This window comes from Hevea brasiliensis, chromosome 8 (assembly GCF_030052815.1).
Source record: "Hevea brasiliensis isolate MT/VB/25A 57/8 chromosome 8, ASM3005281v1, whole genome shotgun sequence".
Classification (NCBI taxonomy): domain Eukaryota; kingdom Viridiplantae; phylum Streptophyta; class Magnoliopsida; order Malpighiales; family Euphorbiaceae; genus Hevea; species Hevea brasiliensis.
This window is the reverse complement of record NC_079500.1, coordinates 21299569-21371657: the sequence shown is the minus strand read 5'-3', so window position 1 is coordinate 21371657 and position 72089 is coordinate 21299569. Positions and strand designations below refer to the sequence as shown.

General features: G+C 33.6%; 1 protein-coding gene and 1 long non-coding RNA gene across 4 annotated transcripts; one reads left to right on the top strand and one right to left on the bottom strand.

Annotated features, from left to right (window-relative positions):
• Positions 1–24599: 24599 nt before the first annotated feature.
• Positions 24600–39813, top strand: LOC110659397 (uncharacterized). Of its 2 annotated transcripts, XR_009150647.1 has the most exons (6): positions 24600–25543; positions 26341–26419; positions 26557–26650; positions 34227–38169; positions 38663–38717; positions 38946–39813. It is a non-coding gene; the product is annotated as an uncharacterized LOC110659397 (long non-coding RNA). The 2 variants fall into 2 exon arrangements; XR_009150648.1 differs by lacking the exon at positions 38946–39813 and having other exon boundaries at positions 38295–38938.
• Positions 39814–58562: 18749 nt separating this feature from the next.
• Positions 58563–63281, bottom strand: LOC131182498 (zinc finger BED domain-containing protein RICESLEEPER 1-like). Of its 2 annotated transcripts, none has more exons than XM_058152056.1 (5): positions 62987–63281; positions 60738–61056; positions 59374–59753; positions 58922–59225; positions 58563–58834 (listed from the first exon to the last, which is right to left on the bottom strand). In XM_058152056.1, the coding sequence occupies exons 2-4, from the start codon at positions 61033–61035 to the stop codon at positions 59034–59036; spliced, it is 870 nt and encodes a 289-aa protein (XP_058008039.1). In that variant the 5' UTR covers positions 61036–61056; positions 62987–63281; the 3' UTR covers positions 58563–58834; positions 58922–59033. The 2 variants fall into 2 exon arrangements, with proteins under 2 accessions (XP_058008039.1, XP_058008040.1); XM_058152057.1 differs by having other exon boundaries at positions 58922–59041.
• Between the last annotated feature and the right edge of the window lie 8808 nt (positions 63282–72089).

The following is a 72089-nucleotide window of genomic DNA, read 5'->3' as shown; positions in this document are numbered from 1 at the left end:
GTGTTTGCAGGTCGGGTAAGTTAATACTCCCTGTTGGATAGTCCAATTTATGGCCGGACTCTGTCTATTTGTTTTATTAAAATTAGACTATAGTTATGGACCTTATAGTTGGGTTAGGAATAGTCAGGCTTACTACGAGCTTTAGGGGCCTTATAATGACCCAAATTCTAGTACTGGTCCGGCTCATATATATATATATATATATATATATATATATATATATATATATATTAGAATTTCTAAAAACACCCTTCATGGGAGGAATTTTCGAAAATAGCCTTAATAATTTCAATTATTTACAATTATCTTATTCTTTATTATTTAAATTAATTTTAACATTTATCCTATTAATAAATATAATAGTATTTAGGAAAACTTATAAATTCAATTTTAATTAGAACTTACTTACCTAGATAATTTAATTGGTTATTAAATTTTTTTTGGGGCTTATTAAGGATAGATGTTGAATAATTAATTTTAATTGGTTATTAAAAATTGATATATTTTGAGTAAAATAAGAAAATTATTAATTTTGAAATATTTATTGCATTAGGATTCTAAATAGACTATGATAACTTTTATTAAAAATAATTAAAGAAATTGAAAAAATAAGTATAAAAATGTAGGTGGAGATGTACAAAATGATTAAAAAAAATTACAAATTAAATATACTTATAAAATTTGAAATTATATTAAAATACAATTGTATAAGTTATACATTTTAATTATTTAAATGTCAGCGTTAAAAAAAGAAATAAATCCTATCATAAGTTAATATCTTAATTTAACTAGACAAGTAATTTTAATCTAAATAAAATTTTATTTGCTAAAAAATTTTATCAATTAAATTTATATTTATTAATTTCTATGACTCATTTGGTTTAGATATATTGAAATTTTTTGAATTTACACACACATATATAAAGATGGTTACTTGAATATGTAAATAGAAAAATATGATTAATTATTTATATTAATTATGATAAATACAAAATTTAATGTCATAATATATTATTAAACTAAAAAACTTTAAAAAAAATCAACCATTATAATTTTAATTTACCTTTATACTTATTTATTTATTTTAATTTTAAGTTTTATAATTATAAATTCAATTTATTTAATAAAATTTAATAAATATTATTAGACTACTAAAATGACATGAGTAGTATTATGGAGGAAGAAGAATAACATAAGTGATAATGGCACTTTTTGTGAAAAAGAATACCTCTATAATATTGTGAACCCAACTATACTTATAAAAAAAATTCAAATAAAAAAAATATCTAATTATTATTCTAGAAGTCTATTTAATGTTGACTTTTAATAAAACAATATATTGAGATTTTTTAAATTTCTTTTTATCATGCATTTGGAGCATATTTAATTTTAAAATATGTTATTGAACTAATTTTTTAAAAAAAAAACAATCTTTATATTTTTAATTTATCTTTAAATTTATTTATTTATTTATTTATTTTAATATTAACTTTTATAATTATTAAGTTAATTTATTTAATAAAATTCAATAAAAATATTAGAATTATAAAATAACATGAGTGATATTATTATGGCAATTTTGGTTGAAGATGTAACGCCGTCACATTAGGTAGTTCCGTATATTCTACTGTTTCGATGACTAATGTCTATTCGAATGGTTAAAATTTCTAGAACCATGCTTAAATCACAGAGAGAAGCCATAAATTAAATTAATAAAGATCAAATAGGGTTGGTGGAAAATAAAAGAAATAGAGTACAAATTGGTTAAATGAGCTTAAGTTCTTGGCGATGGGTGACCTATTCGGAAAGCATCTGTGAGTTCAGTTGCCACTCCAAATTCGTATGAAACCTTATAAAATCCTTAATTAAGGATTAATTGAGGAATTATTGGAAATTAATAAATCAAAGAAATGAAAAGGAAATAGCACAAATAAGTAAATCAAAACCTAAGGTGAAAAACAAATGCTAAGGACTTATCGGGTATTATGGGAAACATAAACAAAAATCCGGTAAGAGTAAAATTTTGTCAATTAATTTTAAGAGTCCAAAATTGACCAAAAATGAGATAAATTAATGAAGTTGGATTAGTTTAATTAATTATGATTAGAAAAATTAAACATAATTGTCCAAAATCAAATTCTAATAATTACGGAAGACTACATAATTACAAGATTGTCATTCCACATATTTACTAAAATGCCATTAATGATTTGATTAGGATAAATATCAAGAAAAAGGAAAAAAAAAAAAAACACATCTTCATCTTCTTCCTCTTGTAGCCGTCCAACCTCTCTCTCTCTAAAATCCTCCATTTTTTATCATTTCAAGAAAACCTTGAATTAGACCTTAATTGGAAGAAAGAAAGCAAGGAGATCAAAGGAAATTGAAAGATTGAGAAGATAGGAAGTTGACCAATTGAGGTAAGTGGACATTCTTGTTTAACTAGTTATAAATTTATAGATTTTAAGCTTGATTCTTGAAGTTTTGATGGAAATTGATGAAAATTATGCATGATGTTGAAGTGGAGAAATTCGGTCATGAGGGTAAGAGTTAGGGTTTATAAGTTTTGATGTGATTAATTTGATTCCTATACTTGAATTGAAGCTATAAGCATGATTAGGCACTTAAATTTGATTGGAATTGAAAAATGGTAATTAGGGTTTGTATGTTATTAGGATTTTTGTGGTAGGAAGCTTGTTTAATGCTGGTATGGTTATATTATGACTATATGATGTATGGTTAGTGGGAAACAAGGATGAATTAGTGAAGAAATTGAAGGAAAGGATAAGAATACCCTAGGTAGTGAATCTAGACATCTTGAGTCCAGTGAGGTTATTAGCTTATAACTTGAGCTACATAACTCCAATTGATGTGAAACCAATGAGAGATGAAACCCAAGACAAAATGCTAAAACTTTCATGTAGGACACTTGACTAGAAAATGGTCAGAAGGTACCTCAATTAGGACTATAATCCGGCAATGAAAACCTAGAACCTGGAAAACTGACCAAATGAACCGTACTTATTTATTAAGCATAACTCACTTTACAAAACTCCAAATTGAGTGAATCTTGAACTTGAGTGATCCTAAGTGTTATGCCCTCAAAGTTGGTAGTTTCATACAGTCTACTGTTCCGATGACTAGTGTCGATCCTGACAGTCAGGATGTTCAGAACCATATTTAAGTCATCTAGAAAAGCCATGAACAAAAATTAATAGCAATTATATGAAGATGAAATGGAAATAAGGAAAATAAAGCATGATGGGTAAAATGAGTCAAGGCCACAGCGATGGGTGATCGAACCGGGAAGTGATTGCGAACTCAGTTGCTACCCTGATTTCGTGTGGGACCCTATGGCACCTCAGGCCTAAGAAAAATTGCGAGTTAATGGTAGTGTGAAAATCATAGAAAAGAGTAGAGAACCAGCTCAAATAATTGAATCAAGGTTCAGGAAGTAACCTAGTGCTATTGGAAAAATGGATTAGACCGATAAGGGGCAAAATGGTCAATTCACCCTTAGAGGTGACTCTTGGCCTAAATGTCCATTAAAATGTAGAAAATTAAAATTATGAAAAATAAATTAAAAGTGAAGAGGTGTATGGAAGGAAAGGAAAAGGAAAAGAAAAGGAATTTAAATTAGAAGAATATGACATCATGCATATATAAGCATTACACAATAAAACTTATAATTTAAATTTTTGAAAAGTGAGGATAATTACTTACAAAAGTGACCAATTAAAAGAAAAAAAAATTAAATTCACTTATTCTTCCTAAAGTTTCTGTCCATCTCTCTCTCCTCTCTCTCTCTCTCATCTTTCTTCCACCATTGTTAACATTGAAAAGCTTGAAGTTTTTTAGTTTCTCTCCATAAATCACCTAGATACCAAAGTAAATCCTTATTATTTAGCTTTGATAAAAAGATTGAGAAGAAGAATTTCAAGGGAGAGTGAAAGATTTGAAGTGTGACACCCCTTACCCGTCTACAGTATATCCGAGTAAGCAATGTCACACAGTGTATCTGTAATAGCCCGATCATTCTCCAGTTAGTATTGTCCGCTTTGGCCCATGGGCCAAAGCGGACAATACTAACTGGAGAAGGATCGGGCTGTTACAATTTGGTATCAGAGCTGGACTCCCTCTAGTACGATGTGTGGTGCGAGGACACACCAGGCGGAAGCTGGTGGGCTTGTCACGACCCAAGGATGGGGTTGGGACGTGCTTGTTCAACCAGCTATGCACTGGGGTGGAAACTTCGTGTCCCACATCAGAAACGGGAAGAAAAGATTTGGGCCATATATGTGGGAGCCTTCCTCACCTGGTCAGCGCACTTTTGGGAATGAAACCTCCCTAGGGACAAATCCGTGAGGCCCATGGGCCAAAGCGGACAATACTAACTGGAGAAGGATCGAGCTGTTACAATTTCAAATGTAATGGCCCGGCCCACTAGTGATATTGTCCATTCTGGGCTGAAGCCCTCATGGTTTTAAAACGCGTCAATAGGGGTTAGGAACCTCCATCTTATGAACCCAGCATCTCTCCCGTGTTTTGTCGATGTGGGATTTGCCTAGGGTGTTACAATCCACCCCCCTTATGGGACTCAGCGTCCTCGCTGAGGTTTGCCCCACCATCGTTCAAGGTTGCACGCGGAGCGGCTCTGATACCACAAATGTAATGGCCCGGCCCACTAGTGATATTGTCCGTTCTGGGCTGAAGCCCTCACGATTTTAAAACGCGTCAATAGGGGTTAGGAACCTCCATCTTATGAACCCAGCATCTCTCCCGTGTTTTGTCGATGTGGGATTTGCCTAGGGTGTTACAATCCACCCCCCTTATGGGACTCAGCGTCCTCGCTGAGGTTTGCCCCACCATCGTTCAAGGTTGCACGCGGAGCGGCTCTGATACCACAAATGTAATGGCCCGGCCCACTAGTGATATTGTCCGCTCTGGGCTGAAGCCCTCACGGTTTTAAAACGCGTCACTATGGGTTAGGAACCTCCATCTTATGAACCCAGCATCTCTCCCGTGTTTTGTCGATGTGGGATTTGCCTAGGGTGTTACAGTATCGGCACATTCTATTTTACCTTAATTAATTTTTATCATATTTTTTGAATATAATTTGTGAAATATTATTTATTTAAGTCATTTATTGAAATTATAATTTATTTGGGGTTCCGAAGATTTTATAGAAAATCCGACAGAGTACTGGCTAAAAATGAAGAAAACAGTTCTTCGGAACCTGTGAAAAACACTTCCAAAATCATTTCCAAACAATCCCAACTCCATTTCATCAACAAAGTCTCAATATAATTTTCCAACAACCTTTCCATTACTCAACACTCATCTCATGTGATAATCATGTACAAGTCACAGATAGATATTCACTTTTCCATTCACAAACACAATTCTCATTATTTACATGAACATCAAAATACATTACATAAGTTCAATTACATATGAGAAAATAAAAGTTAGTTACAAAATACCAAAATGAAACCTAGTGTCCTACCAATGCACTGTGGATGGTGAGGTGACACGGATACTATGCAGAGCTGTAGGATGGACTCACCCAGTCTGCGGTCTACTGAGCTCTCGATCAGTATCTCCAGAACCTACGCGTGGCAAAAGCAACGCGCTAAGCAATAATGCTTAGTGGTGCAATAATAAAATAAAAGAAAATAGCAGAAAATAAATATGCATTGAATGTATCGATATTTTACTGGTTTTGTACTTGTTATAATCATTTATTTCATTAACTTTATCCACTTTCATTCTTTTGGTTGCCCAAGTAACCTATACTGGACGACTGGACTGGATAAACGGGTAAACTGGCACTGGGTATCCAGTACCTCGGGCCGTCACACCATCGGTCACATATGCATCTCCCGGTGTGCAACAGAACAGCTAATAAGCTGTAATGACAATAGGCACAAGGCCAAATATCAACACAATGTCAGAATGGCTAAAAGCCATGAAATCACAGAATGGCATAAGGCCATGTGCAGTACTGCTAACTGAACCCTATTGGCATGCCAAACTATCCAAACCAATCTTGTTAGGTATACTAGGGCATTTGATACTTTTGAATTCTTCAATTTTTGAATTTCAAGTTTTGGTGTCACTATTCACTTCATTGGTCAACAAAAATGTTGAATTTTGGATAGAAAATAGGTACATTGGTTTTGACACTCCCAACATACCACATTTTGCATTCAAAACTTGTTGGCATTAATCACCAATACCATTTCTAAGCTTAAACCAAGGGAGCAGAATTTTTCAGTTTTCATACCTAAACTTCACTGTTCCATTGTGACTGTTACAGTGGAAATTTGAGGAAATGGTAAACATGAAAGTTGTTCCTTATTTTATCTAGTTGAATTTCTTTTTTTGAATCACTCCATTTGGAGTTTTGTAGCTCCAGATATGATCCAAAAACCACAGCTGGCCGGATTTCAAAACTGCAGAATTGACCATATCTACAAGCAGATGAACAAAGGATCGCAACTGGCTTGTTGGATAGGTTCTGGTCATAATTTGGGGTAGGTTTCTTCATGAGAGTTGTTTTTCTATATCTTAACTTGTTGCTGTAAAAATTTCAGGTCAATTGAGCCATTCTACAATGAGTTATGGCCAAATGAATATTACTGTTCATTTGGTCATTCTGCAGATTCTAGTTGCAGGGTATCCGGATTGGGGCCAGTTTTTGGTCCACTTGCTTTGGTCTTTTGGGCATGGTTTCTTCAGAAAAATTGTGCCATTATGTGTCTAGTTTGATGTCCAATTGGCCAAATACCAATTGAACCTACACAGCCAAAGATATGGCAGTCCAGACAGGCTGGACTCACAGCCTCACCTGCTGCTGTCACTAGGCAGCCTACCAATTTAGTTTGTAACCCTATAATTCACTTCAAATTATGGTCAACTTACCTCAAATGGTCACTAATTGACCATTAGAATGTTCACTCACCATTTCATAAGCAAAGTCCAAGTTTCACTCTCAAAACCCTAATTCCCATTTCAATTTCACACTAGTTACCTTAGTTAACTAACTAATTCATTATCCACATAAATATATATACTTTAAACACCCTCTCTAGTCTACTTTAAGTCCATCTAAAAAATCAAAATCATGACCCTCACTAGGCTACCGAATTCCATGGGGTGCATATACCTAAGTTTTACTTCATTTAAGTTACACTTTCATGCTCAATTCAAGTCCCTAACATGGAATAAGAAAGATTTATGTATAAATAGGCACTAACCTCTTGTAGGGCAGAATTTTCCAAGCTTAAACTTCACTTTCTTTCCTTTTCTAGGCTGCCAAACACTTTAGCAAGGTTGGGTGACCAATTTTAATGAAGGGACTTAAGGGTTTTGGGGTAAGGTTAGAGAGATTTTCAAGCTTGAATGAAGAATGAGATGAGGGCTTCCATAGCCATGGTGGTGCGGCTGGAATGGGGAAGAAAATGGCTGATAGGTTTTTTTAATTTCTTTGGTCCCAATTGTCTCTTTTATTAGTTAATTAAATGGTTGTTTAATTGTGATTGGTAGGGACTTTTAAATGACATCATAATGATGTCATTATTTGCATTATATTGATTTTTCTTTTCTTTTCTTTTCTACTAACTTTAAATTAATTTTTCATCAACATTAATTCATATTTTATGTCACAATAATTATTTACTCAACTGGACAAGTCGGCCAAAAATCGTCCCTGAAGGCGAAATGACCAAAATGTCCTCCGTTTGGCTTAACGGGTCAAAATTGTCTGTACCGATTGAAAAATTTTTCTAAATATTTTCTTGGCATTCTAATGCCATAGGAACCTCAATGACCCTTCTCTGGAGTCCCAAAAATTATTTTATAATTTTTCCCCCGGGTCATGGGCTCCTAGTTGCGAGAACCGCAACTTCCCTCTGGGTTACCCATCGCTTGGGCACCGGCTCATTTAACTTAATTGTATTTTATTTCTAAAATTTTTACTAAATTTTTCTTATTAATATTTGAGTTAATTATGGTCACTCACTTTAGTTTAAATATTTTTCCGGACGTTCTAGCTGTCCGGACTGACACTGGTCACCGGAACAGTAGAATGTACGGAGTCGCTACAGGGAGGGTGTTACATGAAGATTGGAAGGGAACTTGAAAGAGGTAAGTGTACTTCAAGCCATTCTACATATTTAATCCTTGAATTTAAGTTCAATTAGGGGAAATTGATATGGGAAATCATGAAAACATGCATGAATCTTGAAGAGGGAAATTCGGCCAGCCAAAGGGGATTAGGGTTTTGATGTATTTTAAATGAATTGGACGTGAATTCTTAGTTAACTGATGTTATATATATATATATATATTTGGGGTAGTAAGTTTGCATGAAATTGTATGAGTTTGGAAGAAGAGAAAATTTAAGGTTTATGGAAATTAGGGTTTTGGGTGAAATGTTGACTAATTGGGGTTATTATGCCTAATTGTGGTCATTTGGTGAATTTTGAGTTGAGAATTAACATGAATTGATGAATGAAATTGGGAGAAGTAATGATGGTAGAGTTGCTGGATCTGGGCAACCAGAGTCCTGTCCACTTAGGTGGTTATAAGTTGAAATGTATGACTCTAATTGATGTGAAGTCAATTGGAGATAAAAATTAAGACCCAAAGCCACAATTTTCATATAGAAACCTTGCCCTAAACTGATCCTAAGTTGGTCTAAAATTAGGTTGAATCTGGATTAGGTACCCTGCCACTGGACAGAATTGACCAAATGAATAGTACATGTTCAAATAGTCATAAATTGGTGTAGAAAGGTCTAAATGACCTGATTTTTGAACCATTGGAAAGCTTAGACATAGCAGAACAACTTTCATGAAGAACACAAACTCAAATTCTGATAATAACACATTCAAATTGTTAACCAAAGTTGACTCACTAAAACTGCCAGAAACAAGAATTTGCCCAAAATTCTAAACAATGACTAATCTAGCCAGCCATAGTAAAAATGGCATAACTTGAGCTACAAAACTCCAAATAGAGTGATTCAAAAGGGTAATTAAAGTAGACACATTAGAGAACAACTTTAATGAAGGAATTTTAGCCAGATTTTCACTGTAGATTGGTTCAATGGAACAGTAAACATAAGTGATCAAATCTGAAATTTTGGAAATTCTCTTAGGAAGACTTGAATTGCAATTGGCAATCAATGCCAACAAAATTGTGATCCAAAATGTGGTATGACTATGAGTTTAGAAATGGTATACCTATTATGTATGAAAAAGTTAACATTTTAAATAACTAGTTAAATGAATAGTAACCCCATAACCGTAAATACAAGAATTCAACTTATGAGACCTAATAGGTAAATTTAGTATGTAAAAATAAAATTATTAGAATTAATTATTAGAAATGGTTTTGAGGGGTATTGAAACACTTTAAAATTATGTGTTTCAGTTGGAAAGGAGCCACTCAAGGAAAGAGGAAAAATTGGATTAGATCAAGACAACCAAAAGAGGTTTGTGCACAACTAGTCTTTAATTTATAAATGTTTTACATATTTTGAATGATTAAATGATTTTATTGCTACATGATTTATGTTTATCAAATTATGATTTATTTCAACAATTATTGAAAATTGTTATGGTACGAATGAATGTGATTTGCATGGAAAATATTGATTACTGAGATTCGCATGGAAATAATTTGTATTATGATTATATGCTCACAAAAAAAGAGCAATGATTTTTTTTTTTTATGTTATTTGATGTCTCACTACTAATGCTCGACATGGTTATTACCCATCCCTCATTTGTTGAGGAGTCACTGGTGTTAGCTTTGTTTTGAATACTATGGTACGTGCACATTGATGATTTGATCTTCCTCATATAAGAGGTTAGGTCCAAGTTGAAGATGACCCTTTCGGAATTTAATTTGTTATGGTGTAATGGATGGAATGTGCAAGATTCGATCTCCCCTACCATAGAGAGTGAGAATAACTTCGAAGATGGCCCTTATGGATTAGTCTTGCATCAAGTTTGTGAGAATAAGAATGGATTTAAAAGTGAGCAATTGTGCTTCCAAAATGATACTTTATGCACAAATGATTTAAAAGAGATTATTTATTTTAGTTGATTTATATTTTTATGCTTTTCCCTACTTCATGAAATTTACTATCTGTTTCCATAATTTAATGGGAAATTTCAAATATCCATTTACGATTTGGTAAATTTTACTTGTTGATTACTGTCATTCAAATAAATGATTTACATTATTGAAAATGTTGATTTGGATTTTATGAATTATGAAAAAATTGAATATTTCCAATCTTTTTGTTATGATTTTTTCAAAGTATAGTGTATTGCATTTTTAATTATTAGTTGTACACCACTGAGTTCACCACTAAGCGATAGATGCTGTCGCAGGTGAAAGGAAGGATAGAGCAGTTAAGTGAGATCACTTGAAGCTGTGCCTTGAAGATAGGCTGGGATTAATTTTGGGCATATTGTAGGTATACCTCTAGACATTAGATTTTGATGTAAGTATGTAATTATATGTATGTAAGTACGTTCGAGCAGTTATACAAAAACTCTTGTAATATTATTTTGATATTTAATCAAATGCAAATTATTGTTATATTAATTTGATATTTTATTTATCTATATAATTTTTGTAATATTAATGTTATTACCCTAATGAATGTAGTATTCAAATTTCTTTCTGAATTTTGTAAATAATGAATTAATTTCTTTATGATGGGTTTTATTGAGAATAAATTGAGTTGATGGCTTGAAATGAATTGTGAAATATTGAAATTTGGACTGGAATATTTCTGTATGAAATTTCTTTTTCAGGTAAATTGAAGAACTGTTTTTAACCAGTTCTAGCCGTAATCACGTGAATTTTCCCCAAAATTTTAAAAATGCCTAATTATTACTAAATAAGTTTTATGACACATCCTTAAGTTGAAAATCAGAACACCCCGCTTGCATAGCTCGGTATATTTCATCGTTAAGCACGGTGTCATTCGGACAATTAATGGGATTAGGGCCATACTTAAGACAATTTGAGAAGCCATAAACACAAATAATTAGTAATGTTTAATTAGTTAACTATAAATAAGAAAAACAGAACATAAGAGGTTAAACGAGCCGAGAGTCACAGCGATGAGTGACCTCCTGAACGCATCACGAAGTCATTTTAAACTCAAATTTGAACCGTAAATGTGACGCCATGTCCTTAGGACCCTTATGGACACAGTGGAAAAGAGAAAATCACAAAAAGAATCATCTACCAAATAATTAGGTCAGGGAGCCGGAAGAAATATTGGATTATTTGCAAACTGGGATGAACCGGCGAGGGGCAATTTGGTCAATTGACCCCGAGAGCTGACTCCTGACCTAACTGTCCAATAAAATTGGAGAAAAGAAAATTTTGGAATCGAGAATTAAATTAAAGAACTAATAGAAAAAAATAAATAGAAAAAAAAAGAAAAAGATGGAAAAGTCAAAGTTGATGACATCATGAATGATGTCATAAACAAATTAATTAAGTGAATTATTAAATTGGAATTTTTGGTCTTCCATAAGATAAAGATAAGAAAAGAAAAAAAAATTAAAAACCTCATTTCCTTCTTCCATTGTGCTGCCCAATTTCTTCCCAAAAACCTCCATGAATTCTCTTCATCTAAGCTTACATCTAAGCTTGAATTCCTTCACCCAATTTACATAACTTCCCTAAAAACCTCCCTAAAGCTTGTTATTACTACTTAAGAAGGAGATTACAAGAAGAAAGAAGAGCAAAAGTTAGGGTTTTGAAGATTTAAGAAAGGTTAGTGTGCTAACTTACCATTTTACTTCTTTAAATGCATGTTTAGGTATTTAAGTGAGCTTAGAACTTGATTTAATGAAATAAATATGGGGAAGGACCATTGCTAAAATTGTGGCCTGGTTGATGAGAGTATGATTTGGTATGGTTTGATGTGTTTAAAGGGAATTAAAGATGTTAGTAAACCTACATTAGTATGGTGGTAAGATGGAAATGCACCAATTGTGGTTGAATGAATGAGTTAGGGTTTGAATGCTAGGGTTTGTGAACCAAATTTTGGAGAAATGCTTAAATGATGACTTTGGTCTATTATGAGATGAAAAATGGTCAATAATGACCAAAAGAGATGTGTGGAAATTTTTGGAATGAAAACCAAATTCGTAGGTCCAATGGTCATGCTGCTGGCAGCATGACCAAACCCACTTTGAAGGACCAAAACGGGAATTTTACAAGCCCAATTGATATGCCACCAATTACGGATGAAAATAGACAAAAAAAGGGCACAATTTTCATTGAGGAACCATGGCAAAAAACTGACCAAAACTTAGTGAAACAATTGACCAAAATGAAATGAGAGCAGGCTGCCACTGCACCAAACTGATCAAATGAACAGTAACTGTTCATTTAGTCATAACTCGAGCTAAATAGGTCAAATTGATCTGAAATTTTTTCAGCAATTAGATAAGATATAGACTTAAAACTTTCATGAAGAACACAAACCCAAATTAGGCCATTAACCTATTCAAATTATTGAGCAAAGTTGAGTTACCAAACTTGCAACTCTGCAGAATTCCCATTGAGCAGTAAAGTTCCAATGGCTATAACTCTTTCTAGAAAACTCCGAATTAGGCGATTCTTGAACCGATGGAAACATAAGACATAGTAGAACATTTCATATGAAGAAAGTTAGACCAAATTATGAACTTAACTTGACCAAATTACTGAATGAAGTTGGATCAAAATCTGCCAAAACCCAAAATCTCAGCATGAACAGTGCACGTGAACAGTAATAGTATTTTGGCCATAACTTGAGCTAAAAAACTCCGATTGAGGTGATCCAAAAATGAGAATACACTTAAGACAATAAGGAACATTTTCTATGAAGGAAGTTTTGTCAAATTCCAATAGTAGATCGACCAATGGAACAGTGCAACTTCGGAGCACAAAAACCGAAAATTGGCAATTTTGCCAAAATGACCTAAGCTTTGAGAAAATGACCAAAACCAACAAGTTTAATGACCAAAATGTGGTATGTGGGTGAAGTTTGAGTTCCCATACCTATTAAGCCTTAGAAAGTCAATAATTTGACTTGAACAGTGCAGTGAATAGTAACCCGAAACATAAAATTTCGAAAACGTCGAATTTAACACGTTAGAGCTAAGTAAATGTGAAGCTAAGTTTATTTTGGATTTATTTTAAGTTCTAGTACTGAAACATTGTAAAATTGCGTATTTCAGTGGAAAAGAATACCGGAACAGAACCCGAGGAGTAGAGTCAAGGCTAACAGGCGACTCGTTTGAGGTTTGTGCACAACATCACTATGCTTTAAAATGTATTGATAAAGTGAATAAAATATGTATTTTACATTTGCTTGAATTGTTGAAAATTTATTTGTGACATTAGTTATGATGTTTTGACTTAAATTGTTGAAAGTTATTATGCATATTGAAATGACAATGTTTAGCAAATTGTAAGGATAAGTTTTGAAACCACAGTGTCATGACCATATATTTGAACACCTCACTAGCACGACTAGTGGGGGTAATTAGTTTCGAATTTTGATTCCTTCTCTGGAGAAGTGTTGAGGTGTGCCAGTAGAAGAGGATGTGAATGGATATCCATATATTTGAGCTAGCTAGCCTTGTGATGTGATTTCTGTCTAGCCTCTAGCTATTGAGATTCATGTGATTTCTTTTTAGCCTCTGGCTATTGAGATTCTATTTGTTTCGAATGGCATGATCTAACTGTGGGTTTTATGAAATGTGTTTCGATACTTTGAAATGAACTTGGTTTGCATTAAAACCTCGTAATTCATGTTTTGTGTTAAATGCTCATATTTAGTCAAATTTTTGAATAAATGTGATTTATATTTTGCATAAAGATTATTTTAGTATGTTGTGCACCTCTGAGTCCTAGTACTCAGCGATAGCTTTTATTGCTGTCGCAGATACAGAGACTAGAGGAGTAGCAGACTGAGCTGCTGAGGTGTGAGAAGCTACCAGCTTAAAGTTTTCGGGTATAATTTATACCCTAACTGTAAATATTTCTTTTGATGTATATATTGCACATAAATGTATGGACATGTACATGGGTCTTGAGCAGCTTGTACAAAAATTTGTATGAAGTTTGTAATAAAGTTTAGTTTGTGTTTCTTTTGATATAAATTTGTAAGGATGTGTATAAATTGTTTTGTTTCTAATGAAATATGAATGATATTGATTGATAATATTTTGAGAATTATTGAACTTGTGAATTTGAAAAATTGATTGAGATTGAGTATGAAATTGAAGCAGTTGTTGAGAAAAATTTTTAGAAGTGCTTTTTACAGGTATTTGAAGAACGGTTTGCTCAAAATACAGAGGAAACTCTGTCAAAATTTTTATAAAATTTGCGTAAAAATAAAATGGGCCAACAATATTAACTAGTTTTAATTTTAACTAAATGTTTTAAGGACTTATTAGAAAATGCTCACCACTTGTCAAAAATAAGAAAATTGTTGTAAAATCCCTTGTAGAGTACTTAATGAGTTATCGGTAGGTGAAGTTCGGTAGTTCATTAGGTATTCTACGGGATCATGTTATGCCTTACAGAGGGGTAAGGTGTGACAAAAACACTCAAGATAAATTTTTATCACCATGCTAAATTTGAAAATGCATTTGTTTTGTCAAAATCCCTTGTAGTTTACTTAATAGATTATCAGTAGGCGAAGTTCGGTAATTTATTAGGTATACTACGGGATCATGTCATACCTTACAGAGGGGTAGAGTGTGACACTGAGACATAAGGGAACAATTCATATGGAGACCATAATGCCAAATTATGGTTGTAACTCACCCAAATTAGCTAAAAAAGTAGGACTAAAAACCTAATTGGATTCTGGAACTAACCTGGAAACTTAAGAAATTGCCACTTGAACAGTTTTGGCAAAATGGCCATAACTGTAGCTACATAGATGTAAATTAGGTGATTCCAAAGCCAAAATAACCATAAGATATATAATTATAACTTTCATGTTTTGACCTAGACCCAGATATAGGGGCAAGGTGGTTAAAATGTTAGAGTAAGTCAGAACTTCAAAACTGAGAATTTCCTATAACTCAATAAATTTTGCCATGTGACCTTCGTGTAGCTAACAGAGCATAACTACCTTTGTACGTCTCCAATTGAGGTGCTACAAAATGATTTAGAAACTTAAGACAAAGGCCTACAACTTTATTTTAGAGACCTGGTACAAATTCAAGGAGTAAAGTACCTAAATAGTAAGTGCAAATTCTGGTGAAAATCTGGAAAATCTATGAATCGCAGGGTAACACACTTAGGAGCAATACCTAGTATTTTGACCATAATAGATGATTTAGACCTCCAAATTGAGTGATTCGAAATGATAATTAAACCTAAGACATAGAGGAACAATTTTCATGAAGATCACTTTGATAAATTATGACTGGAACTATGTTGAATTTGAGTTTTAAAGTTAGGTGCAAAAGTTGCCCTGAATCTGGAAAGGTTGAAATATGTAGTTAGTTTAGGAATTTTACTAAGGATGTATTTGATTTGTTATTGGGGACATTAGAATGAGTATTGAAGCTTTAAAATTTTGTATTTTCAATGGATAAGGAAACCTTGAAGTAAAAGAGGAAATTGATCAAGAGGGGAAATTAAGACAATGTTTATGCACAACTTAATTTCCTTGTGTTCTAAATTTCAAATGAGATGAATAACTTTTCTATAAATCAAATTTTAGTTTCCTTTGTAATTGTGAATTATTTATATTGTTTTAAGAATATTTAAATGTTGAAATGAGGTTATTAATATGTTGATAAGGCGGATGTTGGTTATTAATGTTATTGTAGCAAGGGGGTGGCCGGAATGAATGTATTTTAGAAGTGTTTGAGAAATTGTTGTATTGCCAACCCTATGTGTTGAATTATGATGATTTGAAATGCTTAGGTATTTGAATGGAAATTATTTAAATAGTTTTGAAACCACAGTTGGCATGACAAATTTGTTTGCTTCCCTCATTAGTAATGGCTAGTGAGGTTGAGATTGATTATATTACTTCCCTCTTTGGTTTGCCAGTTAAGGTTGAGATCGGATGAGTACTCATATTTACTAACTAGCCCCTCCCTCATTAATAACGGTTAGTGAGGTTGAGATAGCTTTGTCGTGGTGTACAACACGGAATTGATTATGAAATTTTGTGTTATAACTTTAAATTGTGTGATGTTGGCAACACTAATGATTTTTAAATGTTTCTCATAAATGATTTGTTGATACTTGGAAAGTGTTATTAAGGTTTTATGAATCATGAAAAGTTTAATAGTTCAAATATTTTGTCATGGATTGATAAATTATGTTTTATTGGGATTTTAAAATTAATTGTTGTGCACCACTGGGTTATGTACTTAGCGATAGCTGTTTTCATGCTGTCGCAGGTAAAGGAAAAGAGAAGGTAGTTGATTGAGCCTACTAGAAGTTATACTTGGTTTGACCAGTGGGTATATTTTAGGTATATCCCTTTTTATATTTTGATCAGATATAAATTAATGACTATATGTATGTAAAAATATTTGAGCAGTTGTACCAAAAACAATGTAATGTTATTTTTAGTTATCCAATGAATGGAAATTTGTAAGTATGGTTCTTTTGGGTATGAATGGAGCAAGCTTTTGATGAATTATGAGTTTGATGAAATGTGGATTTTATGGATTGAGAATTACCCATATTGCATAGGTTTTAAATAGGTTTATAAAGTTTTGGATTGTTGAATTTTCAACCGTCACTACGCCAGTTTTTTGTAAAATTTTTCTTTAAGTTTAAAATGCTTATTTTATTTCTTAATTATGTTTACAGTACTTCTTTTAACCTTTCATCAATAAGTTTACTTGAAAATGAATTTGAATCATTTAAAATCCCTTATAGTATGTTTAATGGATTATCGGTAGATGGAGTTTTGTAATTCATTAGACATATTACGGGATCATGTCATATCTTATGGAAGGATAAGGTGTGACATGTTTCAGTGGTATCAGAGTAAGTTTTAATGAAGGTTTTGAATTGAAATTTTGAAATATTTCTTGATAAGTATAACTGCTCAAATGTTATGAATTGATACATATAGTATATTTACATCCTGACAATGGACTTATGGGTAGAATTTCTTGTGTTGGTTGTTTAGAAAGTAGAAATCCTGGTGAGATACAATGGAAGAGGGGGATAATTCTACAGAACAGTCTATGGTAGCTACAGTTAGAGGAGAGGCGCCAGCCCCTCAGAGTGCAGAAGGGCCAACTGCCCAATCCCCACCTATGCAGTTCTCTGCTCAACTGGCTCAGCAGATGGTGTCATTCTTCTAGCAGATGGCTGGCAATGTGCAAGTACAACCCCAACCACCACAGAGACAGTATTAAAAGTTAATGAAGTGTAGGGCTACAAAGTTTTAGGGTACTGTAGACCCATTAGAGGTAGATCAATGGTTGGCAAGAAAGGATCGAGTCTTCAAGAAGTTACAGTGTATAGAAGCTTTAAAGTTTGAATATGCCATGTCACTGCTGTAGGGGGATGCATATGAATTGTGGAAGACCATCCCTAATAGCCTGATGGAGCCCCCTATTCTGACCTGGGGTGACTTTCTGAGAGAGTTCAGGCAAAAATATGTCCCCGATGCTTATGTCGACATAAAACTTTAAGAATTTTTAAGCTTGAGACAGGGGGACAGGACAGTAACAAAATATAAAAGAAAGTTTTCTTAACTGAGTCACTATGCTAGAGGCCTACTCACTACCGGCAAAGACATATGCAAAAGGTTTGAGGCTGGGTTAAGGCCGAGTATTAGACTGTAAGTGGTGGGCTTTAGGTATACAAATTTCTCAGAACTAATTGCACCAGCTCTTGAGATAGAGAGGGTAGAACTCGAGGCAACAGCTGAGAAAAGTGTGGGAGAGAAAGATAAAAGTATGAAGACAACTAGTCAGAGTTCAAGTAATGGATAAGGGAAGAGAAAGAGTTTTGGGGGATCTAGTACTCGAAGATTTGGTAGAGGTAGATACTCAGGACAGAGGCCAGCTAGATCTAGTCAGCAAATGCCCAGGGGATCCTTATTCATTCGCACCTGTGAGACTTGTGGTAAGGTGCGTGGAGGAGTGTATTTTAAGGCCACCGGAGCCTATTATAACTGCAGTAGAACTGGACATTTTGCCAAGGATTGCATCAGTGCACACTAACCTGTGCCATATACTCTAGCAGAGGGGTCAGTTTAAGGTTCTACCCTTAGAGTGTCATAGACTGCTAGTAAAGGTAGAAGCAGAGGCCGAGGCAGTGGTACAGCTAGCCAGGGTACAGTAAACTAGCCTGAGCAAAGTGGTGCACCAGCCTTGGTATACACCATGCGACAAACGAAAGAAGCAGAGACTTTAAATGTGGTAGCTAGTATATTCTCTTTCCTTAAACAAGATGTGTATGTGTTGTTTGATCCTGGCTCTACCCATTTATATGTTAGTGCTGGAATTGTTTGTGATATTGCTATTCCTTGTATGAAAATGGACAATGATGTGTTGGTGACTAGTCCATTAGGGCAAGAGGTGAAGGTGAATAGGTTATATAGGGATTGTCCATTGATGATCCAAGGGTATAGATTTTTATCTGATTTGATTGAGATGCCCTTCAAAGACTATGATGTTATTTTGGGCATGGATTGGCTATCTAGGCACCATGCAATGATTGACTGTAGATTGAAGACAGTCACTTTTGGTCTCTCTGAGTATGCAAATGTGGTGATACAAGGGGAGAGACACTTATTGCCCTCTAATCTCATTTCAGCAGCACAAGCTAAAAAGATGATTCGAAAGGGGTGTGAGGCTTACTTAGCTCATATGGTAGACACACGTATGGGGAGTCTAGATCTTAAGAATATTCTTACAGTGTGTGATTTTTTCGATGTTTTTCCTGATGAATTGCCAGGATTACCCTTAGTAAGAGAGGTGTAGTTTGAGATAGAGGTTATGCCTGGAGTAGAGCCAATATCTATCGCTCCATATCGGATGACGCCTGCAGAATTAAAAGAACTAAAGGTGCAATTGCAGGAATTGCTTGATAAAGGGTTCATACGCCTTAGTGTAGAACTGTGGAGAGCACCAATTTTATTTGTTAAGAAGAAAGATGATACTTTTCGTCTGTGCATAGATTACAGACAACTAAATAAGGTGACAGTGAAGAACAGATATCCTCTGCCGAGAATTGATGACCTGTTTGATCAGTTGGAAGATGCAATTATGTTCTCCAAGATAGATTTGAGAATGAGGTACTATCAATTGAGGGTGTAGGAGCAAAGTACCTCAAATACTACTTTTAGGACTCGATATGGCCACTATGAATTTTTGGTGATGTCGTTCGGGTTGACTAATGCTCCGGCTACATTTATGAGCTTGATGAACACAATCTTCAGGCAATATCTTGATCAGTTCATGGTGGTGTTTATCGATGACATTTTGGTGTATTTGAAAAACGCAGAGGAGTATGACAAACACTTGAGAATTGTATTGCAGATTTTGAGGGAAAAGCAGTTGTATGCCAAACTGTCCAAGTGTGAGTTTTGGCTAAAGAAGATTGCCTTTTTAGGGCATATTGTGTCAGCAGAGGGAATTAAGGTAGATCTTAGTAAGGTGAAAGCCATCCTTAATTGGAAACCGCCGAAGAATGTTACAGAAGTTCGTAGTTTTCTCCACTTAGCTGGTTATTATAGCAAATTTATGAAGGGATTTTCTATGTTGGCATCTCCATTGACCAAATTACTGCGAAAAGATGTGAAATTTCAATGGATTGACCGATGCCAGAAGAGCTTTGATAAGTTGAAAAGATGTTTGACTGAAGTTCCGTCTTGACTTTACCTACACCGGGTAAAGAGTACACTATCAATAGTGATGCTTCTCATAATGGATTAGACTGTGTGAATATCATTGCCTACGCTTCATGCCAGCTTAAGCCACATGAGAGAAATTATCCCACTCATGATTTGGAGCTAGCAGTAATTGTTTTTGCTCTAAAGATCTAGAGGCATTACTTGTATAGGGAAAGATGCTATATCTACACATATCATAAGAGTTTGAAGTATTTGGGCACTCAGAAGGAGCTGAATTTGAGGCAAAGGAGATGGCTAGAGCTGATAAAAGATTATAACTGTTTGATTGATTATCAACCAGAAAAAGCTAATATGGTGGCAATTGCCTTAAGTCAGAAGACCACAGCTAGTTTGAAAGTCTTACTCTTATCTATGGTGCATGACTTAAGAACACTACATGCAGAATTGGTGATTGATACAGATGGGTGGATTTTGGCTACTCTGTAAGTGAAACCACTGCTAGTTGAACAAATTAAAGCCGCAGCTCAGATTGATGATGGCTACTTAAAGTTAGGAAGAGACTCGAGATGGCAAGAAACCAGAATTTTCAGTAAATGGGGAAGGCATGTTGCTATACCAGGACAGAATGTGTATTCCTAATGATGTTGAATTGAAAAAGATCATCTTACAGGAAGCACATGATTCACCATTTGTAATACATCCTGGTGAAATTAAAATGTACAGAACCATAAAAGAGCACTGCTGGTGGAGAGGAATGAAGAAGGACATTGCTAAATTGGGAGCCAAATGCTTAACTAGTCAGCAAGTGAAAGTAAAACACCAAGTGCCAGCAGGGTTGTTACAGCCATTGCCTATTCCTGAGTGGAAATAGAAAAGGATCACTATGGATTTTGTGATGGGACTTCCTCGTACTCCAAAGAATCAAGATGTAGTTTGGGTCATTGTGAACAGATTGACTAAGTTTACACATTTTTTCCTAGTAAGGATGGATTACAATTTGGACAGATTGGCTAAGCTGTACATTGATGAGGTAGTGAAATTACATGGAGTGCCAGTATCCATTATATTTGATAGAGATCTGAGATTCACTTCTAGATTATGGGGTAGCCTTCAAAAAGCCCTAGGAACTAGATTGAATTTCAACACAGCATTCCATCCATAGACAAATGGCCAATCTGAAAGAATAGTACAGATCTGGGAGGATATGCTTCGAGCCTATGTTATTGAATTTGAAGGAAATTGGAATATACACTTGCGTTTGATTGAGTTTGCTTACAATAATAGCTACCGATCAAGCATTGGGATGCCTCCTTATGAAGCGTTGTATAGTAGAAAATGTAGAACTCCCTTATATTGGGATGAAGTGGGTGAAAAGAAGTCGATTGTGCAGCAGACTGAGAAAAAGATTAGAATCATTCGAGACAGTCTAAAGACTGCATCTGACCAGCAGAAGTCCTATGTAAATTTGAAAAGGCGAGACATTGAATATAATGTGGGTGACAAGGTATTTTTGAAAGTTTCTCTTTGGAAAAAGATCATGAGGTTTGGAAGAAAGGAGAAATTGAGTCCTCGTTTTATAAGTCCATATGAGATTCTGGAAAGAGTGAATCCATTGGCATATAGACTAGGCTTGCCTCTGGAGTTGGATAGAATTCATAATGTGTTTCATGTGTTCATGCTTCAAAGGTCTAGGTTAAATCCTTCACATGTGTTGTCTTTGGAGTCCATTGAAGTCAGTATGTACCTTACCTATGAATTAAAACATATTTTTATGTAATTAAATAGCATAAATAAAAAAATAAATAAAATTATAAATTAAGATATTTATAAAAAAATTAATTTTTTTATAAAGTGAAATATCTTTAGTAAAGTAATAATTAGAGATAAATTAAAAGTGTTAGAAATATGTAAAAAAAATTACTAATTAACTGATTTAGATATGAATTTTATGATAATGAAGTAATATAATTTTTTTCTATTTGGGATGGACTTTTTAAAAAATAAATAATAATTTGTCTCATGAATAATCTACATAATAAAATTATTGGGGAACTGTGGTTTGGTTGAATTTTTAATGATCGAAAGTTTATTTTTTCCCCAATTTTTTTGTCCATGTCCAATTTTACCCATTTTTAAGTTTTTGACCACTCAAATTTTTTTATTTAAGTTCAAACTTACCTCTTGCCCTGGCAGGTGTACTATACACGCCCAAAAAAATATTTAATTATTTTTTATTTTTTAATATTAAATTATTATTTTAATATTTTAATTTTATTAAAAATAATTCAAATATTTTTTAATTTTAAAAAAGAATTTTTTTTAACCAAATTATAATTTAATCCTTGATATTTAATAAAAACTATATATTAGTCATTATATTTTTAAAACTTATCTATTTAGTATTTAATATTTTAATAAATCTATAAAATAATCGCCAGTGGTGCAAAATAAAAAATTTATACAGTTTTAAATTCTAATTTTACAAATAAAAATTTGTAAATTACATAATAAAATTTTTAACATAATTAATATAGTTAATTTTATAAAATAACTATCAATTATAAAATTAATTATTTATTAAAATCTCATGAACTAAATACGTGAATTTTAAAAATACGAAGAATAATATGTAAGTTTTGCCAAATTTTAAAAATTAAATTATAATTTATTTTATTTTTAATTAGGAGCTTATTTATAAGTAATCAAAATTTTTGAGGATGAAGTAACTATTATTTTAATTTTTATTAAAAAAGATAATATTTTTGTTAGAAGTTTATTTGTAATTAATCAAAATTTTAAAAGGTATTAAAATAATTAATTTATATTTTAATTAATTAATATTAAAAAATAAAAAAAACAACTCCCGGTTTGGATAAATTGGTCTAAAAAGTTAAAATTTACTACGGGTTTGCAGCTTTCAATCCATGTATTGTGCTAAGAAACCAAAAAAATAAACCCAGAGTTAGTTAACCACGAAAAATAAACCAGAGTTAGAGACGAGCTGACAGATGGCGTGCCATGGTTTGTTAAATTATAATTTTAAAAATTAAATTATAGTTTATTCTATTTTTAATTAGAAGCTTATTTATAAGTAATCAAAATTTTTGAGGATGAAGTAACTATTATTTTAATTTTTATTAAAAAGGATAATATTTTTAGTTAGAGGTTTATTTGTAATTAATCAAAAATTTTAAAGGTCTTAAAATAATTAATTTATATTTTAATTAATTAATATTAAAAAATAATAAAAAAAACTCCCGGTTTGGATAAATTGGTCCAAAAAGTTAAAATTTACTACGGGTTTGCAGCTTTCAATCCATGTATTGTGCTAGAAACCAAAAAAATAAACCCAGAGTTAGTTAACCACGAAAAATAAACCAGAGTTAGAGACGAGCTGACAGATGGCGTGCCATGGTTTGTTAAATTATAATTTTAAAAATTAAATTATAATTTATTCTATTTTTAATTAGAAACTTATTTATAAGTAATCAAAATTTTTTAAGATGAAGTAACTATTATTTTAATTTTTATTAAAAAAGATAATATTTTTAGTTAGAGGTTTATTTGTAATTAATCTAAATTTTTAAAGGTCTTAAAATAATTAATTTATATTTTAATTAATTAATATTAAAATAATTAATTTAAAATTTACTACGGGTTTGCAGCTTTCAATCCATGTATTGTGCTAGAAACCAAAAAAATAAACCCAGAGTTAGTTAACCACGAAAAAAAAAACCAGAGTTAGAGACGAGCTGACAGATGGCGTGCCATGGTTTGTTTGTCGCATTATGCCACCTCAAATATATAGATCTCTCCATTGCGGGTTAAGTGGCAAGGCAAGAGCGAGCAAAAACGATGACAGTTGATAGGTAATCTTCACCGCGATACATTTCAGCTGCACAAACTGGTTGCTGAATTTTCCAGTAGCTTTTTGTTCCATGATTTTCTTGATCGTGAGTTGAATGATAAACATATACGTTGCTCTAACTGGTTCTTTGATTTTAATGATATTCTTTAAATTTCATTTTTTACGTGAAATAGCTGCAACTCAATGTCTTTTTTCTATAGGTTGCTGTGATAGAACATTAAGCTTAGCTTTTGAAATTTAGTGTTGCATATGCTTTTTCAGATGCATGGACTGCTTCGTCAGTGTCTAAAATATGCAGCCGGACTCCCAGCTGCCCATTTTCCCAATGTTCTTCTTATTAATCTAAATCTCTAGTGTACCGTAGCGTCTTCTACTTTTATTATCTTCACAAGCAACAGTAGCATATACACTTGATGTAGGAATTGACCATAGAATTGGATATATATGCAGCCTGAAATAGCAAGCGGTATGCTTTCAAGTGCACAATACATATTATAATCATAAAATTGTTGTCTTCAATTCACAGTAAAATTTGTCACTTAGAACCTTTCATTAAAGAACAGGGTACATATATATACTCTATTCTAAATAGATTTTAATATTCTAAACCAATCTTTCTTATGATAGGGCCATTGAGTTCTTTGTAATTACAATACTCAGTTCTTTCCTCCAAGTGAAATACCCTTCAACGAATGTGTTTGAAGAACATGGGGTTATCACTCCCGTACTTGTGGGTGCTCTAATCATTTATGTGACATTATTATGGATTGAAGAAAAAATCAAAGCTGCCGAATCAAAGTACCAAACAATTGTTGGCAAGGTTCGCCTCTTGGCTTGCTTTCTCTCCATTGTTTTACTGGTATTGATCTTAGTCCCCATCATCGGAATGATTCTTCTGAGCCTATGGACCTGTTTGGTTTTATGGTTACTACGGGAGTCGCGTCAAGAAATATATCACTTTCTAAGCCAAGCATTTGATGAATTGAAGAGGCTATTTTGGAAGTGCATTCAAGCACTGAGAAGCTGTGGAAACCGCATGATGCAGTATTTGAGTAATTGATGAGCATCAATCTGAGAATTTTCCTGTTAATTTTTTTATGTTATATTACTTTGCATCCCATCTGCGCTAAAATGCTAATTTCTTTTCCACCGTTCTGAATCTAGAACAGCTTGTGTTCTCTGTCATGAATGACAGTTTCATGTTTCTGGAAATTGAGATTAGGAGTTACATTTACAATTTTACCCTTCAATGATGATTGAACCAGTAATGGCATTTTTGACTTTTTCGGCTACATTCCTTCTGTCCCTTTTGCTTATTCGCTTTGACGATTTTAGCCAATTTTGCTTTTACTCTCTTATTCCTGGGGCGTGGACAAAACAGCACCGTTCTTCCTGCTTTCTTGACATTTCCGATTATGTAATCCTGCATCCCAACTTCTGACAGATTGCAATCTTCGAAAGATGAGATAATCTCCAAATCGAGACCAGTGTTTCTATTGAGTTCTCGGATCTCAGATCATTTGGTTGCCCATCTCTTGCATCTCTAATCACTTGATAGCCCAGTGTCTATTTTTTTCAACCCTGGAGTGAACTTTGCATGTGGAATCTCAGTTCTTCAATGGTGAATAACTATGTCAGAGTGAATGCGCCGCTCTCGCGATTCGGTGTGCTGATGGCGAAGCTTGAGTCCATAGACACTTCGGCCTCTCAACAATCCCTTGAATCTCTCCTTTGCTTGGATCTCTTTTTCGATCTCATCACCCAAGGATGAGCCCATAAGCCTCTTCCAAGTAAAAATCAACTCATGTTAAATCAGGAATTTTTTTTTTCTTTTTTATGGTTTTTTAGCCCTAATAATTTACGAAATTTTACATGCAGGAGTTTTGTCATACGTTTCTCAGATTTTTTTTTTTAATTTTTGGGATTAATTTGGACTTTTGGAGAATCTTGGGTTATGGGTGATAAGAATGATAATGAACTATTGGTGAATTCCAAAATTTTTGTGCCAAATTGAGTGAATTGTTGATATTCAACATTTTGATGGCTAGGTAAAGCAATAGGTCATGATTGGTGGAGTGAATGATCAAACAATATGTTAGTGCTATCTTATTTTCATGACCCACCGTCTCCTGGTGAGCAATGTTTTACACTTTTCATGAGAGATTTTAGGACTTGATGTGCCTCTTACTTGGTATTTGAGGTTTGTTGTGTTTTGATAGTTGCTTTCACATTGGTTTCCCATGTTATTTGCTCTATGAATGCAAAATGGAAGAAATTGGATCAAAGCCTTGAAAAAATTGGAACGGTCTTGCAACTTATGGATAAAACAGTATTTGTATAAGCAGTTAACTAGATGTATTTGGAAACTTGAATAATTATGATACTTTGTTCTCTGAATCTTTATGGACTCTGGAGCCCATTGATAGCTACTTTCCTTCTTGCCCCCCTTTATTCTTTATGGTTATGCATCATTAGTGGTGGAATGCCTTATGTATGTTAAAATTTTTATATTGATTTGTTTTTTTTTTCCTTATAAAATAAAATAAAATCCATCTACTCATTAAGTATTTCATTTTGATTATTACAGATCATGGAAATTCTGAAGTTGGTTAAAAGAGAATTACTTGGAGAATCTGTTAAACCAATTTGATCAATTTTTTGACAAGGTAATATTTCCAAGTTGGTGGCTTCATCGAGTCATGTTTTTATCTTGAGCTGCCATTTAACTTGGCATTCTATACATTTGAACGAATTGATGGTATTTATACATATTTAATACTGGAAATTTGTAACTTCTCTGCAGATCTTTTTGTTGAACAGATAGAACTGCTCAATTTTTTTGGGTACTATTGCAGAATCTTCTATTGCTACAGCATTATCTGAAAATAGTTTTCCAAGTAAGTTGGTATACTATAAAATAATTTTTTTTTTTTTTGCAAAGTGCAGCCAAAGAAGATATTATCATTTGCTAGTCTTTTAGTTTGATATGTAGAAGGAATTTGATATGTTGCAATGATATGGGCTTAGGCATTGGGCAACTTAGATAGTCTTTTTATTGGGGAAATTACCAAAAGGGTGGGATTGAAAAAATAAATTACCAAAAGGGAGTGAAATATAAATTATTTATCAAAAGGGGGGTGAGATTTGATGACTTGGGAGAGAGAGACTCAACTATGATTAGTGTCTAGCTATTTGGAAAAAATTAAATAAGTTTTTGTGGACTGAAGTGTAAAAAAAAAAAATTAAAAAAGCGGGACGCTACCTATGGTAGAGATCAAGACCTGCACCTTGACAGAGATTCTTTAGCGTAGTGTAAATTATAAAAAAATAATTAAAAAATAAAGTTTCAGCAGGATGCAACCTAGGATAGTGCCTACCTACTACCTGACGTGACCCATTCAGTTGGGCGCTACCCGTGGTAGCATTTAGTTGCATGGCTTCTATCAGGTAGTAGCGAGAAGCACCCCTAGCATGTCCAATCACGTCCCTTACAGTATGCGTAATCACATTCTCGTAGAACAGTATGATGGCAGGTAGACTCTACTATTAGTAGCATCTAGCAGTGTGCAATTTGCACCTTTACCCTCTATCTCTCCTTTTCATTTTATGTATCAGTCAAATCTCATCAACTCTTGAATATATATATATATATATATATATATATATATATATATATATATATATATATATATATTAAATTACGTGTATTGATAAATTTGATGTTAAAGAAAATAATTTTTGTATTAATAAAATATTTTTAAAATTTAATAGTGAAATAAAATATTATGTAATAATTGTAATAGTGTGGTTAAAAATTTGTATTAGTAAAAATAAAAAAATATTATTAGTAAAAATTAAATATTATGCTGTAAAATTTAAATTAAAAAAATTATTAGGTATAAAATGTAATTTTATGTGTGAAGGAGGTCCCATGGCACATTCCGGACACCTCCTCTGTCCTGCATTACACAATGCACCAGCCCACCTCCCGTGTTTGCGATGTTTTCCTTGATCTTCTAGATCATCAACATCCTGTGTAGACATCAGTTGAAATTCTGATTCTATTTGCTGCATGCTTGAAGATGGACCTGCTCATTTCGCATGGAACTAGATTCATAATGCCTAAATAGTCTTACTCTTGATGCAAAAGTCCCTAATCTGGAATCATGGAGTGCAAAATACATCTCAAAAGTTTTTGTACCATCGAACCCATATCATGATGTCGAAGGTATATCTGTGTACGGTCTAGAGAAAGGGGCGAACATTGCATCAAATGGTGTCCTTTCATACTGAGTTTCAATGAAGTTGAATGATGTATTTTCTGCGTTGCATGATGTGAGGATGACAGCATTCACTATCCAGAAGGGCCTTGCATGGATGGACCAAGGGTCCAATACGTGTATTAGCTCTGTAAGAATTTAGTGAATATTGAAATGGATGTTGACAGATCAGCTTTATGAAATTGGATAAGAGGTTGAGTCCCTGAATCATAACTCTCAAAGGGATAGTAAAAGACAAGGTGCAGTACTGCTTCAGTGAATGGCGTTGTAGACTGATGCGATAGCTCCCTTTGTCTTGCTTGACCACCCTTACTCCTTTGCTGTTGCTGCGATTGTGCAATTGGTATATCTTCTACTAACTCTCCAAAAACATGCGCTGATGAGGACTGATCTGGATGTGGTGGTTGTCGATTAATAAGATGTTTGTCTATCTCCAGGGCTTGTAGCATGTTTAGGACTAATTTTTTACTATATGCAACATTTTATGGGGACAACTCTTCCAATGGAACAAGTAATTCTTCCAGACCGTCCTATAAAACACAATGTTGAATATAACAAAATTACACACTTAATTTATTACTTAATAAGCAAATAAATATTTAACAAAAAAAAATGTAGGAATGAGACTTTAGTATAGAATCTATAATAGTTCCTGTTACTGAGATCCATCGTCTAGACACTCAACAATACCACTCAATGTACTTGAATGATCGTGGAGTGGCTTCATAGCAGTTTCACCTAGGACAATAAATTGGTGGTGGTCTATTACATCTATTAATATATTGGACATGAAATTTTGTCTAGTTACCATCATCTTGTCGTAGCAAAGTTTAATGCATGTCGTCTGTTTGAAAGGGGGTCAAGGGATCAGCTATTGTAACTCAAATTGTCGTAATATTCTATCAGGTTGGTGCCGCTTAATTATGTAAAAGTAGATTAGTGGTACCATCGCCCACCACAGATCCTCTCCTTGCATACAATACTCAGACATAGCGTTTAGTACATCTTGGGTGTATGGTTCCCATATAAATTATAAATATAAACTAATGAAAAAATAATTGTTAGACGCAAATAATGAAAATAAGATTATATTAATAATAAATTTATTACAAATATGTTATAATGTGTCTTACATCATGATTCGCCATTCTGTCAATATTGTCTCTCATTTGGATTAGTATATGCATGGTTATTTGTGTAACTTATTGCATGTTACTCAACTTGCAGAGTAATCAATTAATTTATTTTTTAATTTATATATGTTTGAATTTTGTATTAGATATAAAAAGAAATATTAACATATATACCTACTACCTAATGAAACATCATCATGTGGTGCTAGATTTGGTAATGGAGCAACTGTCTTAATTATCTCCCATGCCCAAATCTGTAATGTGAAAAGGGCACTAGAGATCTCTCTAGTTTTAGGATTTGCTCCACGGCAAAGCTTCCTGTACAGATATGCAAGGTATGCGGAACTCCAACTATATTGCTCAGCCCAACTCATATTTGCAAACAGCGGGAGGAACATTAAGTTAACATGAGCATTGGACTTGTCATTGAAAAGCAAACTTTCAATTAGACATAATATATATGCCCATGCATGTATAAGCGAAGTAGCATCGTCCGCTCCTTCAGGAATGACTTGAAATTATTCCATAAGCCATGACATATATAGTCTACATCATTTAAATACGTGTGGAGGTAGTGTTACGCCTAGATATTTTTTACAAATAGATGGCTAATCCAACTTAGAATTGCTAGTTATTGCATGACCATCTATGAGTAATCTAGTAATTATGCCGATATCTTTTAAAGTGATAGTGCACTTTACTATCGATAACATGAATGTGTGCGTCTCAGGCCTCCACTATTCATCTAAAGCTAATGTAAGATGCCAATCTAATATAAAAAAACCTCATTCGGGATACTCTAATAAAATCACTATCTCTCAAATGAGGAACGATCAATTCTGGGGGCATCCAAGTGAAAAACATCTGTAGGTTAACGCTTTTTCCTGCATTGTACCTTTTCAGTTAGACTCCGATCGATGAAGTCTTTGGTGTTTAATTATTGATGGATCTTATGGACCTGTCTGGGGGTAATTTTTACTGTGCATTTGTTGTCCTTCCATTCCTACCAAGGTTAATAATAAACTTGTTAATCTCTCACTACAATGTATTATTATTATTCTTCTATTATAAAAAAAATGAACATTCATTTTTAATTATTACTCTTTTAATCTAATAATATTCATTATATTACCATTTTTTAAAAATTACCAACCCCTCACCATATTATATATTTACAACTCAAAATAAAATTTTGTATTTAAATCTACTACATCAATTTTTGTTTAAATTTTCATATAAGAATAATAATAAAAAAATTGTCAAAATAAATAGTACCTCAAAATGCTGTGTACCTTACTTTTTCTATAGGCAAAGAGAGATAAAAAGAGATCTTTAGAGCCTGAATAAAATGGTACTACAGCAATTTGTATTATAAAATTGTTAAAATTTTTTTTCACAACTCATAAAATGTCATATATGAGAAAAAAAAGTTAATTTTTCATTTAATTAATAAATTAAAATATTTCAAACTAATGAAATAATTTTCTTCACTTTTCTTCTATTATCAAAAAATGTCTTGATAATAGAAGAAAAACTCATTAGTTTGAAATATTTTAATTTATTAATTAAATGAAAAAATTGATAATTTTTTCATATATGATATTTTATGAGTATTGTGGAAATTTTTTATTATTATTGATGTTATATAAAAATTTTATAATACAAATTGTTGTAGTACCATTTTTTTGAGGCTCTAACAATTTCTTTATCTCTCTCTTTCTGCTTGTAGTAGAAGTAAGGTGCAGAGTATTTTGAGGCAATATTTATTTTGATATAATTTTTGTATTATTATTCTTATATGAAAAAACTCCACCTAAGTAGTTTGCGCTTAGCCGGTCCCAAGCCCGGATAAAGGAGGAGGGTTGCGGTAGGTGACAACCAGCGTAAAAATTTTGTCACACCCTATGATATTAGCCGACCCCAAATTTTTGGGATAAAGACTTAGTTGAGTTGAGTTGAGTATTCTTATATGAAAATTTAAACAAAAATTGATGTAGTAAATTTAAATGCAAAATTTTATTTTTAGAGTTGTAGATATACAGTGTTAGGTTAGTGGTGGGTAGTTAGTAAATTTTTATAAAATGGTAATATAATTAATATTATTAGATTAGAAGAGTAATAATTAAAAATAAATGTTCATTTATTATTATTTTTTTTATAATAGAGTGTAGTGAGAGATTAATAAGTTTATTATTAATCTTAATAGGAATGGAAGGACAATAAATGCACAGTAGAAATTACCTTCGACCAGGTCTATCAGATCCATCAATACTCAGACACCAGAGGCTTCATCGGTCGGAGTACATTTGGGAAGGTACAATGTAGGAAGATGTGTTAACCTACAGAAGATGTGTAGATGTTCTTCGCTTGGATGCTCCTCAAGAATTGATAGTTCCTCGTTTGAGGGATAGTGATTTTATTAGAGTATCTTGAATAAAGTTTTTTACTTTAGATTAGCATCTCATATCAGCTCTAGTTAAAAGGTGAAAGCTTGAGATGCACAAATTCATGTTGCTTATAGAAGAGTGCACTATCATTTTAGAAGATATCGACATAATTACTGAATTGCCCATAGATGGTTATGCAGTAACTGACAATTTTAGATTGTATTGGCCATCTATTTGTGAAGAATATCTAGGCAGAAGACCACATTTACATGTATTTAAAGAATGTGGACTTATATGTCATGGCTTGTGGGACAATTTTATGTATTTCTAAAGGAGCGGACGATGCCAATTTGCTTATATATACACGGGTATATACACTGCGTCTAATTAGAGGTTCACTTTTAAATGACAAGTCCAATGCTCGTGTTAACTTTATGTTCCTTTCATTGTTTGCGAATATGAGACTTTGTTGTGTGTCTGCGTGTCTTGCATATCTGTATAGAAGACTTTGCTGTGGAGTAGATCGTGAGAGATCTCTGGTACCCTTTTCATCATATAGATTTGGGCATGGAAGAGAAGACAGTTGCTCCATCATTATTAGATCCAGCATTGCATGATGATGTTCCATTGGGTAGTAAGTACATATGTTAATATTTCTTTTTATATCTAACACAAAATTCAAATATACATAAATTAAAAAATAAATTAATGAATTACTTTGTGGGTGGAGTAACATGCAACAGATTACATTGGCAACCACGCATGTACTAATTTAAATGAGAGACCATATTGACAAAATGACGGATCATGATGTAAAATATATCATAATATATTTGTATTAAATTGATTATTGATATAATTTTATTTTCATGTTTTGCATCTAACAACTATTTTTACCTTAATTTATATTTGCAATTTATATGGGAACCACACACTCAAGATGTAATAAACGCTATGCCTAAGTATTTGCATGCAAGGGGAGGGTGTGTGGTGGGCAATGGTGCCACTAATCTGCTTTCACATAATTGAGTTGCAACAGCTGATCCCTCGGCTCCCTCTCGCTAAAGTGACGACTTGCATTAAACTTTGCTGCGATAAAGTGATGGTACGAGCCCTGGAGGAGGACAAGGCATAGGTGTGGTTAAGCAAGACGAAGGGAGCCATTGCATCCGTCTATAATGCGATTCATGGAAACAGTGCCACACTTTATCTCTTACCATCCATTCGAGAGTTATGATCCCAAATTCCTAAAGCTAGTTCATCAATATTTATTCTGACATTCACTGAATTCTTACAGAGCAAATACACGGATTAGACCTTTGGTCCATCCATGCCAAGCCTTTGTGGACATTGGATGCCATCATCCTCACATCATGCGATGCAACTAGAAAGGACATCATTCGACTTTATTGAGATTCAGCATGAGAGTACCATTTGATGCAATGTTAGCTCATTTCTCTCGATCGTACACAGATGTATCTTTCACATTACGGTATGGGTTCAGTAGTGCAGAAGCTTTTGAGATGTGTTTTGCACCTTATTATTCCGGATTGGGGATTTTTGCATCAGGGATGGGATTATTTGGGTATGAATCTAGTTCCATGCAAAATGAGCCAGGTCCATCTTCAAGCATAGCATGCAGCAAACGAGACCAAAACTTCAACTGATACCCACATAGGATGTTGATGAACCTGACGATCAAGGAGAACATCGCAAACATGAGAGGTGGACTGTTGCATTATGTAATGCAGGACAGAGGAGTTGTCCGAAATGTGACACTCGACCTTCTCTGCACATAAAATCATGTTCTATACCTGATGATTTTTTTCTAATTTAAATTTTACGGCATAATATTTAATTTTTACTAATAATATTTTTTTTTTTATTTTTACTAATATAAATTCTTAACTATACTGTTACAATTGTTATATAATATTTTATTTCATTATTAAATTACACAATATATATATATATATATATATATATATACATATATATACATACATATATATGTACATGGAGAGGGAGAGAGTGTAGATTGCATACTGCTAGACGCTACTAATAGTAGAGTCTACCTGCCATCATATTGTGCTGCAGGAAAGTGATTGCGTGTGCTATGGGAAATGTGATTGGATATGCTGGACACTACGGTAGCGTCTAGTTGCTACCTGACGGGACCCATTCAGCTGGGTGCTACCGTCAGGTAGCAGCTAGACGTTACCCTGGATTGTGTGCTGCTGGGACTTTACTTTTTAATTATTTTTTTACTGTTCACATTATGCGAGAGAATCTATGTTAGTGTGTAGGCCTTGGTTGCTACCCTAGGTAGCGCCTTGCTTTTTTAATTATTTTTTTTATACTTCAGTCAACAGAAACTTATTTAATTTTTTCCAAACACCTAGACGCTAATCATAGTTGAGTCTACCTCTCTCTCTATCAAGTCATCAAATCCCACCCCCGTTTGGTAAATAATTTATACCCCACCTCCTTTTGATAATTTATTTTTCCAATCTCACTATTTTGGTAATTTGCCTCTTTTTATTTAGTTTTCTGTATAGGGTTGCCTACTTTTTGTTGTCTTCCTTTTACATCCCTACCCATGCTCTAGATTTCATATCTGTGAAAGAGATATACCTTTATTTCTGCACTTATTCTAAACCTAATGCTATTTAGGTATCCTTAGGTGATTGTTTGAGGTCAATGAGTCGTCTCTAGCAACTCATTAAAGGTAATCGTGCAAATCTATGTTATATTGCATTATTTTTCGCTCACAATTGTCTCTTCTTTTGATGCTTTATACTCTTTGCATTAGTTGCCAAGAGTCTACCTAAGGTCATTTATGTGGAGCACTGTGAAATTAAATTCGCAAATGATTAGTCAGTTGAGAATTTCTGCAAGCGTAAATGAGTAACACAATTATCAGTCAATGCTATTTTGGAAAAATTATGAGTATTGAGAAAGGTCTAAAAAATGGCTGCAGAATAATTAGTCATGCAAGGATGATCTTTACTAATAAAGTATACTTTTTTTTCATTTCATGTGCTATTTTTTTTTTCTTACTTTTGCTCCAGAAGGGATTACAAATATCAACACCTTTTAGAGGTAATTTTATGATCTAGAAAACTCATATGATTTTTATTGTTTTTATATTTCCTGGCTTTTTGTTGGCCACTTACTGCAGTACTTTTTATATAGAGCAACTTCAGTCTCTTTCTTGTGGTATTAAACAAAATCAAGGACATCAACAGGATTTTGGATAGAAAAAAAAAACTTAGGTAATGTTATAAAAAAATATTACCACATGCAGGAGATAGAAAGTTAACTATTCTTTATGAATTTATGCATTCCCTATGAAAATTGGAAGGTACTAAAAACAATAACACATTTTAAGTGGACGAGTCAATAAAGCAAAGAAAGTTAGGACAGGTTTAGAAAAAAAAATGAGGATTCTCATCCCGGTGCCTGCAACTCCTCATAAAAATCCATGCTTTCAATAGTAAGAAAATTGGCCTTTTTTTCCTGGCTTTTATGTTGTTGAGTTAATTGAGTAAATTGCATTGGTGGGGTTTTCTTCTATTTCATTACATTCGAAATCTAAGTAATAAAATTTCAGAGTGCTGTCAGGTAAATGCCGGATTAAGCCTTCTTTGGAAGTTATGGCTTTTCTTGAATGATGTCGCTTAAATTGCTAATTGATATAATTTATTTTTATCTTTTCTTCTTCTATAGGAAGTTCCAACAAACAATCCTGTTTGTTCTATGTTAGGTGCATCCTTTTGGTTCTCAACAATAGAGGGAACTGGCTTTGAGGCTTCTGAATTTGCTTTTTGTTGCTGGATGAGTTAATTGCATTGATGGGTTTTCTTCTATTTCATTCTTTGGAAGTTATTACTTCTGTTGATTGATGTCATTGATTTATTTTATTTTATGGATTTGGCATGTTGGGCTTACTTCCATCTGATGGATTTAAAGTTTTCATTGAGGCTTTGTGGGAACCCCTCTTTAAGTTATTCTTCTCCTCAATGATGACTGGGTATGGTCATTCTGTAATTCTTATACATGCTTTATTCTGTGTTCACTTGTCAAAGTTGGAATGGATTGACAACATAATAACAACCATTTTTGTGCCATCTATTACCTTTGGGATTTAACTCACAGAAATGGGACTTCTTGCAGTTTGAATAGGCCTTATTTCCAGATCTTATCAATCTAAAAGCAGGGTGTTAATTATGCTTTAATTGCTTGAAGTACTAGATAAAATTTCCAGTTTCCTGTCTTCAACAATATGTTAACTGTTATTCTCTTATACAGTATTGGTTGTTTATGAATCTTGTATCTGGTTGAATTGGTAAATTGAATATAGATATTGTAGGGGTTTCTTTTATCAAATATAATTATCAGATGGATTTTGGTTTTCTTAGTTTAGTTTGTTAGAACTGAAAATGTTTTTCTTATCTAAACCTCTTAGTGACTGAGGGTTCTCATTGATTTATTGATTTTCAGATCTTGCCGAGTTAGATTATTATTTATTTGTGGGAAATTTATTTTTCAGTCCCTAATTTTGCCATCGTTAACACTTATGTCCCTCGTTTTTCTGAAATTGCTGATTTACTACCTAACTTTTCATTCCATTGAATACTTTAGTCCTTCTGCTAATATTTTTTAAGCATATTCCATCAATCAAACAAGTCAGATAAGAGTTTTTTTTTTAATTCCTATAGTACCACTATCCCTATCTCCTTTGTTTCTCCTCTCTCCCCCTCTCTTGCATCTCTCTCTCTCTCTCTCTCTCTCTCTCTCTCTCTCTATATATATATATATATGTTCCTAAACTCCAAAAATCGACAAATCCCCCAATTCTGAAGAGCAAACTGAGGCTGAAATGGGATTTTTTCCCCATGGAGTAGAACCTATGGAAGACATTCCTATTTCCAGATTCAAGACTAAATAAGAGAGGCTAGATACAGTATGGTTAAGCAAAGAGAACATCAAACTGAACTTATTTTTATTACTGTGCCCAGTGAGAGTGATCCAGTAGCATTTGAACAATTTGATTCTCCTGCCAAGACTATTCCTATTTTCTCTTTCCCTCCCGTTTCACCGCATGTGATCCCTGGTTGTACAGTTCCCATGTAAAGAACACTCAAGTCGGGCATTACCAACTCGTCTTTGAATGTTTGAGAATTGACTCTGACGAGTGTCTGAGTCTTGCTTGGGTGCTTCACCTTGTGGCGGTTTAAAAAGAATGCTAGACTTGAAAGCATTCCCAGAGTGACAATCCCAACTGAGATTACAATTGCCACTTTCTTAGACAGTTTCACTGGTTGTGTTGCTATTGGGATTGGAATGTGGATGGTGATGGTGATGGTGATGGTGATGGTGATGGTGATGGCCGCTGGCTTTGATCTGGGGTTGGCCCAATTAGGACCTTGGGGAAGAAGGGTTGTTCTAGGGTGGAAAAGACCTGGCTGTCAAGCAGAGGCAGTGGTGATGATGAGTCTATGCTTGGCAGTGGGGCTGAGCTGTTTGGAAATAAAGGCTGGTGGAGGATTCTTCTGTGAGTTTTGGGACCAGTAGTAGAGTGTAGAATTTCATTTGCAACATTAGGCTGAGGAGATGATGGTATTGGTAGAGGAGAATTATTTGTTGGATGGATGAGGCGGTGGTAGATGGACAGACTCATTAGCTTTTGGTAGAGGAGATAAAATAAAAGGGTATTTTGGTCTTTCCATGTTAAATAACGGCAAATTGATTTTAAAATGGATTGAGGGACCTATTTGTTGACATAATCATTATCTAGGAACTACATAAGCTATTTCTGAAAAAACGGTGACATAAGTGTTAATTATGGCATAACTCAGAGACTTTGTGGTAGGGGAGGGCAGGCTCTAGCATTATAAAATGGACAAATTACTTGTGTTTATATGTAATATATTTATAATATGCTGCCTATTCAAAGTCATGCAATTTTTTTAATAATAAATACCAGTTTAACACTGTATAACTTTGAAGAACTTAGATTAGAAAGAAGACAACGTAAAATTTGTTTTAGTTTTTGCTATCTATTTTTGTAAGGAACTACTAGAGGTTTATTCATTTTTAGATGGCTATATAAATAAACCTTCCATTTTTCAAAGATTATGCACATAATATATCATATGAGAATTGTGCATCTAATGAGATGTAAAAACAATTAATAAGGGAATTATACGTGAGATTTATTTTTTACTGGGGAAAAGAAACAAGAGGAGGGGGATTACTCTTTACCTCCTGCATCTTAAAGGGACCACCTAAGGAGTTTGGTGTTCTAAGGTGGTGCCATTTCTGATGCTTTGCTTGTTTAAATATTTTTCCTCACTTTTACTTTGGAATGTGAATATTCCCATAATCCTATTTTTCAATTATTTTATTAAATATTTTTTTACTGCTTTATCATTTTGTTCTTCTCAATAGGCCATTTATTATGGTTAGCATGCATTTTCACAATTATTAAGTTGTTTTGTTAAAGCAACTGCATGAAGTCGAGAGGAAAAGTGCTGCTCTTTAAATGCAGCAGTTTGTTGGTGAAGAAAAGAATCATTTACTGGACTACTTAATATCGCTACAACTGGAAAAGGTAATATGTAATTTCTAAAGCTTGTTTTGCTATTCAAAGTTCTTCTAGTCAAGTATTTGCCAGTGTTTCTAAATTACTTAAACTTTTGCCTGTGATGATGTGCTAATATCATATGCTTGTTGCAGGCATTACATAAAGTTGGTGATACTGATTAATAATGCTTGTCATAATAACATACTGTTGTAAAGTGTTTTTTTTTTTTTTTTTTTTTTTTTTTTTTATAATTTATTATTGATTTTTTTGAGGTCAAACTGGAAATGCAGCTGCTGTTCATGACTGTAACATTGGTTTAATTGGAAGTTTCCTGTGAAATTGTCTCTATTTGTTCATTTTTGACATTTCGTAAAGTATGTTGATTATTATTTTCTTGTTCATTGCTAATCCTGACAGCCATGAAAACTCAATTTGCTTCCGATATTATTTTAAATTAATTGCAATGATTTACTTGCTGACGCTACTAAAATTTAGTCTAATTTATGTTGGTGATGTATAGGGACAAGATATGGCTTTTGGTTTAACTGTTGGCCTTGCATGGTGCAATCTATCAGGTTATAGCAAACACATTCCCATCATTTCCGTTCTTTGTCCTGATTTTACAAGTCTCTCACATGCCCAATAGCACAATTTTTTTTCTTAAATAGCCTATGTTTCATTAGTCTTCCTATGTCTAATATGGATTTGATTCCTACCCTCCCTCTCTTTGTCTCACATATGGACCCTGCTTAATCTATGAATTTCAGGTATTTTTTGCAATTAATACAATTGTAAATGAACAGGTAGCTGAGGTGTCAGAACCTACATCTAACCTATTCTGTAGTCCATGGTCTCCTTGCAACTCTTTCACCTAAGATGCATTCCAAGGTTCCACCTCAATCAGAGAATTCATCGACTGGAATATGGAATATTAGGAGTAAAGATTGTGCAGAACTTGTAGAAAACACTTCACTTGAGTTCCAGCCCTTCATTTCCTTGACAAGGGACTATCTAGCGCGTCTACTCTTCTGGTTAGGTCACACCCTTTCTCCATTTTGTCATAGTGCTTTTGCACCACCTATCTCCCTTTTTCTTCTTCTTCTTTTCCTTTTTTACTTTTCCTAATTGGAAACTTCAGCTGAGCTGGAAACTGATGATGGTTACAATTTTGGTTAGCTGCATATTTCTTGGCTTTTTTGGTCAGAAATTTAAAATTATCGAAATCTCCATAGCTTGCTTGGAATTGAACAGGGATACATATTTCTTTATGCATTTACTCTAAGCCATTAGAGCATCTTGTTTTCTTCATGATTTATTCTACTGCATTCAACTTTGCTTTAAAATGCATCTGTTACGCATTATAGTAGGAGGAAGAATAAGTAGTTGATTGTAGTGGATAAGGTTGGAGGGAAATATTGTTAGGCAGTCAGTTACACAACTGAATCAGTTAGCAGCTGATAAGATACTCTGTTATAAATGAGGGATATTGCTTGTATCAACGCATTCAATTGTGAAATCAGTAACAAGATACTCTTCTTCTCTCAAGATTTTATTCTTTTCTCACCTAAGTCTCTCTCTCTCATCTCATTCTTCTTCTTCCGAGTATTCTGTTCAATGTCTATGTTCAGGAACTGATCTTGGACTGATATCTAACGTTTTGGTATCTAACAAATTTAGTGGGTAAGGGTAAAGAAATCAGTTCTGGAGAAAGTAAGGAGGCAGCTGCTTCTGCTGGATCTCTTGGAGGCAAGGGTATTTTACCTACACCTAAGGAGAATGGAAATCAGCCTTAGAAGGAGTCCAACATTGCTGGATCTATGATTGCAATTAAAGGTATGCCTAAGAATTTACCTAAACTCAAAACTTCTTACTTTTGATGTTAAAGAAAGCTTGGATTAAGAAATGTATCAAGTATTTTGAGGTCTATGGAATACCCAAGGATCAAATGGTGGAAATTGCTAGTTTGTTTTTGTAGAAAGAGATGATTCTCCTTAATATCAATTAATCTGTACATGGGTATATATATACAATTGATTCCTATAATTGTGTTCTACTAATTAAGAAGAAATCCTAAATAGGAATACAGAATACAGAATATACAGAGAAATAATATAGTGATCGACTTTCCATAACACTCCCCCTCAAGTTGGAGCATAGATGTTAATCATGCCCAACTTGTTACAAATGTAGTCAATCCTAGCTCCATTCAGAGCTTTTGTGAAAATATCTCCTAACTGCTCTCCAGTTTTGATGTGTCCTGTTGAGATGATCTGTTGTTGAATCTTTTCACGAATAAAGTTACAATCAATCTCAATATGTTTGGTCTGCTCATGAAACACCGGATTAGAAGCAATATGGAGAGCAGCTTGATTATCACACCACAATTTCGCAGGCAGGGAGGTCTTAAAACTTGTCTCATCTAGTAATTGAAGTATCCACATTACCTCACATACTGATTGTGCCATGGCTCTGTATTCGGATTCAGCATTAGATCGAGAAATTACACTCTGCTTCTTGCTTCTCCAAGACACCAAATTTCCTCCAACAAAAGCGCAATATCCAGTAGTTGACCTCCTGTCAACCTTAGATCCAGCCCAGTCGGCATCTGAAAAACATTCAACATTCAAATGCCCATGATTACCATATAGCAAATCTCTTCCTGGAGCGCCCTTCAGATAACACAAGATTTGTTCCAAGGCTTCCCAATAAGCAACAGTTAGGGAAGACATAAACTGACTTACCACACTAACGGCATAAGCAATGTCAGGACGAGTAACTATAAGGTAGTTCAATTTTCCTACCAATCTCCTGTATCTCTCTGGATCTTCAAACAACTCACTATCCCCTGCTAACAGTTGTAAAGTTGGAGTCATTGGTGCACTACAAGGCTTAGCACCTAATTTTCCTGTCTCTGTCAATAGATTGAGAATATATTTTCTTTGAGACAAGAAAATACCCTTCTTACTTCTCATAACTTCGATACCCAAGAAATACTTTAATAATTCCAAGTCTTTGGTCTGAAACTGGGTTTGGAGGAAGGTTTTAAGAGATGAAATACCTGCAGAGTCACTCCCAGTGATGACAATGTCATCCACATAGACTACCAGGAGAATTAGACCAGCCTCAGATTCCCTATAAAATACCGAGTGATCACACTTACTCTTTTGCATACCAAATTCCTGTACTGCTTCACTGAATCTCCCAAACCATGCCCTAGGACTTTGTTTCAAGCCATAAAGAGACTTTCAAAGCCTACAAACTTTACCCAACTCCCCCTGAGCAACAAACCCAGGTGGTTGCTCTATATACACCTCCTCCTGAAGATCACCATGAAGGAAAGCATTCTTGATATCCAATTGATGCAGAGGCCAATCATATGTAGCTGCTAAAGAGATAAACAAGCGAATAAAAGTAAGTTTAGTTACAGGAGAAAAAGTGTCAGAGTAATCAACCCCATATGTCTGAGCATATCCTTTTGCTACAAGGAGTGCTTTTAACCTAGTCACAGAACCATCAGGATTTGCCTTTACTGTAAATACCCATTTGCAACCAATAGCTTTCTTACTAGTGGGTAAAGGCAACAGTTCCTATGTACCATTAGCATCTAAAGCCTCAATTTCCTCTTTCATAGCATCACATCAGCCAGGATGAGACAGTGCCTCACCAACAGTATTAGGGATAGGAACAAAGTCTAAATAAGTAACAAAACATCGAGAACAAGAAGACAATTGATTATAAGAAACAAAAGAAGAGATAGGGTAAGTACATGAACGTTTATCTTTACGAAGAGCAATGGGTAAGTCTAGATCAGAATCATGATCAGTATGAGGTACAAGATCTTCCAACGAAGTAGCTGGTGGAGGATCTGAGTTAGGAATCTCCAATCTCCTAGAATAAGCATGAACAACGGGAGGTCAAGTAGGTCTAGAGATAGAAGAAACAGGCTGTGGGAGAGGACTAGACATTGGTTGGACAGTGTATATTAAGAGATCATCCTCCTCTCCCTGACTCTCATACACAGATGATTGAGGAAAAAATGGAGTGGACTAAAAAAATGTGACATCTGCAGAAACAAGATAACGATTAAGAGTAGGAGAGAAACAACGGTACCCTTTTTGGAGCCGGGAGTACCCAAGAAAGACACATTTGAGAGATTTTGGATTCAATTTAGTAACCTGTGGACGAACATCACGCACAAAACAGGTACAACAAAAAATACGGGGTTCAATAGGGAACAAAGATTTTGTAGGAAACAAAGCAGTATAAGGAATATCCCCATTAAGGACAGAAGACGGCATACGATTGATAAAAAAACATGCCGTAGAAACTGTATCCGCCTAAAAGTGTTTAGAAACTTTCATATGAAAAAGAAGAGCACGAGTTACCTCAAGAAGAAGCTGATTTTTTCTTTCGGCCACGCCATTTTGGGATGGGGTATCCACACAGGAAGACTGATGAAGAATGTTATTTTGTGTCATATAAGACTGAAATTGTGCTAAAAAGTATTCTTTGGCATTGTCACTTCTTAATATGCGCACAGAAATATTAAATTGAGTTTTGATTTCATTACAAAAGGCACAAAAGATAGAAAACAACTCAGAACGATTCTTCATTAAATATAACCAGGTAACACGAGAGTAATCGTCAATAAAAGTAACAAAATAACGAAATCCAATTTTAGAAGTAACAGAACAAGGACCCCAAACATCAGAATGAACTAACTCAAAAGGGGATGAAGCCCGTTTATTGACTCTAGACACAGAAGGCAAACGATGATGTTTTGTAAACTGACAGGACTCACATTCTAGTACTGATAAAGACTGAAATTGAGGACACAGCTTCTTTATGGTAGACAAAGAAGGATGACCCAATCTACAATGAGCTTCAAGAGGTGTTAAGGTACTGGAGCAAACAAGCGACCCCGGTACATGATTTTCCAGAATGTAGAGACCACCTGACTCGCGTCCTCTACCAATAATCTGCTTCGTCGTAAGATCCTGAAACAAACACTGGTTAGGAAAAAAAGAAACATAATAATTTAAGGTACGATTAAGTTTACTGACAGAAAGTAGATTAAAAGAGAATTTTGGTAGACACAAAACAAAAGACAGAAATTGACGAAGTCGGGTTCGCAGTTCCAGAACCCATGACACAAAAAGTAAAACCATCAGCTAAAGTAACATTAGAGGAAGTGAGATTAGACTGAAAAGCAGATAGAAGACTAGAATTACCTGTCATGTGATCTGTCGCACCAGAATCAATATCCCATTTGAATGAGGAAGACACAAGGCATGTAGTAGATTTACCTGACTCAGCGATCGCAGTGACAGGGGAACTGGTAGGCTTTAGAGATGCCTGATACTGGGAAAATTGTGCAAAATCCTCTGCAGATACCAAAATAGTTTTCTCAGAGGAAGATACTGGAAAATTCTCTGCTGCCATATTTGCCATCTGTGATCGTTGATTTTTCCTCTGAAGTTGCGGACAATTATATTTTGTATGGCCAGGCTCATGGCAATAATAACAAACGATTCCTCTTGAGTCCTGATTAGAACTAGCCTCTCCATTACGCTGACATACATTGCTGTAATTCCTCCTCTACTTTCTCTTCTATTACCTGTTGTCCATTTGGATTACGCTAATAAGAGCACTCTTGGCAGTGTGAAGATTGGGTACTCTGCACGAAGGACCCGTCTCAACGCTTTCATGCAAAGAGGAAATCTCGAATCGAGAGAATATGAGATTTAGCGCCTCATACTCGAAAGAAGGCACGCAAGAAAACTCATAATGACCGGTTGCTCCGTTGGGCTCTTGAACTTTCACATCAGGACTAAAAGGCAACAATACATTAAGTTCCTCATATACCCGTTTAAAATCCATAAAATAAGCCGTGAGAGACTTATCCTATTTCTCAGCACGGTAGAATGCCTTACAAACATCATAAATACGGGAGATATTTCCTTTACTAGAATACAGAAAATCTAAGTAATTCATCAATTCCTTAACAAATTCACAGTGATTAATTAAACTAATTACCTCACTGTGAATCGAGTTTCGAAGCTGCAAAAACAACCGAGCATCCTCCCTTAGCCAAGTTTGTCGTGTATCATCAGTGGGTGGATCTTTAGTGAGGTGATCATCTTTATCAATGCTACGCAAATAGACCCTAACAGTCTCACTCCACTCCAGGTAATTCGAACCATTAAGTTTGTGTTTCATGATCTTAGTCATCATCGGAATCACATCAGAAATAACATTCTTATTGTCTGCCATTTGTTGAGACAAAGAAAACTAACCGAAACGCTAATCCAAATTGCTTATAGCAGCAAAATAACCCAAAATCACAAATCAAGCAAATACCGAAATAGGATCTGAGAGCCAAACCTCAGAAGTCCTTTAATGGTGTATTGGATCAGGCAACAGCACACAGTGGTAGAATGAGGGGGCTGAGGCGATGCCGACGATGTTGATCGAAACGGTCGAAACGGCCGATCGGAGGCCAAGGTCTCTCTTAAGCTGGGTGGTGAGAACAAATAATTAGATTGATGACCTGCTCTGATACCATGTAGAAAGAGATGATTCTCCTTAATATCAATTAATCTGTACATGGGTATATATATACAATTGATTCCTATAATTGTGTTTTACTAATTAGGAAGAAATCCTAAATAAGAAATCCTAAATAGGAATACAGAATACAGAATATACAGAGAAATAATATAGTGATTGACTTTCCATAAGAGTTTTTAATGGATAGGGCTGATGGTTGGTATCATAATTGGGTTACGGGAGTTGGATCTCATAATTGGGAGGATTTTGAGAGGGAATTATGTGCAAGATTTGTGGAGGATGTAATTGACGAAGTTATGAGGATAAAGCAGGAAGGAACAATTGAAGAATACCAAGATAGGTTTGAGGATGTAAGGATTAGACTTGAGAGGGTTATGCCTAACTTGGGTGAAGCTTATTTTCTTTCTGTATTAATGGGGGAATTAAATGATGATATCAGGCCTGCAGTAACCTTCTACACTTTCCCATGGTTTTGAGATTGCTAAGTTCCAAGAACAATTCTTGAATAGTAACAAGAGAACTTCTGCTTACACCAAACCCTACCAAAATAATTTTAGATCTACTTCTTAATACTTCTTCAACGCCTTCCTATAGATTTGCAGAGTCACATTTCACCAATTCCTATACACCCAAGTTGGGGAGGGTATTGTTACATATTATAGGAGGAGCAGGAGGAAGAATAAGTGGTGGATAAGGTTGGAGGCAGTGTTGTAAAAGTCAACCAAAGGCACCAGGCAAGTTGAGAGGCGAGGCGAGGTTGCTGCAACTCCTCAGGCAGAGGCGAGGCTACTGCAAAAAGGCGGCCACCTCCAGACTTGAGAGGCGATAATCGACGAGGCCATGAGGTGCCACCTTGTGAAAGTAAGGGGAAACCTAAAATCTATCGTGACTTACCTACCCAGTACCAGTGTTATCGAAGCGAAAGGCGACACTAAGGCAATAGAGTACCCTATGGCCTTAGGCGAGAGGCAAGGCGAGGCGAGGCGAGGGCTTTTTTAAAGCAAGACGCCATAACCTTAATTGCCTAAATTATATATATATATATATATATATACTTTTAAACAGTTAATTAGTAAATTTGCAGAGTCACATTTCACCAATTCCTATACACCCAAGTTGGGGAGGGTATTGTTACATATTATAGGAGGAGGAGGAAGAATAAGTAGTTGAGAGTGGTGGATAAGGTTGGAGGCAGTGTTGTAAAAGTCAACCAAAGGCACCAGGCGAGTTGAGAGGCGAGGCGAGGTTGCTGCAACTCCTCAGGCAGAGGCGAGGCTACTGCAAAAAGACGGCTGCCTCCAGACTTGAGAGGCGATAGTCGACGAGACCATGAGGTGCCACCTTGTGAAAGCAAGGGGAAACCTAAAATCTATCGTGACTTACCTACCCAGTACCATTGTTATCGAGGCGAAAGGCGACACTAAGGCGATAGAGTACCCTATGGCCTTAGGCGAGAGGCCAGGCGAGGGCTTTTTTAAAGCAAGGCGCCATAACCTTAATTGCCTAAATTATATATATATATATATATATATATATATATATATATATATATATATATATATATATATATATATATATTCATACTTTTAAATAGTTAATTAGTAAAAAAACATATTAAAAAGAAAAAAAAATTATTTACACTATATTTATACATAAAATAAGAGAAATTGAAAATAGTGCATACCTGTATTTCCAGCTTAAATATAAGATACAAGTGAGAGTGTGAGACTGTAAAATTGAAATATATGGCACAAGTAACAATACAAATAATAATAAGAGATGTTAGAAAAAGAAATAGTTCATACTTGCATTTTCAGTTTATGTATATGATAAAAGTGATGCTATAAAATTATACATAATAAATAAAAAATAAAAAATAAGTCATAAGTCATAGAATAAAAAATATAAATTATAGAATTTCATACTTTAATAAATAAAAATAAGTTATAAGTCATACTAAACAAAATGCAAGAAGTACATAAAAAACTTATAACTAAAACTACTTATTATCAAGATTTCTAAAAGCATTTTCATTTTCAACAGCGGCCATCACAAATTCTTCTTCCTCTTCATCATCATTAACTTGCGAAGAGGATGCACCTCTCATTGAACGAGGCCTTCGAAATGATGGAGTTTGAACTGGTGTTGATCTTGCAGCTGATCTCGATTCATAACAAGATTCAGAAACTCCAGCTGCTTTATCAATATCACCCTAGGTCAAGCGTGTCATCCATGAAAACAAGAGAATCATCATCATCATCATCATCATACCCATTGACTTATTTTAATTTACCAAGTAGCCACTCATTACTTTCATCAATATTTGCCAAATCAAGAGTTGTTGTGATATCCCCAAAAGTGTGTCGGCGCAACAACACTTGTACTTCACATATACCAAATTGTCCAAGCGTTCTTGAAATAGTCGATTTCTTTTCTTATTATGAAGCTGTCATTAATTTTACAGTAACAAATAAGTTAAACTTCAAACTCAAAAGGCTTAAGATAAAATAACAAATTAAGAATATATATATATATATTTTACTTACATGCTCAAGTACACTCCAATTTGTTTCGCAACCACTTGTACTACATGTGAGAATCAGAACCTTTACAACAAATTTTTGTAGGTTTGAAGTTGAAGAATCATATGTTTTCCATCAAACAGCTATTAAAATATAGAACAAATGATTGTTAAATTCATAATGTAAATTAATAAATGAGCAAAATGAAAAGTTAATAAGAATTTAAGTTAATAACCTGGAGATTTGGTAGTTCTTCCTCTAATAGCAAAAGGAAAACCAAAGGTCCCTGTAGCTGCCTTGTATCTCTCAATTTCATCAAGAATCATGTTAACTTTTGCTGAATCTTTTTTCATTTTATGAATGCACGAAAGCAATCCTATATTGATCTCTTCATCGGATTCAATTCTTATCTTATTTGGATAAAAAAAATTCAGCATTTAGAAAGTATCCAGCAATATGCAAAGGACGATGTAATTGAAGTGACCATTTCGCATCAATAATATAAAAAATGCTCTTGTATTTCTCTTCATTGTCATTGAGTGAGTTGGCAATGGCTTCTTTAGCCCTATCCATGGCTTCATAAATATATCCCATAGCTTGTTTTTTTTTTTTTTTTTTTTTTTTTTTTTTTTTTTTCTTTCATTATCGACAAGTCGAAGCACACAAACAAGATGACCGAAAACCTTAAGAGCATAAACAATATGATTCCAAAAGGCAGGACACAACCGTCCTTTCACACTTTTTGCCTTTCACCTCTTTAGTCCATTTACTAGTTGTCCAACTTTTTGAAGTAAATATTTTTCTAATGTTGGCTTTTTGAAGATGAATCCTTCCTAGTGTTACTTTCCGAAGTAAATATTTTTCTAATGTTGGCTTTCTGAAGATGAATCATTCCTAGTGTTATAAAAGCAGTAGCAAATTTAATTTGCCCTGGTCTTAGCAATTCTACTCCATTAGTAAACTTCTGCAACATATTTAGAACTCCTAAAGAGCCATACAGGAAACCAGTAAGCTCAATAGCTTTGCAGAATATTTCTTTGAAAACACGAATATTAAAGATATCCTCCAACATCAAATCTATACAACGGGCTGCACATGGAGTCCAGTATAGATGAGGAAAATTTGCTTCTAATATTCTCCCTATCATAAGCAAGTAAAATTCATTTCATTAATAATAAAAATAAAATGATATTTTTTTTAGTAATATAAAAAATTAAATTAAAATTTTACTTGCTGCAACATTATTTGATGCATTATCTGTAACAACTTGAACCACTTTTTCAGGACCAATTTTCATCAATTCTTTCCCAATCAAACTAGACAAAAATGCTGCTATCTTTGATTCATCACTTGTATCAACTGATTTAATAAATACACTTCCTTTTGGACTATTAACTAAGAAATTAATCAAGGTTCTCCATTTTTTATCTGTCTATCCATCACACATCAGTAAACATCCATAATTTTTTCCTTCTTCTTTATAAGATTCAAGAAGGTCATTTATGGTTTGCACTTTCTTGTTAAGTAACCGAACTCTAACCTCATGAAAACTTGGAGGTTTCATTTCTCTCCTATAATTTCCAATTGCTCGAATCATTTCCCCAAAATTATCATAATTCACAGCATTAAAAGCCATTCCCACATCATACATGCATTGTGCTATGGCAATACAAGCACGCTCCCTTAACTTCTTTTTAGCTGGACTATTTCATCAATAGTAGTTTGCCTCATAGCTTGCCTCATAACAGTCAATAGGCCTTCTACTGCTTTGTGGTGATAAAACTTTTGGTTTTTTTGAAGCATTAATACCTGTGCCACTAACATTAATTATTTGCCTTCGTCTTTCACTATTAATTTCTTGCATCAACTCTTCCTCTTCCTTATTTTCATCAACATCTTCAAATTCAGGTGGTCTTTCCATATTCATAATTGATTTTTGTTCTCTTTTTTTAGCAATGAATTCCTGCATTTGATTCCTTACATCTTCTGGACATTTTGGACATCGAACTACATTTTTGTAACCTCCAGCAAGATGTTGCTTGATTCTATTAACTCCTTTATAAACTTTCATACGGTACATGTATTGAAGATCATTGGTATTATTTTCATCAACTTAAATCACATGTGCCCATCCTGGGTCCGTTCTTCTACTGCTAGTAGAAGCTCCAGATGTATTATTCTTATCACCCATTTATAATCTAACAAAAAAATCAACCATACATAAAAAATAACTAAATTAACAACAAATTAACAATACCCAATATAAATGAAATAAGTAATTAACAAGAATGATAAGTAAAAAATAAAGCAGTAAACTAATTAATAACAAAGTAACAATGCCTATATAAATTAAACAATTAATTAATAAGAATAAAAAGTAAAATCATCAAATTAATAATAAATTAATACCATATAAAATAAACAATTAACAACTAATGTCTAATTAACAAGACAAAAATAAAACTAATTAAACTAACAACTAATTAATAATAATAACAAGTACAAAGTAAACTAATTAACAATAAATTAACAATATCCATATAAATTACACAATTAATTACCAAGAACAAAAAGAAAATAATCAAATTAACAATAAATTAATAACACCCATATAAAATAAACAACTAATATCTAATTAACAAGAAAAAAAGTAGAATTAAACAAACTAAAACTAATCAACAAGAATAACAAGATAAACTAATTAACAACAAATTAACAATGCCCATGTAAATTAAACAATTAATTAACAATAATAAAAAAGTAAAATAATCAAATTAACAATAAATTAATAATACCCATATAAAATAAATAATTAATTAACTAATATCTATTTAAGAAGGCAAAAAGTAAAACTAATCAAATTAACAAGAATAACAAATAAAAATTAAACTAATTACCAACAAATCAACAAAACCCATGTTAATTAATCAACTAATTAAATAAGAATACAAAGTAAAATAATCAATTTAACAATACCCATAAAATTTAAATAATTAATTAACAAGAATAAAAATAAAATAATTAAATTAACAACAAATAAATAATTAATTAATAATAAGGAGGAGAGGGGAAAAAAAAAGGGCCTGCTGAAAGAAGAAGAATAGAAGAGGGGAAAAAAAAAGAAAAAATAAAAAGGAACTACTGTACGCTTGTACCCAGGAAAGAAGAATAAGAGGAGAGGGAGAAAGCAAAGAAAATAGAATCGAAGAGAGGAAAGAAGAAGAAGATAAGAGAGAGAGGGGTACCTGTTCTGTCTCTGTCGCGAGAAAGAGGATAGTTGTCTGTGATCTGTCTCTGTCATCGTGAGGGAGAGAGGTGTGGCTCCTGCTGTTGTCGTGAGGAAGTGGTGCGGCTCCTTTTTTTGCGTCAAGTAAGTGGTAGGTTTTATTACTTTTTCATTTAATAATTAAAAAAAAAAAGTTACCATTGCTTTGATGAGGGGTTGCTTCTCACCTCGCTAGCCTAAGGCGTTACCTCCCCAAGGCCTAGCCAGGCGTTCCAGTTGAAGTGGCAGAGAGGCGCCTCTCATGCCTTTGATAACACTGCCCAGTACCCAAATAGAGATTGCAAGAAGCCAAGAACAGAGCAGCACGCCACCAAGACCAAGCCAGAACTAGGTATGTTGTCTTCCGCTATTTGTTTCTCTCTCTCTCTCATCTTCACATTCTTTCCACTCACTCTCATCTGCTCTTCTCCTCTCACATGCTGCCCTGCGATCAATTTTTTTTTCTTCTTATTTCTGTTCTACTCTCATCTCATGTCGGCATGCTGCTCAACCTATTCCAGGTTCTAGCATTTTTTTTTGTTAAATTTATTAAAAATTTAGTGTGATGTGATTTTATTATTAGATGGGTATTATGTGATATGCTAATTAAATGGGTATTGTGATTGTGGTTGTGTGATATGTTTTTATTAAATGGATATTGATGCTCTTGATGTGTAAATTGTAATTTCTTATTATGCAAATTTTTGAAAAAAAAAATCAAATGTTTAATATTTTAATTTCTTATTTGCTTGAACTGATAGTTTGGGGAAGTACTAAGAATTATTGTTTTAATTAATTATTTTGTAATTTCAAATAGTTGTTGCTTTAATTTCTTATTTTCTTATATTTTTTGTTTTTGTTGCTAGTATTGAATTGAGATGGCATAACTTTTGTAGTGTTGTTTTGTTGCTTTTTAATTATGTTACTTAAAAAAAATTTTTTTTTGTTAAATTATAGATGGATGATAAGTGTAATATAATTGGATCTTCTATTGACAGTAAAAGAATGAACCTAAGATGGGTACATGTAATTCAAGTTAATGAAAATAATATGAATGATCTTCAATGCATTTACTGTATAAGAGTTTATAAAGAGGGACTTAATAGAATCAAGCAATACCTTGTTGGAGGTTACAAAAATGTAGTTCGATGTCCAAAAATATCCAAAAGATGTGAGGAGTCAAATGCAGGACTTTATTAGTAAAAAGGACCAAAAATCAGTTATGAATATGGAAAGACTGCTTGAATTTGAGGATGTTGAAACACTAAGAATTGATGAAAATGAGGAAGAGGATGATGTGGTGTAAGAAATTGGTAGTGGAAAACAAAGGGAAACAATTCATGGTAGTGGTACTAGTGCTTCAAAAAGAGTAAAAGTTCTATAACCACAAAGCAATTGAGGGCCTATTGATGCTTATTTTTCCCTCAAACTAGTAGTTATGGGAAAAAATGTAAGGCAAACTACTATTGATGAAAATAGTCCAGTTATGGAGTTAAGGGAGCCTGCTTGTGTTGCGATAGCACGATGGATGTATGATGTGGGAATAACTTTTATTGTTGTGAATTATGATAGTTCAAGGGAAATGATTCGAGCTATAGAAAATTATGTAAAGGAAATGAAACCTCCCAGTTATCGTGAGGTTAGAGCTAAGTTACTTAATAAGAAAGTGCAGACCACAAATGAACTTTTTCAATCTCATAAAGAAGAATGGGCAAATTATGGATGTTTATTGTTGTTTGATGGGTGGATGGATAGAAAAGGAACAACCTTGATTAATTTCTTAGTTAATAGCTCAAAAGGAAGCGTGTTTATTAAGTCAGTTGATGCTAGTTATGAATCAAAGACAATAGCATTGTTGACTAGTTTGATTGAGAAAGAATTGATGAAAATTGGTCTTGAAAAAGTGGCTCAAGTTGTTACAGATAATGTTGCGGTAGGTAAAGTTTTTATTTAATATTATTTATTAAAAGAAAATTTTATTTGTTTATTTATTTTTATTATTAATGAAATAAATTATCTATTTGTTTATGACAAGGAGAATATTGAAAGTAAATTTTTTCCATTTATATTGGACTCCATGTGCAGTCCATTGTATAGGTTTGATGTTGGAAGATATTTTTAAGATAAGGATTTAAAAAAAAAAAAACATTTCACAAAGTTGTTGAGGTTACAGGTTTCATATATGGCTCTTCAAGAGTTTTGAATATATTGCGGAATTTTACTAAAGAAGTAGAATTGCTAAGGCCAGGACAAACTAGATTTGCTACTGCTTTCATTACATTGTGAAGGATTCATCAGCAGAAGGCCAACATTGGGAAAATGTTGACTTCAAAGAGCTGGACAACTAGTAAATGTGCTAAAGAGGTGAAAGAATAGTTTTGAGTCCTGCCTTTTGGAATCATTGTTGTATGTGCTCTTAAGATTTTTGGTCTTCTTGTTTGTGTGCTTCGATTGGTTAATAATGAAAAAAAATCAGCTATGAGATATATTTATGAAGCTATGGATAGAGCTTAAGAAGCTATTGCCAACTCATTGAATGACAATGAAGAGATACAAAAATATTTTTGAAATTATTGATGCAAGATGGTCAGTTTAATTGCATCATTTTTTGCATGTTGCCGGATACTTCTTGAATCCTAAATTTTTTTATTCAAACAAGATGAGAATTGAGCATGATGAAGAAGCGAATTCAGGCTTGGTTTCGTGCATTCATAAAATGGAACAAGATTTAGCAAAAGTTGACATGATTATTAATGAAATTGAGAAGTACAAAGCAACTACAGGGACCTTTAATTATCCTTCCTCTATTAGAGAAAGAACAATCAAATCTCCAGGTTATTAATTTATATTATTATTAATTTTTCATGTTACTCATTTATTAAATTATATTATGAATTTGAGTTTGACAATTATTGATTCTATATTTTAGTAGTTGCTTGGTGGAAACATATGGTTCTTCGACTCCAAACCTGCAAAACTTTGCTATAAAGGTTCTTGAGTCTCACATGTAGTGCAAGTGACTGTGAGAGAAGTTAGAGTGTATTTGAGCATATAAGTACAAAAAAAAAAAAATTAAATATAATATTCTTTGTTATTTTATTTTGAACCTTTTCAATTTGAAGTTTAACTTATTTGTTACTGTACAATTAATGACAGTTTTATGGTAATAAAAGAAATCGGCTATTTCAAGAACGCTTGGACAAATTGATTTATGTGAAGAATGGAGCATTGCTATGCCGATACACCTTTGGGGATATCACCACGCTAATTGATTTGGCAAATATTGATGAAAGTAACGAGTGGTTGCTTGGTGAATTAGAAAAAGAAGATAGGGATGATGATGATGATACTCTTTATTTTTTTTTTTATGGATGATGTGTTGACTTAGGGTGATGTTAGTAGGGCAGCTGGAGTTTCTGAATCTCGTTATGAATCGAGATCAGTTGTAAGATCAACATAGTTGAAGCTTCATCATTTCGAGGGTCTTGTTCAATGAGAGGTGCATCATCTTTGCAAGTTGATGATGATGAAGAGGAGGAAGAATTTGTGATGAAGGCGGTTGAAGATGAAGATGATTTTGGAAATCTTGATGACCAGTAGTTTTAGTTATAAGTTTTTTTTTTTTTTAATTTTTTTTATATATGTACTTGTACTTGGATTGTTATGATTTAGTATTTATTTCTATTTACTAAAGTTTGAACTTCTAGAATTTGCATGTTCTATTTAATGATTCAACAACATTTATTATTACTAGCATTGCTAGTTGTACTATGAATTTTAATTTTATAGTTTCAACTTTTATCTTGTACTTAAGTTGGAAATACAAGTATGTACAATTTCTTTTTCTTTTATATTAACATATCTTATTATTATTTGTATCATTGCTTATGCTATGAGTTTAAATTTTATAGCTTCACTTTAATCTTTTACTTAAGTTGAAAATGTAGGTACGCACAATTTTCAATTTTTCTTATTTTACATATAGACATAATGCAAATAATATGTTTTTTTTTTTCTTTTTAATATGTTTTTTTTTTTGTATATCAAACTAGTTAAAAATATGAATTTTTATGTTACAAGTATACACACACACACACACATACATATAATTTAGACTATAGTGCCTTACTTCGAAAAGGTCTCGAATCTCGCCACAAGGTTCCTTGTCACCTTAGTGTCGCCCTTTGCGTTGATAACACTGATTGGAGGGACATGTTGTTAGGTAGTCAGTTACACAACTGAATCAGTTAGCAACTGATAAGATACTCTATTATAAATAAGGGATATTGCTTGTATTAACGCATTCAATTGTGAAATCAATAACAAGGTACTCTTCTCCTCTCAAGATTCTATTCTTCTCTCACCTAAGTCTATCTTTCTTATCTCATTCTTCTTCTTCTGAAATTCTGTTCAATGTCTATGTTCGGGAACTGATCTTGGAATGATATCTAACGGCACCTTTCCTGTAAGATGTAAAAATAAAAAGAAAATGACAAAAAAAAAAAAAATGAAGCCTTTAATGTGAAGGATGCCAGGATTATTTGATATGTTCAGAGTTATAATAGTTTTCTTCTCCACTGTAAAATTTTAAGTATTAAAGTGTAGAATCAAAGCAGTAACCCGCAAATAAAATAAAATGATATGGGACCAGGAAAACTGAACATCCAGTGGCAGTAATGCATCCTCAGTGCATGTGTTGTATTTTAAAACAGCTACTTAGATTAGATTCTAATATTATGACTTTTTCCTTTTGTCTTTTATCCATAAGGTGTATGCTTTTGGGACACTACCTTTGAAGCCTCGAGTATCGGATGGAGCTGACAGAACTTCTATCCTTAACAAGCAAAGTGGAAGAAAATGATGCTTGTGGAGAATGGAGATGATCAAGTCACTTGAAGGTATTCTAATTCAAATGCTTTCATCTATGCATAGAGTTGTTTGTTGGTGTGTGCAGAATTTGTTTTTCATCATGAGGAGGCTTGAAGTGAGATGGCCAATTATGCTTTTGCAGTTGCTGATGGATAGATCATTTATTTTTAAGCGTAAAAGAATACCTATTTTGTTTATTTTAAGAATACTCTACTTGAACTTTGTTGTGTAATTATTCTGGTTAGAGGAAAAAAAACGTGGTGTGCCTTTTGATCTGGGTTCAGCTGTTCTCATCACTTGAGTCTATATCGAAGAATGATCACATGAAAAAAGGGAAGATACAAAATATGCCATCTGGTTTTTGCATAATTTAGATAGTGTGAATTGATTTGCAGTAAATTGCTGTTCGAAATGACTTGTTAGTTTTATGTGGTTTTACTTGTTTATTCTTGAGATGATCCCCTGAGTATGATCGAAATCATGGTTTAGTCCTGTTTTTTATGAGAATAAATTAGTCTCTGAAGTTTGTTTTTGTTAATAAAATAGTCATTTTGTTAAAATTCATCATTAGATAGTTGAAAACTATGATAATTTAGTCTATCTCATTTTACTTTTTTAATAGCTAGTCTTTGTAATTTTATTATTTATAACAATTTAATCTTTTGAATTTGAGTCAACTGCTTTTATTATAATTGACTAATGATAAATTTTAACATAATATAATTTTGTTAACATAAGCAATTTCAGCAATTAATTATTTTTTTAATAAAAAATAGAATGATTATGATTTTTATCATATTTCAAGAACTAAATTGTAAAATACCTTTTTCCTTAGCCGTTTGTACTTTGTGAAATATATATGGCAAAGTAGTGTAAATTGCTAATGAAAAATGATATTTTTGTGATGACTATCCAACTAAAAACTTGAAATGATTTTGTTTTTTATTTCAACTATTATTAGTAGTAATTATGAAATTAATTTATAAAGTTTGTTTCATATTTGATTAAATTATTTTTGAAGCATTTCAGATTGATTAATTGGACGCTATGTTATCAAAAAATATTTATTAGTCTATGTCATCTTGACAAGTTTCATCTCGTTTAGTTGGATATTAGCAAGAAATGCGAAAAGTAAATTCAGTCTCAAAGCTTATGAATCAACGTGATATCTCTAGTTTATTTATAAATTAACAGGATTTAGTTCATGTTCAATTCGATTAATTTAAAATTCAATGATTTCTAATTTATGAAAATTTTGATGAATTTTTTTTAGTCTCAATTATTATTATTTTTTTAAATTAAAATCAAATTTTCTAATAAGCCACACTAGAATTTTAATTCAATTTCTTTTTGTGATTATTATTGTTTTTGCGATTCAAATCTATAAGAGCTTCCATGCATCGCTTCAATTTATTTCTGATTTGAATGAGTTCATGCCTCTGCCAGGCTTGAGAAATGACCCCTTCAACATCATTAGAATGAATCCACCTCTCATCAAAGTAGAAAAACTGCTTGGGTTTCCTTATTGTAGGGTTTAAATTAAGCAAAACTGGTCGGTGATTTGATCTGCGATCATCCAAATGTAAGACTTGCAAATTGGAGAAAAGAGTTAGCCAAGAAGAGTTTGCAAGAGCCTAATCAATTCTTTCTTGGATGTTAAGAAAGCCACATCTTCCTTTGCAAGAGCCTAACCAATTCCACTAATCCCTTCTCCTGAACAAATGACTGGAAAAGGTTTAGTTTAATAGAGGAATTAAGGTCACCACCTTTTTTTCTTCGATGGCCTTAAATATGCATTAAAATAACCCATGAGAATCAAGTTGTCCCTGAGCTGAGACTTATAATCTAGATGAACATGAAATTGAGATCGCATAGTCTCTTTATCACAACTAATGTATACACAAATAACATTCCACAAAAGCTACAACTGGGCATCATTAATTTGAACATGAACAAGGAAGTAGTCAGAAAAAAGTACTTGCATAACATTTCCTCAACTGCTTACTTATAAAAAGATCTTTATTCTTAGTTTCTCCTAGAAACACAAAATTAGGGGAATAAAATTTACAAATTTCTTTCAAATGGTGAATTGTCAGAGTTTTCCCACACCTTGACAATTCCAACTTAATAGGTTCATTGATCAAGTTGAGCCCATTTCTGGCTGGTACCTCCACCAATTCAAAATCAGAGTGATCCACGTGAAGCTTCTTCAATTCTACTTCATCCATACCCTCGCTTTTGTCTCTCTTTCCCTTCGTTAAGGAGTCAATATGTAGTTTAGCAACTTGCTGCTCCTATGGACTGGATGGGATTTCCTCAATCTAAACATTCGTTGGTTTGGCTCATGCTTTACATTTCCATGTCTAGTTTAGCTTCAACTGAGGTTTAGACATTTGCTCAGGGGTTGATTCTTTAGTTTGAGTACTTTTGAGTGTCTTGGTCATGCATTCTAGTTAGGTTGCAGTGGGCTCTAGTTTGAAAGGTGGGTATCTGTACGGATTAAATGATCAAAGGGAACCCAAGATTGAAATTCCAAGTCTTGGTGTAGGATATTGACTATTGGGCTAGGTGTGGTTTGGATTAGCTCCACAGGCTCAAAAATTGTTGTGGGTTTTGTGGTCAACACCAAATTTAGCTCGAAAGGCCTTAGAAGAGGTTAGTGTTTGTGGGTTAAATGATGAGTTAGTCGAAAGTGAAAATTGGGTGATAGGGCCCATGTTACTTTGAGAGGTTAATAGTTATGGTCATTAGGGATGGCAATTCGGATTGATGGGTCGTGTTTGTGTCGTGTCAACACGTGACACGAATACGATTAAGATCGATATGAACACGACACGATTAATAAATCATATCAAAAATTTAAACACAAACACGAACACGACCCTTTTATTATACGGATTACACGACACGATTAATATTAAATTATATTAGATGTATTCAACACGACATGACTCATTTAATACGAAATGACTCATATAATATGGTTTGACACGACTTAACCCATTTGACACGCTTTGACACAACTTAACCTATTAACACGTTTTGACACGACTTATACGTTTTGACACGACCCAACATGACTCATTTGTCATATTTTGGCAATATCCATCTCATTTGTCATATTTTGACAATATCAAATACTTCTAATATGTATAAAACAAAATATTATATAATCCTACATTAAACAAGCAAACTAAAAGTTTTAATGAAGAAAATTTACTAATAAAAGAATAAAATAAAAGAAGAAAAAATATGCAAATACAATATTAAAATAATACATACAAACCAACTAAAATAAAAACAAAAAAACAAAAATCAATCCAACACAATTTCTAAATTTAAATATTACAAACTTATTACACTATATCAATAGAGTTAGAACAAGCTGAAGGAGTTGTTTCTTTATCTTCAGTTTTAAGCTCCATAACATCTTGGGTAAGCTCCTCTAAAGCTAATTTTGCATTTTCTACAAAAATAATAAAATATAAAATTGTTAAAAATAGGAGAATATAATTTCATATTTTAATCAAAACTAAAATTATAGACATATTACCTTGTTCACCATAAAGCCAATCTCGAGTGCAAACTAATGCCTCCACTAAATCAGATCTAAGAGCACTTCGATATTGATCAAGCACCTTTCCACCGACACTAAAAGCACTTTCTCATGCAACTGTGGAAACAGGAATGCATAAAATATCACGAGCCATTGCAGCAACTTCAGGATATCTAAATTGATTTGCTTTCCAAAACATCAGCACATCTAATTTAGTTTTCCTATCCACCCTTGGTTCATCCAAGTACAATTCAAGTTGTGATTTTTTTGGTGCATCTATGCTATGAAATGAGTCAAATCCCTATATAGATATTAGGACTAATTAGTTATCATACAAGAAGATAAATTTCAATAAATTTATGAACATTAAATTATAACCTAAAACACCATTTGAATTCTCAATAATGTAAACTTCAAAATACCAAAAATATAAATTTAAACTCACATACCATTAAATCATCCAAACTTTCTAGAGAGAAGGAGCCTTCAGGTGCATGTAACACATTTTGAGACCCTTGGCTTTGCTGGCAATTTCTTTCCAATGATGTTGGACATGCAGAAGCATTAACATATGAATTAAAAAGTAAGAACAACTTTTCTTTCACATGCATAGCTTCAGAAATCCCTTTTTCGCTATAAACTCTCTCATAGCACCATTCCACGAAGTGGAACTTGTATCTAGGATCCAAAGTAACTGCAATGGCTAAAATGTCACAAAAAGTGGACCAATATTTTTCAAATTTGGTGAACATTTGACTAGCCACTTTCTTCATGTATTGATCATTACTATTAACTTCTTTCATCAAAGTGACATAGGTTGTATACACTCCTGGAAAATATAAAATTGAAGTTGGATATTTGGTACCTGAAAAGATACACGTGATGCCATAGAAAATAGATAAAAACTTATTCATCTTCTTTATTTTGTCCCACTCACTCATAGAAAGGCCATGCTTAAAATTTGAGTCACTTAATTCAAGGTGCATAAAGGCACAACGATAATAAAGTGCATTGTCAAGCATAATGAATGTTGCATTCCATCTAGTGGGAACATCTTGTCTCAAGCCTCTTTTAGAATCAAGAGAGGAATGAGTGACACACTCCAAAAATTTTTGCTTTTTACTTTGTGATCCTTTGACATATTTTATGTTTCACAAATTTTTTGAATAGCTTCATCTATATCCTTAAGCCCTTCTTGCACCATCAAATTAAGGATATGAGCACAACATCGAAGGTGGAAAAATTTGCCATCACATAAAAGTCCTCCTCCAAAAGACAATTGAGATCTCAATAAATCAACTAAAACATCATTTGCCGAAGCATTATCCAAAGTAATTGAAAAAAATCTTCTTCTCAATACCCCATTCAGTCAAAAGAGTGTGTATTTTTTTAGACAATGATATGCCAGTGTGAGGAGGTGGCATAAAACTAAAATTCAGAATTCTCTTTTGAATACGTCAATCCTTATCAATGAAATGAGCAGTTAAGCATATATATCCATCGGTGGTCAAAGAAGACCAACAATCAGAGGTTAAACTTATTCTACTAGGTGTGCTCTCTAACATAGCATGAATCCTCCCCCTTTCCCTCCTATATAATTTAAAACAATCAGCCTTACAAGTATTTCTAGTCACCAAATTCAAATCTTCCCAAAGATAATGTAAAATTGATCTTATGCCTACCCATTCAACAAATTGAAAAGGAAGGTCATGCATGATAATAGCTATAGTCAACAAGTCCCTAAACTTTCCATGATCAAATTTAGAAGTAGACAAAGACATTGAGCCACTACCATGTGCTATAAGTAACTGACCTATATCGCGTGTGTCTCTTCTCACACATGTGTCCATATGTCGCTTCAAATTGCCAGTTCCATATTTACTTTCAGCAAGATAAACAACTCCACATTTCTTACACTTACATCTCCTCTTCTTATCATCACCAATAGGAAGCATTTCAAAGAATGCCCACACTGGCGACTTGAGTTTTCTTTTACGGTTAGCCGTTGTCTTCTTAGCTCCCACATCACTAGTTAACTCAACCACAACATCCTCCATTTCTTTAGTTGGCACTTCCATGTTATTCCCACCTTCTACCTCGATGGAATTCATATCATTAATAATGCTTGCTATCTGCACACAAACAATATATTATTACAACTTTGACCAAACAATTAGATATTTCTCTTTTTTTTTTTTTCCCTAATGGTTAATTAAATGAGCAAGTGAAAGCACTAAGCTTACAGAAGATCAAAGACAACAAGCAATCAAAGTATAAATAGTCACCATGTTTGATCACCAAAGAGTCCTTGAAAAGAAAATAAATGAAAAGATCATGGAAATGTATTAAGAAAAACAATAATGTTATTCAAGGAAAACCATATTGACTAAAAATGATTCCACACAAAAACATTTCAAGCATGTGGAGATTACCATAATTACTCAATTACTTCTTTTTTCCTAATAATTAGAGAAATGGAGTTTGCAATAATCAAAGCTTGAAAGTTGAAACATCATATGTATACTTTCAATAATAAATATTTTGACCTATGTGGAAATGATTAATTTTCAAGTGTCAAATACAAATATTGAAAAAAACTTTTGAAGTGTATCTATGTATTAATTAATTTTAAAATTGAAACTTTCTAAACTCATAATAATTGAACTAAAATCTAAAAAGTGTGATTACAAACAGTAAAAAGCTATTTAGTTATATCAAAGTATTAATTGAGATATTCAAATAAAAAAATTATTTAATTGTGTACAAATAGTAAAAAATTATTTGGATTATTAAATCTGAAATCAAATCAAACTTAATAAAAAAAAATTGATCAAAATGACGTTCTAGGCTTGTAAAAGATTACTCAACAAAAATCTAATATGTAAGATGCTTCCATAATTAAGAACTAGACCCATTAAAAATAATAGATATTCATATCATTTCCCACTTTATGTGTGCATTGTCACACAGTAGTCACTATAACCTCACCTTCACTAAAGACCATTAAACAACTCTTTCTCACACTAAATAAATAAATAAAAATTCATGATGCATCAATAACCTAACTTACAGTGAGCTTATGCTGCAAATTGCCATGTGCTAAGTTTTTCAGCCTAAGGATTGATTGAGTCAATCGGGAAAAGTACAATTTGAGAAGAAAGCGGGAACGAATAGAGTAAAGACATAAGAAGAAAGGAAGCAGATGAAGTGGTTAAAGAAAATTCTTCTCTTAAAAAAAACATTCTACTCCAAATTGAATATCCCCAATTTGAAGAGTTAGAAATTAGATTCCATAAAGCACATGAATTTCTTATTTGCTATTGTCTCCATAGAGGGATTTTAATTTGGTGAATAGAGATTAAAAAAAAAAATTGTTAGTTAGATCAATTAGCCTCAACAATGTTATATCATAGACAATTCAAATCATCCAATCACCTTATAACTTTTAGGTTTAAACCATGCCTACAAATTCTATTGAATGTACCGGTAGTATCTAATAGCAATCCAATCTAATTACGAATGACAACAGAAAGGAATAATATTAATATCTGATACACTTCAAACCATCCAAAATTTAGCACTTAATGAGCTGATCTAGTGGTTATTTTAAATATCTAAAGTAATATGAGTTGAACGAGTAATTACAATTTCATTGCTGAAATTTCCAAATTATCAAGTAAAAAAAAACTAAATTTAATGTAAACTACATAGCAACTTCAGCCATCTAAGTATGATTAATATAAAATCATAAAAAATGCAACTCTCTCAAATTCTCAAGAAATACAGACATAAAGGAAGCTAATTAGGCTAAATTATCCAAGAACCAGAACAAAACTAAATGCAGAAATTGAAGACAAAAATTGAGCAGAGTACCCATAATGAAGGTTATTAAAGTATAACAAAGAAGAAGAATATCACACTTGATAAAAAAAAAATCACAGAACTAAAGAGCAAATCACCTCAAAGAGCAAATTAATTTCACGTTACTCAAATCACCCAAACAGTTCCTTACATGAATCAAAGAGTAAAACTGCTCATAATAGAAACCAAAGAGCAAATCACCTGAGTTTATTTTAGAGCAGCAGCAAAAAAGAATAGAAAATCAAAATAGAACAGCAATTGGTGTCTTCTTGGCACCCCTAATCGAATTCGAATGGAACTTAAAAAAAGAAGATCGCGATTGAGAGAGGGTGTGTGGGTGTAGTCGTAGACCCAAGATAAATTTGTGAGCTGGTGCAAGATCGAGAGAGAACGAGGGTAAGGAGAAAAATGAAACACAAATTGGATTTTATCAATTTGGTATTGATGGACAGAGTTGGCGGCTGCGTTTTCTATTCAAGTATAAATTTAGGTTAGGGCAAATGAGAGAGTAAGAGATGGAGAGGTAAGTTTAGGTTTTAAGTTTTTATATAAGTGGGTTAAATGGGTTAGTAGGTTAAATGAATCAACACGTGACACAAATATTAAACCGTGTTATAAATGTATTAAATCAGATTAGAAGGTTAACTCGTGACACGACACGATTATACCCATGTCATAAACGGGTCGACGTGAATTTGACATGAACACGAATAAGTCTAACCAAAATCCTATATTTTTGTATCGTGTTCGTGTCGTGTTTGTGGGTCGTGTCTAAAATTACCACTCCTAATGGTCATGGGACTCAAGGTTTTCTCTACTTTTAGGAAAGATATCTTGCAAAGTAATAAATGCCCTAGTTTAAAAAAGGAAGGTTAAGTTAGGAAACTCCTCAAGATGAGCCGAAGTATTAACGTGGTGATTTCCATGAAAGGAAGATAATCCTGCCAATGCATGGAAAAGTTCAACGGTAGCAGCATCAATTCTCAAGTCTCCTGCTTGCGCACTACTCAAGAAGACTCCAAAGAGGACAACTTGTAGTATGGGCGAAGGGATCATCATTGATTTCCTATTCGAGGTAAATTCCTCTGAAACTACATTACAAGATGCCAGGATTAATTATAGTTCAATAGGTTGGGTGGAAGGTGGATAATGATTTTGATTTCAAAGAGAGGGGCTTTCTGAAGGGGGTAGTGGTGGTGGTTCAATCATGTGGATTATGGCTTTTTCAATTTGGGAGGAGGATGGTAGGGCTAAAGAGCCCTTAAAGGATTGTATGTTCTGTTTGGGTTAATCTGTGGTTAGTATAGCTATAAGCACAGAAGTGTTGTTAGATGGGGTAAACTGGGTTTGGTTGGATTTATGATTAATCTACAAAGATCGATGCCATGGGCTAAATTTCCCTTCTGTAGAGACAGTGCCTTCTCGTTAATTAGTCTAGGTGGAGAGAGTGCAGTTTTTGTTGATAAGCCTCAACACGCCACATGAACAACAAATATTCGAAAGCCTTTCTATCTTAAAATTTATCCATTGCAAAGTCCCATATTCTTTTTGGTTGTGAAAGCCAGTAAGAAATGGTTGATCAAGTGGAAGCTTAACTTTGATTCTTAGAATTGCAAGGTACCCAATCATACCATTCTATGTTAATGAATTCTCCAATGGATTTACTAATGACTTGGGCATTATTTATAGTGACTTGGTTGGGTGGTAGCCCATGAACTTATAGCCAAAATGGGGAGTGTGAGAAAATGATTTCATCAGACCCTACGTTAGGCGCCACTCTTCAATGGCTAGGTGTTGGTTCTGAATATTCTAAGGTCTATTCGTAAGGGTTTTGCGGTCGTTGGACAATTCTCACCAAAGTGAAAAGTGAAGAGCCGCGATTTTAATTTTGAGAAAAATAAAAAAAAAATCATTTATTGTGAAAAAAAATTAGAAAAATAATTTTTATCACTTCTAAAACAAAGATTCAAGGTTCGGGGTCCGCATACACGTGAAAAAAGTGTTAGGCACCCCATATCGTCCTTCAACGAGGGCAAGTGGATTTAAGGATGTGCTTTTTATAATTCAATGTCAATAAGTTTACTGGAGTTTAAATTATGGTGTTGATCCTCGTATTTGGCATAAGATCATTTAATATCTCACCATTTAGTGTAAGCCCCAGGAACAAAAGATAAATGGGGTGACCCTGAAGTGAATTTTGACTCTAATTATTAATTTGTTAAATTCCTCCCTCCACAAAATTAGGACTCTAATTATAAAGAGGTATCATTTGGTTCCTATAGATTTATAACGAATAAGAAAGACTCTCAACTTATTCATTACTAATCTCATCGTCGGTGCCCAAATAATCGAGGGTGCAGTGTGTGAAGTGACCATTCTATAAAATTGAATTGATATGAGTTTAGACTTTCATTCCTTTTAATTGAGACCCCAATTCAAAGGGAATGTGTTAATTAAAGTCTAAAGAGTTTTATTCATTAATGAGAAATATCAGTTAATAAATTAAAGTCTCATTAGTGACATAATCAACTGCCATTCTTTTTCCATACTGGTTCAATTTAAGTTTTTAAATATGTTTATAATTTGGTCACCTATGGAGTTGTTGTTTACGAAATTTTGTCTACTAATGAATCTAATAACTTTGAATGTAAGGAAGGACTCTCCTTTAATAAAAACAACCCAAGGAAAGACTCTCCCTTGTGTTTAAAGAAATAAATAAAATTTTAAGAAAATTAAGAGTTATAAGGAGGACTCTTCTTTGGATCCCTATTATAAAAAGCTTGACGTAAAATTTCGGGGTTCGTGGAAGAACTCTCTTGCGAACATGTAATATTGGAATGCATTTAGAAAGATATTATAACAAATTTTGAGGAAGGACTCTCCCTTGGACATAAAATATATACTTGATAAAATGCTTAATCAAGGGTTAAAGAAAAACTTTCCCAAATCCTTAAAAGAAAAAATTGCTTGTTTCGTAGATATAAAAGGGAAGGAATTCGAAGAAAGGACTCTCTCCCGAACTTAATACCTTAAGAAATTGTTGTAAGGTTAAAGACTTCATGAAGTAGATTTGTCAATTTTCAGATATGGCTATTATTTAGAGGAAGTAAGAAAAATGTTGAAAGTATCAAAGTAGCAATTTCATCAAACAAGGTAGTTTTGTTTCTGAGCTCCTATTATTATTTCCGAGCTATAAAATGACAAAAACACATTATTTCTTATTATTATCTCTAAATATAATTGTGAATATGTATACATTTTTTCTGATCTCCCTTTACACTAGAGAAATATAAATGCCATGAAGACCATTTTTGAACTATCAGATTTGCTAACACCCCATAATTTTTGAACTCGTCTCATTGTACCTGACCCCCTAATATTATTTCTGATCTCCTATTATCATGTCTGAACTCTCTTTATAATCCCATTATTATATCCAAACTCTTTATTCCTATTAGTTTATCCGAACTCTAATCATTATTTCTAAACTACTTAAGAACAGGAAATGTGATGCTTTTCAATATAAAACGAAGATAAAAATAATAATGTTTCTACAGTATCGCAATAAAATTAAAACAATGATGTTTGCAAGACATGTGTGGGTCGATCTAAGCCTTAATTCCCTCAAAGTTTGGCATGACTAAATATTTAGAGAATTTGGATTCTAGCTTACATAGTGTTTGGATGTAATCTAGCTATACTCACATTAAAAGAAAAATGACACAGACGTTCACAGAAACTTTACCTGCAACAGGCCCTAGTGGTGATGAGAAAAGTGGATTTTGACATTTGATGCTTAGGAAGTGATCCCCGGGACTATCAAATCAGTCTTTAGAGGCGGTGAGCTAGGGTAATATGAGCTTTCTGACATTATGAAGGAGATTCTTTAGAAAAATGATGTTTCTAAAGCCCCTCTCTTATATTATTTAAGCTCTTTTAGGAAGAATGACCCCCTTCAACAGTGAAAATTTTGGGTATTTATAGGGAATGGGGTCCTAAAATGGAGGGTCATGATTTAAGATGGAAAAAGAAGAGGTCTAGATTTAAAAGGACAAAATCTGAGGGTCAGGAATTAAAGAGATTTAGAATCAAGGGCAGAAATCAATTCGGCACTTCTGTCATTTTCTTCTTTGATCCAATGGTTGGAGATCATGCCTTACAAATCAGATCAAGGGTTAGGGTAAAGTTTGTCTTTATCTCTTTAATCTAATGACATAGGATTTGTCCTTACAAATAAGATCAAGGGCACAAATTGAATCGTACCAAAGTGCTTTAACTAACTCAAATCGAATGGTGAGAATTTGATCTTACAAACTAAGGGCTATGATTCAAGGGCAAAGTGATGTCTCTAAAATTTTGGTTTCCTCGACTTTTTTCTCTTTACTTGACATTTTTCTGACCTGGTGGTTTCCTTTATCTGACCTCTTTATTAAGTGCCTTTGTCTGATCTCTCATTATATGATATTTCTTATTTCCCTTTCTGAAGTCACTTTATCTGATTTCTCTATACTTTTCACTTACCCCCTGATCTCTTTTATCTGATCCTTCTTATCTCATCTGAAGCCTCTTCATCCGATCTCTCATCTAATCTGTGGTCCCAACACCTTGCATTCAATCTCTTTTTTGGTCTATCTTTATCTGGTTTGTTCTGTTATTAGTTCCCTCTTGAGGTAATAAAAATTTAAATAGCACGTCCAAAGATGTCTTGGATATCGGAAAAACATTAAATATCCTCGAGCCTTGCAAGCATTGAACGCATGGGACTATATATACCTGGAATGGGCTGTCACTTCACTCTTTCTTATTCCTTTTCCTCTTAGACTTCTCTGGCAAACAATTCTCTATTATAAGATTTTTTTGGCGACGAAATTCAATCCTAGTAAAGGTAAATTATCAATTTCCAGTCTCTGCTCATTTCTCCTCTTTATATTTGGTAAGAGGACCTCCAATCCGCTATCGATTAATGTTTCATAAACTTTCGACAAAGTGCAAGAAGCGAGAATAAGCGGGAGAAGCGAAGTAATGCCGATCTCAACCACCTCTGCTGGTCCGATCCAAGGACAAGTTGCGAACTCAAGGAAAGAAGCTCTCTTGGTGGATGAGGTGTCATTGGTTCTCAAGCATTCTGAACTGGCACAGATTAGCCAGGAATTTAACCTTTCAACCAATGCATATGAACTCGTTAAATGCCACAGGGATCTCCAGGCCGATCACTTCTTCGAGGAGGGAGATCAAAATATGGTTTACAATGAACAATTGAAGGCCAGGCTATGGTTTCCTTTAGAGTAGTTCTACAAGGAAGTTTTGAGATACCACCACATCTGCGTGGCTCAACTGCATCTGAATTCATGGCAAACTCTCTTGGCCTTCCAAGGTCTAGGCCAAGCTAAAAGCCTAGAGCCCATGGTGAAGGTCTTTACCGAACTACATCAGCTCACCAAATGAAAGAATGACGAATATTAGTTTTTCCAGGCGAAGTCGAACTATGGGCTCTTCACCAATCTCCCTTCCTCGTTGAAGAATTGGAAAGATCAATTATTTATCTTGTGAAGCTAAAATCCCCATGGTTTCGAAGGTATCCCACGAAGCTGGAATTTTTTGGCTAAGAGGCCAAAAAAGAAGATCGACCTTAATAAGGCCAAAAAGGCTATGGTTGTAAAACTAAAGAACCAAGCTAACATTCATTATTGCCTGTGCTCGAACGTAGTTGGAGCCGAGGTGAAGGGGTGGTTGTTGAATATAATTGCTCAAAAAAGCATCCTACTATAGATTTCTGACCTTAGGCTCGAAAAGGGTAAATCTCAATCTCATTCTCTCAACTAGTATGAACTCACTAACTTCATTTTATGTGTAGATATGATGGGAGGCAAGGCGAACAAAGTAAAAAGGAAGCCACTACTGCTGTTACTAGGGCTGAGCTTGAGGCCGATTAGAAAGCCCGAGTGGAAGGGACAAACTCCCCAGCTTGACCTCAAGATGAACCAGCTACTGTGAGGATGGCGACTCCAGATCAGCCCAACATCCAACTACCTATCTCTACTGCTTCAGAGGGTAGTTCTTTTGGGCAAGTAGCCTCATCCAAGCGACCACTCTCCTGAGGAGCATAAGTGTTGATCACTTCATTGGAGAGGAATCATTCCATCAAGGGCAATAAAGATCTAGCTTGGATCACTGGTGTTGCCATATTCTTTGCTGATGATCGGACTCACATGGGCTCGGAGATCATTAAAGATCTCCTCAACCACTCAATGATCCTGAGCTTGGAGGTAATTGCCACCCAGCATATGGTGAGGGAAAAAGTGAACTTCTTGCGAAAGGAGATATCAAAGATGGTCCAAGAAGCCATGGCCTATAAGACACAATTCTCTGCTGCCAATGCTCAAGTGCAAGAGCTCTAGCAACAAGTGTAGTCTTCTAAGGAGCTGGTGGCTCAATTACGGAGATAACTAGAGGATGCTCGAGTAAATCGAGCCATTGACTTGGCTAAATTTGTCAAGGAGCTGAAAGCGAAGGAGAATGAAGCCCTTGAGAAAGAAGCTGGCTTCTATATACAAGCTCATGGCGATCTCTCAGCCGAACTACTCAAGCGCTACCCTCAGGAATACTTCTTTTGGCTTGAGAAGCTCGCCCTGGGTTTTGAGGGTGAGAGTGAGAGTGAGAGTGAGCAGGAAAGAGAAAATGTTGATGAGGTTCGGGAGGGGGAAGATCCGCCCGCTGAATGATGTAAATTAATAAAATCCTCTCTTTTAAGATCGATCTTTTACACTGACACTTACTGAGATCAGATAATTATAAGACCGGTCATTTGATTATAAGTTAAAGTGCATGCGTTTAAGCTTTAGAGATCGGACTGACTGGAACTAAAACTTAAAACCGAACTTTAATTGAGAACAAAATTAAAATTTAAGTATATGAAATTGAGCTTTATTGAGATTAAATAATCTTAAGACCAGGCTTTAAAACTTTGAAATTAAAACTTGAAATAAAATTAAAGCTAAATATTATTGAGATCGGATTATTTGCATATGGAAATTGAAATTAAACCAGGAAATCAAACTTTAATTAAAACTAACTAAAACTTAAACAAGAATGAGGTTAAGCTTACAGATCGGATAGTCAGCACTCAAAATTAAACTTCAATTAAAACTTAAGCTTGAACAAGTATATAGGATTGAGCTTGATTAAGATCAGGTAATCTTAAGATTGGACATCAATTAAAACACAAAACAATTTAAAACTAGTATTATTGAGTTCGAGCAATCCTAAGATCGAGCTTCAATTAAAACTTAAACAATTGAAACTAATAGGAATCATTGAGATCGGACCTTGATTGAAACTCGTGAGCAACTAATTGCATGTTAATTAAACTTCAATTATTGTTTTTGCTGAATGAAGAATTTGTTGACTGACCAAAATATGGTGTCTACATCTACTCTCAAGGATGCATTTAACATTTACTTCATGCTCGAACTCAAAGAGGAATGTGTTCACTTTCTTAGGAGTGATGTGGAATTTATACCTTGTTTTTCAACATTTTTCAAGGATAGCTTTAACTATCATGAAGCTAAATTTCCTAGAAGAGATGTTTTTCGTCACAAGCACCAAAGGTTATTGTTTTGAGCCTTGCATAGTATCGAAGGTAAGTTAGAGAACCTTGTCCTTCATCAAGAGATTTTGTGATTTTGATACCAACTCTATAATGTTTGATGTTTGACATAGAAGGAGCAGTAAATATTCATTAGGAAGTGTAAAGAGAAGGTAATGTGATAGAGGACATGGTGGTTGAGAGGAGTTAAGTGTAATTAGTTGTCGTTAAGAGGAGACACTGGGAGGAAGTGAGACCATAGAAAGGATGTGAGACTGTAGAGAGCCAGAGTACATGAAGGAAGAAACAAGATAGGGAAGAAGGCTTAAACCTTGTAGATACTAAAACACACCTTATTATTAACATGTATGTATATATATATATATATATATATATATATATATATATATATATTAACTTTATTGCAAATAGTTCTTACAGACTCCAGGTTTACAAAACTTCCAAATATAATTTTTTTCAAAATAGATTTCACCATTAAAACCGAGGAAAGAGATATCCAACTTTCAAAATCCATTGAAACTATTCATCTTCTTTTTCAAAATTCTTTACAAAAACACAAAGATAAACAGTACAAATACATCCACATAGGTTTAGTCCAAGTAGGAATTAAACCTCTTACAAAAGAAGGACTAAATACCTCCATTCTAGCAGTTCTTAGAGACTCAAGGTTTACAAACTTCCAAGATTCATTGCTTAATTCAATTGAGTCTAGTCTGTATAGTGGACCTATTTCTTTTGACTTCTATCTAAATTTTACTATTTCTCTAAGTGATAAAAACATTTTAAAATCTCTTGTTTTACAAATCAAAACCCACAATTATAAAATGATTGAAGGATCAATCCCTCTTGCTTTGATTTTCAAAGTTCATTATAAAGCCATGGTTTCTGCTTTTGCTACAAAATATTGTTTTCAAAGTAAAGAAAGAGAAATTTTGCTTTTACAAATACATCTTACAATATCCAATACTGTCATTCCTAGAGCCATCTTATGGAAAGATATAACCTTGCCAGACGAGTGGATCTTAGAAGGAGCAGTAAAACTTGAACTTCCAGAGTCTTCAAAACCCAACATGAGCATAAGGGAAATTACCCAATATACAGATGGTAGAGTTAAACTTAGTTTTGATAGGAGATCTACTAGTTCTAGGTGCACAGATAACTCTTCAACATCTAGTACCATAGATTTAGGGAGGATTTCTCAAATACCTTCTGTTATAAGCATACCCTCTACAAAACCACCTGAAGAAAGATCAGACCAGAATCTAGATTTTTCCCTAGGAGAACAATTACCTTACAAAATCCAGCCTAGGTTCTCTACATTACTCATACCTAGCACTTCCTTATAAAATGTAAATTACACTATAAATATTCCCCATCCAGTTTATACAAATCAACGAGTGGAAACTATAGAACAATAGGTTTCACTACCAACCTCTCTAACCTTTTCTGCAATTATAGAAAATGTGGCTAATGAACTAAATGTTTTACAAAAGAAATTTATTGTAGATTAAAAAACTATTTGCAACTGATTTCTATTCAAAAGAAAATAAATAAAAAAAGGTTGTGGTTTTTCAAACGTTTTTTTTACAAAAAAGACATGAAATTCAAAAACAAATTTATGGATTTGTTGAAACCCATCAAGTTCATATTTTATTTTTTTTTATTGGTTTGAAATATATGCTTCTGAAAATTGTTTCA

Excerpts from the sequence above, each read along its gene's own strand:
- LOC131182498 (XM_058152056.1), bottom strand. The coding sequence starts at position 61,035 with ATGAATTCCATCGAGGTAGAAGGTGGGAATAACATGGAAGTGCCAACT. Across the intron at positions 59,754-60,737 it reads AAGAGACACACGCGATATAG|GAGTGTATACAACCTATGTC; the intron begins GTCAGTTACTTA and ends TATATTTTCCAG. Across the intron at positions 59,226-59,373 it reads AAAGTTTGGATGATTTAATG|GGATTTGACTCATTTCATAG; the intron begins GTATGTGAGTTT and ends ATATCTATATAG.